This window comes from Phoenix dactylifera, chromosome 3 (assembly GCF_051530095.1).
Source record: "Phoenix dactylifera cultivar Ajwa chromosome 3, Ajwa_hap1_PhDact_Kaust_v1.1, whole genome shotgun sequence".
In the NCBI taxonomy this organism is placed as follows: domain Eukaryota; kingdom Viridiplantae; phylum Streptophyta; class Magnoliopsida; order Arecales; family Arecaceae; genus Phoenix; species Phoenix dactylifera.
In genome coordinates this window covers 16935224-17007312 of record NC_143192.1, presented here as the reverse complement: position 1 = coordinate 17007312, position 72089 = coordinate 16935224, and the positions used below count along the sequence as shown (strand labels likewise).

At 41.0% G+C, this 72089-nt stretch overlaps 1 protein-coding gene, 1 long non-coding RNA gene and 1 other non-coding gene across 3 annotated transcripts; 2 read left to right on the top strand and 1 right to left on the bottom strand.

Annotated features, from left to right (window-relative positions):
* The first annotated feature begins 13389 nt into the window (after nucleotides 1-13389).
* On the top strand, nucleotides 13390-15633 carry LOC149767940 (uncharacterized). The gene has a single exon (XM_089929967.1). It carries the CDS (start codon nucleotides 13583-13585, stop codon nucleotides 15416-15418), a length of 1836 nt encoding a protein of 611 aa, XP_089786093.1. The 5' UTR covers nucleotides 13390-13582; the 3' UTR covers nucleotides 15419-15633.
* Nucleotides 15634-33468: 17835 nt separating this feature from the next.
* On the bottom strand, nucleotides 33469-33823 carry LOC120107526 (uncharacterized). The gene is made up of 3 exons (XR_016400065.1): nucleotides 33790-33823; nucleotides 33657-33678; nucleotides 33469-33554 (listed from the first exon to the last, which is right to left on the bottom strand). It is a non-coding gene; the product is annotated as an uncharacterized LOC120107526 (long non-coding RNA).
* A 15562-nt stretch (nucleotides 33824-49385) lies between these two features.
* Nucleotides 49386-49494, top strand: LOC120109431 (small nucleolar RNA R71). The gene has a single exon (XR_005510311.3). It is a non-coding gene; the product is annotated as a small nucleolar RNA R71 (small nucleolar RNA).
* The last annotated feature ends 22595 nt before the right edge of the window (nucleotides 49495-72089 follow it).

Sequence of the window (72089 nt, the reverse complement as noted above, 5' to 3'; positions counted from 1 at the left end):
TCAGGGTCCAAAATAACTTCTCTGTCTTTCTGTCTGTAACTCTCTGGAGTCGACTCATACTACACGAGAGTCGACTCGGCAAGCATCGGAGTCGACTCGCGCTCTTCAGGAGTCGACTTGCTGACAGGTTTTGAGTTGGATCTTTCTGTTCGTCTGTCTGTTCTCAGTCGGAGTCGACTCGTAATGTTCCGGAGTCGACTCGAGCCTGTGCCAGTGCTTCTGATATGCTTGGAGTCGACTCGTAATATCCCGGAGTCGACTCGAGTCTCAGACTTTGGTTCATATTGACTTCTTAACTTATCCAAAATGTCTTGAACCAAATTTCGAGACACTTAACCATAAATTTACAAGATTTTCACTGAAACACTAGATTGAATTCATTAGTAAACATAAGATATACTCAAATGCTTTGAGCTCATCAAAATCAAATAGGGTTATACTCAATCACTCCACAATCTTCCCCTTTTTGATGATGACAAAACATTGAGTATATGTAAAGTGAATTGCTCAACAAACAAGGAAATTTATAATAAAATTTTAAAATGAATTCAAGTGTCTGGTTATTTAATTTATCCAAACTTGAAAGGTGTGAAACAATAAATTTCGAAGTTGAAGCTCCCCCTTTCATTTGAAATTATATAAGCCTTCATGTCATGCAATCAATTGTTTGGCTTATATATATTTAATGATTTTGCTTTCTTAAAAATTCAGATTCTCCCCCTCAACACATGCACTCAACTTTGTTTTGATTCTCTGAATTTTATTTTAGTGCATTGAGGCTTTTGAACTTAAATTTTTGGTTTTTAGAGGGAAAATATGCCAATTTGTTCTTGAGTATGATTCAACTAATCTCCGAATATCCCTTGAATAGATTCTGGAGATTACTCCATTAGGAGCCCCAACAGAGAGATAATGAGCCTCGAGGTATCGAATCCACTAAGAACAAATTATTGTGTGTTTTAAAAGTTTTCTTTTTATTGATTTTCATTGATTCCTTTTACATATCTATTAAATATATTTCTCCCCCTTTTTGTCATCGTATCAAAAAGGAAGAAATCACATCACACAAGCAATTAGAGATGAAATTTGCACAATATTGAAGAAAATTGTCTACTCATTGTATTGATGTATGTGTAGGTACATTTGTGAATACAAAGAGTAAAGCAGTAAATACATGTCAAAATTAAAAAAAAATAAGCTAGGGCTTCCTCGAGGAGGATGTGGCTCCCTTGGTCAGTCTTGATTGTTCCATGAGTAGACTGACCCCATCAGTGACGTTCCCTAGCTGTGTGATGATCGCCGAGGTGGCCTTACTGTGCATCGTGGAAAGCTCAGTCAGAGTCTCCTGGAGTTTGTCCAACTTGGCGATCAACACATTCGCCAGTCGCTTGGCCCCCTGACTCTGAGTGCCCATGTCATGTCGGATGTCATCTCGCATCTTCCGTGTGTTGCTTGTGACATCGCTCATGTTTGAGAATTGGGCTTGAATAAGGCTTCTGACATTGAAGATCTCTTCCCTCAGATGAGCCGTCATCTCGGTCACGGCTGATAAGGAGGGAACTAATGCAGAAGAGGGGGCAGGGGCTGGACCTCGGAGCTCCCTCAGTAGGTCGTCCCAAAGATCTCGTACAATCTCCTGCCGCAACTCCCGGAGCTGCTCAGGAGAGATCCGGACCTCTATCGGCTGAGTGGGTGGAGCTGAAGAGGAGGGTCCGGCTGAGGTGGATGGTGCTGAGGTGGAGGGATAGGTGGGAAAGTCAGAATCAGGATCAGGACTGGGGGAGTGTCTAGTAGTAGGTGTGGAGGAGGATGGTTTTCTGACTCAGGCTCCCTCTACCTTATGAAATCCCATCCTGTGAAGGGTTCCCTCACCCATGCGATCTGTGTATCGTAGTGCGCGAGAGGGTTCCCCCTCAGGAATGGGGATCTCAGACTCCCTAAAAATCAAAGTGTATAGCATCCCATATGGAAGGGTGAGCCTAGGTTTGTCTAGTGGCTCACATAGGTATTTGTAGATCATCTTGGGAAAGTTAATAGGGGTGTCTTGGAGAATGTAATACATGAGGGCTAGGTCCCTCTCAGACACAAAGTCAAAACGGCCGGTTTTGGAAAATAGGGTCCTGGATATAATACTCAGGAGGAGCCGCATCTCAACAGAAAGTGAACCAGCGGACACCTCATCTAGTGGGGACTGGGGTGGACTCCCTAATATGGCCGTAAGGGCCTCAGTCCTATCGTCCGGGTGTGTAGGAAATACCCCTACTTGGGGAAGATGTAGGATTTGTGCTATAAAATCCTCAGAAATGAATAGAGGGACACCCGCTACGGTTCCCTGTATTCCACCATTGTCCCTAGACACAGTCTTATAGAACTCCCTGACTAGCCCTGGGTATGCGGGGAGATCAAGTGAACAAAAGAACTCTAGTCCTTGGGCCCTCAACCTATCCCCTATAGTGAAGCCTTTCCGGGAGAGATAGTCGAAGTTGACATATCTCCCGGTGGAGACCGCCTTCCCGGCGCACGGACGCGAGGGAACCGGCCTCGGCAGGGAACGAACCGGAGGTTGTGGCCTCACGGGATCATTCCGAGCTTTGGACCGTCGCTCGACGCCGCTCGCGGGTTGGGGCCTCTTCCGGCTTGGGACAACCATCTTACGAGGCATGCTTGACCTAGGGATGGGGAATAAACCTAATGGACGGAAGAAGCTCGACGGAAAAACCCTAATGGAGGTTGGAGACGATGTCGGAGACGGCTCTAGGGTTTGTGAACAGTGGAGGCGGTGAATAGAAGTGTTGATTAAATGCTTGGATTAGGGTTAAAACCTCGGATCCCGACCGCGAGTCGACTCCAGTAAGTCGCGAGTCGACTCGACCTCGAGTCGACTCCAAAATATGCGCGAGTCGACTCCCCTAATGCTGTCATCGACCTCGAGTCGACTCCCATCTATGTGCGAGTCGACTCCCCTTATGCTGCCATCGACCTCGAGTCGACTTCCGTCTATGTGCGAGTCGACTCCCCGTCATGAGCCGACTCTGAAACGTATCCGAGTCGACTCGAACTCTGGCACGCACCTAAAAATCATGCTATTTTCGTACCAAACAAGGGACAATCACTAAGTTATGATCTGATTTGATGATCATAGATGAGAAACTCTATATTTAACACAATCTAATCATCAAAATCAATGAACTAGAAAAGAACATCACTAGGATGGATCAATCACTCCTAATCCTCTCCTAAGCACACTAAATCGCTCTTCACTCAAGGGTTTTGTGAAGATGTCAGCTAGTTGATCATCTGTACAAATGAATTGAAGTGTAACATCACCATTCAATACATGATCTCTTATGAAGTGATGTCTTATTTCAATGTGTTTGGTTCTTGAGTGCTGAATTGGATTCTTAGTTAAGTTAATAGCACTTGTGTTATCACAATTAATGGGAATTTTATCTTGTTTAATTCCATAATCTTCCAATTGTTGTTTGATCCACATGATTTGAGCACAACAACTCCCGGCAGCAACATATTCTGCTTCAGCAGTAGATAATGCAACCGAGTTTTGTTTCTTGCTGAACCATGAGATTAAATTTTCTCCTAAGAATTGACATGACCCGCTGGTGCTTTTTCTATCAAGTTTACAACCAGCAAAGTCTGAATCTGTGTATCCTATTAAGTTCAGGCTAGATTCTTTAGAATACCATAATCCTATATTTTTCGTTCCTATTAGATATTTAAAGATTCTCTTGACTGCAATTAGATGAGATTCCTTAGGATTAGACTGATATCTAGCACACATGCATACACTAAACATGATATCAGGTTTACTTGCAGTGAGATATAATAAAGATCCTATCATACCTCTATACATCTTTTGATCTACAGATTTACCTGATTCATCTTGGTCTAGTTTGCATGATGAGCTCATGGGTGTGCTGATTGACTTGTTTCCCTCCATATCAAACTTCTTAAGCATCTCCTTGATGTATTTAGATTGATTGATGAAGATCCCTTCTTCAGATTGTTTGATTTGAAGCCCGAGGAAATAGTTCAGCTCTCCCATCATGCTCATTTCAAACTCACTCTGCATCAAGTCAGCAAATTCTTCGCAGAGGCGATTGTTAGTAGCACCGAAAATAATATCATCAACATAAATCTGCACTACTAACATATTTTTGTTTTTCTTCTTTAGGAACAGTGTTGTATCTACATTTCCCCTAGAGAACTCATGTTCTAGTAGAAATTTGCTGAGTCTTTCATACCATGCTCTAGGTGCTTGTTTCAAACCATAAAGTGCTTTGTTTAGTTTATACGCATGATTAGGGTATTGATGATTTTCAAAACCAGGAGGTTGTTCTACATACACCTCCTCATTAATATACCCATTTAAAAATGCACTTTTTACATCCATTTGAAATAATTTGAAATCCTTAGAGCATGCAAATGCTAGTAATAATCTAATTGCCTCAAGTCTAGCTACAGGAGCAAAGGTTTCATCAAAATCTATACCTTCTTCTTGATTATAGCCCTTTGCTACTAGTCTAGCCTTATTCCTAATTACAATTCCATTTTCATCAAGTTTATTTTTATATATCCATTTGGTACCTATAATTGAATATTCAGAGGGTCGTTCAACTAGGTTCCATACCTTGTTTCTAGTAAATTGGTTTAATTCTTCTTGCATTGCATTTATCCAATTTACATCTTTTTCAGCTTCTTCTATGTGTTTGGGTTCAAAATGTGAGACAAAAGCTAGATGATTATTTAAGTTCCTAAGAGATGCTCTAGTCCTAACAGGTTGAGATGGATCATCTAAAATTAATTCCTTAGGATGCCCGTGAGCATACCTCCAAGCCTTAGTCAGCCCATGATCCACAATAGCCTCTTGGCTTGATGATGCATTTCCAATTAATTTTTGTTCATCATCTTGTAATGTCATCTCATCAATCTTTTCTTCAAGAATTTCAGCATCATCAACAAGATCAACTCTCTTGCTAGAAGAGATATCACTAGAATCATCAAAAACAACATGTATAGATTCTTCTATAACTAGGGTTCTTTTATTAAAAACTCTATAGGCTTTCCTAGTTGTAGAGTACCCCAAAAATATACCCTCATCAGATTTAGAGTCAAATTTACCTAGATTGTCTTTTCCATTATTATGAACAAAACACCTACATCCAAAGACATGAAAATAGTTTACTTTTGGTTTTCTGTTTTTCCAAAGTTCATATGGTGTTTTCTTTATAATGGGTCTCAATAAAACTCTATTTAATATATGACATGAGGTATTAATGGCTTCTCCCCAAAAGTACTTAGGGAGGTTACTTTCACATAACATGGTTCTAGCCATTTCCTCTAGAGTTCTATTTTTCCTTTCTACAACTCCATTTTGTTGTGGTGTCCTAGGTGCAGAAAAATTATGAGTTATTTCCTTTTTACTACAAAACTCATCAAATAAATGATTTTCAAATTCGGTTCCATGGTCACTTCTAATAGCTATGACTGAAGTATCTCTAGCATTTGTTACTTCCTTATGAAATTTCTTAAAAACTAAAAATGCTTGATCTTTATGAGCTAAGAACATGACCCAAGTATATCTAGAAAAATCATCTACAATAACTAGACCATATTTATTTCCACCTAGACTTGTGGTTCTAGTTGGTCCGAATAGATCCATGTGTAGTAGTTCTAGAGGTCTAGAGGTAGAGACACAATTTATGGATTTAAAGGAGTTCCTTGATTGTTTGCCATATTGACAAGCTTCACATATTTTATTCTTTTCAAACTTCAGTTTTGGCAAACCTATCACGGAATCTCTTTTAACTAGTTTTGATATTGTGTCCATGCTTGCATGACCTAACTTACGGTGCCATAACCAACTAGCATCATTATCCTTAGTTTCATTAACAACTAAACATGGGTTATGTTTGGCTAGATCCTCAAGGTCTACTACATACACATTCCCACGTCTTATTCCTTTAAAAACTAAACTATTGTCATTTGAGTTGGTTATGATGCATAGGGATGGTTTGAACAAAACATCAAAACCTCTATCACACAATTGACTAATGCTAAGTAGATTATGCTTAAGACCATCAACATATCGAACATTATCAATAAAGGTTGAAGGGGTGATTTGTACTTTACCTATACCAATGATGTGACCTTGGTTATTGTCTCCAAAAGTCACAGCACCTCCCTTCTTAGCCTCAAGGGTGAAGAATTGGTCTTTGTCACCCGTCATGTGTCTTGAGCAGCCACTATCCAAGTACCAACAATTTTTGTCGACCTTGGCTGCAAGACACTCCTACACAAGCAAATCATACAATTTTAGGTACCCAAGTTTTCTTGGGTCCTTCATGGTTAGTAATGTTGGTTCCTTTTGGAACCCAAACCCTTTTAATTTTTCTTTTAGTTTTTCATTTTCTATAATCACACACATTTGCTTTATGTCCTAATGTTCCACAACAAAAACAGGTTATTTTCTTAGTTTTACTTTCCCCTGCTTTAACAAAGAAATTACTAAGGAGTTTTTGCTTATTTTTAGGTTTATACCCTAAACCAGCTCTATTGAACACAGCTCATTGACTATTAAGTATCATTTCTAATTTTTCTGAGCTATATGTAAATTTTTCTACAAAAGGCTTGTACTTTTCAAGTTCTAGTGTCAATTTTTGTTTTTCTGTTTTTAGTCCATTTAGGTCTTTTGTGAGATTTTGTTTATTATTTTTAAGTTCTAATATTTCTTTGTTCAGCCTTTCGTTATCTTTAGTTAAGGTATTAGTCTTCTGAATTAAGATTTGGTTGCTTGTCTTAAGTTCTGAATTTTCTTTAATAATAACATCTTTATCCTTAACTAATGTATCATACTTACGAAGGTGAGTTTGGTTAGTTAGTTTTAATTCTTTGTTTTTAAGGTTTATTATCTTGTACTCATCCATTAATTCATTGAAGGCACAATATAATTCATCGAAAGTAAAGTCTAAATGTGTTCCGGATATTACCTCATTGTCGTTAGCCATAAAACATAGATTGGCCTTTTCTTCTTGTTCCTCATCCGATGATGATGATGATGTGTCGGAGTCCGATAGGGTGGAGACAAGGACTTTCTTTTTCTTGTACTTGCTCCCCTTCTTCAGCAAAGGACATTCAGCTCTGAAGTGCCCCGGCTTTTTACACTCATAACATCCAATCCCCTCATTTTCTCTTTCCTTACCTTTATCCTTGTGATAGAAATTTGAGGGGCCTCTCCTTTGATGAGAGGACTTCTTCCGGTTGATGAATCTTCGGAATTTTCTTACAAGGAGTGCCTCATCATCATCTCCCTCATTGTCTTCCTCTTCACTGCTATTGCTGCAAGACACATCTTTGTTAGTGGAAACAGATTTTAGTGCTATTACCTTTTTCTGGTGAGAGGACTCTTCTTCATTGTGTTGTTTCATCGTTAGCTCATGCGTCATGAGGGATCCAAGTAGCTCCTCGAGTGGCAGTTTGTTTAAGTCCTTAGCCTCTTGGATTGCCGTCACCTTGGCTTTCCATAACCTTGGTAGACAACGAAGAATCTTCCTGACAAGCTCACAGTTAGTATAATTTTTGCCAAGGCTTTTTAGGCCATTGACAATGTCAGTAAATCTAGTGAACATGCAAGTGATTGTTTCATTAGAGTCCATCTTAAATAATTCATACTTATGAACTAATATATTTATTTTGGATTCTTTTACTTGATTTGTGCCCTCGTGGGTCACTTCAAGTCTATCCCAAATCTCTTTTGCAGAAATGCAAGTAGAGACTCTATTGAATTCATTTCTATCTAATGCACAATAAAGCACATTCATTGCTTTGGCATTTAGTTGTGCCTTCCTAATGTCATTGTCATCCCAATCCTTTTCAAGCTTGGGTATGGTGACACCCTCTACATAAATGGATGGGATGTATGGTCCATTTAGAATGGTGGTCCACATCTCATAGTCTTGGGCTTGGATAAATATGCTCATCCTAGCCTTCCAATATGAGTAGTCGGATCCATTAAAGAATGGAGGTCTATGTGTGGACTGACCCTCAATGTGAGAAGATCCAAATGGGGTTGTCATTTTGATCTTTTACTCTTTGGGTAATAGAGTTCCGGCTCTGATACCACTTGTTGCCTAGATAGACAACCCAAGAGGGGGGGTGAATTGGGTTTTAAAATAATTATTACAATTAAATGGTTTGTGAAATACTAATTAATACTTTTTGCAAGTTGGTTAATTAGATGCTATGTGCAGTGAATGAAATGAAAGTAAGAGACACAAAGGCAATCACAAACACAATGATTTTATAGTGGTTCGGAGCTAACCCTTGCTCCTACGTCCACTCCCCAAGCCTCACTTGGAAATTCACTATAACCCCTCGGATTACAGCCGGTTGTTTTACAAGCTCACAACCCAACTTGTTGTTTTACGAGATCACAACGAACTCGGTCGGTTTTCCCAGGCTCACCGACTAGAACCACCCGATTGTTTTTCCGGGATCACAATCAAACCCTTACACGTTGGTTTCAACCTAGGCTCACCAACAAACCTTTACACCCTTGATTCAATCCTCCTGATTGAATCAAGTGAGGACCAAATGGATAGAAAGAACAAACAGAAAAATACAGCTTCTAAGCAAGCAGATATTAAGCAATTTAAATAATAGAGAAGTTAAGAGCCCTCAAACAAGTTTATGATGATGTAGAGGAGGGCTTCTCGAACTCTGGGTCTCCTCTTGAATGTCTTGAAGACTTGAAGGCTGAAGGAGACTTCTTTAATGCTGGGAAGAGTTGGTTGAATGGAGTTAATGGCCCTCTTCCTTCTTTTCCGTTGAAATCCTTTTGCAGATGAAGATTTCTTGTTTTCTTAGAGTGGAATGTCACTTCTCTACCGTGCTACAGTTCTCTGTGGCTATTTAAGCCATTCCCCACGGAAACTAGCCGTTAGACACAATCTTCTAGCCGTTCTGCACATTCTGCACATCCTGACAATGTTTCCGTTGGGATCGGAGTCGACTCGGCTGCAGCAGGAGTCGACTCATGCTTTTCTGAAGTCGGCTCGGCAACTGTTCCGGATTTGAATTAAAGGGCACTTCTCGACTGGGAGTCGACTCGACTTAACCCGGAGTCGACTCCCCAAAATCTGGAGCTGACCTGGCACTTTTGGAGTCGACTCATTCCAAGAAATCCATAGAGGTATTCTTCAACTTTCCTCACTCGAGTCGACTCGGAAATTCTGGGAGTCGACTCGGCGCTCAGAGTCCGAACTCCCGATCTTCTGTCTTTTGGCTCGTGCCGTCTTGGAGTCGACTCGGACTGTTTCGGAGTCGACTCAGCTCTCAGTATCCGAAAAACAGTCTTCTGTCTTTTTGGGGTAGCGCTGCCTTGGAGTCGACTCGAACTGTCTTGGAGTCGACTCGCCTCTCAGAGACGAAAATACTGTCTTCTGTCTTTTTGGGGTCGCGCTGTCTCGGAGTCGACTCGGGCTTTGCGGGAGTCGACTCGGCTCTCAGTGTCCGAAAGTTGCTCTCTGACTTTTGCCTTATATTACACTGGGAGTCGACTCTCGCTTCCTTTGGAGTCGACCTGCCAACCATCGGAGTCGACTCGCGTTCCTTAGGAGTCGACTCGGCTCTCAGGGTCCAAAATAACTTCTCTGTCTTTCTGTCTGTAACTCCCTGGAGTCGACTCATACTACACGAGAGTCGACTCGGCAAGCATTGGAGTCGACTCGCGCTCTTCAGGAGTTGACTCGCTGACAGGTTTTGAGTTGGATCTTTCTGTTCGTCTGTCTGTTCTCAGTCGGAGTCGACTCGTAATATTCCGGAGTCGACTCGAGCCTGTGCCAGTGCTTCTGATATGCTTGGAGTCGACTCGTAATATCCCGGAGTCGACTCAAGTCTCAGACTTTGGTTCATATTGACTTCTTAACTTATCCAAAATGTCTTGAACCAAATCTCGAGACACTTAACCATAAATTTACAAGATTTTCACTGAAACACTAGATTGAATTCATTAGTAAACATAAGATATACTCAAATGCTTTGAGCTCATCAAAATCAAATAGGGTTATACTCAATCACTCCACATAATCAGATTTAATTCATGTTTAAATCATTATGATTTATGTTCATACATCACATATACATAACAACATGAATTAATACAAACAACATACATCTTATGTATTTATTTTTTTTCACTTTTATTTTCAGATCTGATTTGTTTCATTAAAATCAGAGATCATATGAATTATAACAATTATTTAGATCTAATCTAAACAATATTATTATTTCAGATTTATTCATGTTACTAATCCTAACACAAACATGCATCATATGCATCCAAAATTTCAGATCTACTTAATCATGCATAATAAGCAATTAAATCAATCATAAAAAGCACTTTAGATCTAATCTAAATATGTTAATGATTTCAGATTTAATTGCAAGAATTAAAACATAAAAGTTTAAATATGAACCTGGCTTTGATACCACTGATAGTGAATCCTAGGTTCTTCGGTGTTTAGCATACTGATTTTTTTTTTTTTTTGAAAACAATGGCTGAACCTGATCAGGTTGCCTACATACCCCTTCACAAGGGGGATCAAGCCACACGTAGTTTTTTTAAAGTTTCAAAAATGCAGCGGAAAAATGAATCAAACAATTTAATTCATGCATGCTTACAAGATCAAATCTAAAAATCAGCACATTAAAAACACATAGGATTATGCCGGATCCGTTTAAACAATTATGCCAAAACATTTATGCATGATTAACTATCAGATCTGAAATTTAAAAACTCTATTCCAATTAATCTCCGAATATCCATCGAATGGATTTTGGAAATATCTTCGTGAGGAGCCCCAAAAGAGGGTAAAACCTCGGAGAATCGGACCTAAACCTTGACACCATAATAAATGATTAATGCTAGATTAATACCTTTTATGATTGATGAAAATTGTTGATCCTTGACTTCGCAGCCACGCATACGAATGGCCTCTATGAGAAGCGAGAAGTACACGCAAAGCCCTGAAGGATCTTCTTCTGCAGCAGTACTAGCAGCTGCAGAACACTTGAAGGCTGAAATCTGCTCGCCGGGATTCAATCAACTCTTGATCAATCGTCTTGAAGCAGATGGAGAGGAGATTTGTAAGAAAAGTAGAAGAATCAGATCTGATCTTGAATCTTCTAGATATCCACTCTGAAAAACCTAGCTAAAATGGAGAAGAAGATGAAGAGGAGGCATGTGAGGAAGAAGGCTGCAATGGATGCTCTAGTCGGCGCCCATCTTGACCCCTTTTTAATGGCTTTCGAATTTCATTCAAAATTCAAAAATTAGCTCCTGAAATCCTCATTTAGTTGGCGCATGCAATGGAATGGGAACCACCCAAATCAGATCTCAACCAAATCTGATTTAAATTTAAACTTTAAACACATGCACAAGGGGGGAGGAATTTGAAATCCATGCGGCAAGGAAAAACACTTCATATTTTCGAACTCACCTCTTGAAATTCGAATTTAATCCATTCAAAAACTCATACGCGACCTTGGCTGATGATTTGAGTGATTAAAATCATTTAACACATTGTTTAATGTTTGAATTTAAATTCAAACACCAAGCAATGTCGCCAAGTGTCAAGCAATGGGTCCACGCGCCATGCAATAATTTTGGGTTATTTAAAATTCATGAAATCCAATTCCATGTCATCATAAATTGCCACATCATCTGAGCCTTATCCCCTTGGGTTGCACCTAATCGAATTTGGTTAATCCCGGATTAAAACAAAGCAATTTGGTTGAACCCAATCTAATCAGGTCAGACCCTGATTGAGCTCAAAATTGAATCCAATTCAATTTTGGCTTATCTAAACACAATCAAATTGAGTTAATTACTTTGTATTGGACCTAATCCAATTAGGTCAATCCCTAATTAAACATAAATTAATTTAAAATTAATTTGATCAGCTTAAGTCCTTTTGATTCTAATCTAATCCAATCAGGTCAAAACCTTGATTGAGCCCAAAGTTGAATCCAATTCAATTTAGCTCATCCTTAGCTCAATTACTCAATCAAATTGAGTTTATTAGTAATTTAATTACTAATTAATCCTCCAATAATTATTTTAATTATTTTATAAGATAATTTGCTAATCAAATTGACCAAATTACCTTTGAATGATACTTAATCATTCATCAGCCTTCTTGATCAATCAGGAAACTTCTATGCGTATGACCTCATAGGTTCGAACCTAAGCCGGTAGTATAGGAACGACTTCCTACACTAATCGATGTAACCATCTAGCAATGGTACCCGACGTCCGGATAGGCCGAATATATGCGAAGCAAATATTCTGAAACCCTGGAGTATGGTTACTGTATAATTCATCCCTTTGACTCCTAATGCCAGGATGACTTGGAGCTCACTGTCAACCCTATAATTAGTACATCCATTATGTGATTAACTTTAGATATCCCGTGACTCCTCACTGGGATTATCCTGATCAAGGTTTTGCTAAATTAATCATAAGACATTATCTCCTGTTTCCAGGAGGGGTCAATTCCATCTTGACTCACAACTGACTACGCAAGTACTTGACTGCACCCAGTGACCTTCCGTCACTGAATTAGAAATTCAGGTAGTCCGGTACCAAAGCAGTGAGTTGCTTGCTAATCACTTTGGTGATCTCAAGTCTGAGGGATACTTATACCCATATCCACTCGGAACATCTCTCGACAGTAGAGTGTTCCGGAATTGGTCACATTCAGTAAAATGTACTCCTACACTTCACCTGTGTGGCATACCAGTGTCTCCACACTCCTTGGTTAAGAGGATAACCAACGTATATGTTACACAACGACCTAATCTCGATAATGCTGTCATCCTTGTAACAACATATCATTTGGTCGCTTACTGTTTTAAGGACTCGAAGATAAATCCTCCTTTATCATTAATAAGTCCTAAAGACTTCATCATATAAGAGTTTATTTGAAGATGTTAAATGATGAATAATGCCAAAAACACTTTATTGATTTGTCAATTCATTTACAAAATTTAATCATCAACATTGCTGACGATTGACATTTAGGATACAATTCCCAACAATATATATATTGATCCGTTAGAATGTCCATTTTCTCGGGGACATATTTATTTACATTGATCCCTTGGGATGTTATTGTTTTATTGAACTAAGGCATAGCTTGATCCTTTGACCAAAGGTGGTCTACATCATGTCGGTGATCTTCCTGGATCATGCGGCCCCATCAAACATGACTCCAAAAGTTTCCATCAGTGTTTAAAGCATCAGCGGACTCTGGGTTAGCTGAAAACCGATAATTGGCCAAATGGTAGTCGCACACCCAACAATCTTCTCCCACGAAGGTTGCCTTCAACTTCATCCTGTTAGCTGAAGTCAAAACATTGATGTCTGTTGGTTGTTTCTTCTTTGATAGAAGAGGCATTATATTTCTTCATAGCTTACCCTTTTTGGTTGTAAAGTCTGAAGTCCCCTCGTTTTATCTTGGTTCCAAGTCACCAAGGGAAACACCTACACCAGCTGACAAGAAGAGACATGAAAGATCTCTGGCAGGTGCTTCCTATGTATCCTCTCTTTTGTGCCGTGTTCTTTATATTTCTCTATTCCCAACCTTGTGCTTCCAATTCCAAAAATCTCAGCTGCAATTCTAATGATCTGAGAGCACTAGAGGCTTTCTCAAATGGTCTTGATTCGAGAATCGATGGGTGGAAATTTCATGATGCTCCTGCTGCAAACTGTTGCAGTTGGCCTGGGGTGCGCTGTGCTTTGTTCTCAGTTTTCTCCTCCCCGTCCTCAATAAATTCTACCAATCAAAGCTTAAGGGTCGTCGGTTTGGATCTCGCAAGCATGACTCTGAAAGGGCTTCTCTCGAATTCTGTGTCAGGTTTGGATCAGTTGAGCTTCCTCAACCTCTCCCATAACTCCCTACGAGGCACTGTCCCTCCAGAGTTGTTTCATTTACGTCGGTTGGAGGTGCTGGACCTGAACAGCAACGGCTTCACCGGTGATCTGGGTCAAGGTATCAGTAAGCTTACAAGCTTGTCCTACCTCGACGTCTCCTTCAATAAATTCACCGGATTCATTCCGGATTCATTTCATGGCCTTCAGAGGCTGGAGAGTTTCTCCGCTGAATCCAACTCTTTTGAAGGTCGATTACCAAATTCACTCTCATCTTGCTCGATGCTTAGGTTGCTCAATCTGAGGAAGAATTCTCTTGATGGCAATATTGACCTTAATTTCCCTAGTTTGGTTCATCTAGTTGTTCTCAATCTCGGATCTAATCGTTTTTCCGGTCATATCCCGAAGAGCTTGTCTTCTTGCAGAGCCTTGCAGGTTCTACACCTAGGTAGTAATAATCTCCATGGAACAATTCCCAAAAGTTTGAGGAACCTTCAAGCTCTCTCCCATCTGTCAGTGTCAAAAAACAGTCTTTCCAATGTTTCAGTGGCATTGCAAACACTACAGGAGTGTCAGAATCTGACGACCCTTGTCCTTACAATGAACTTTTATGGAGAAGAGATGCCTAATAATGGAATTCAAGGATTTCACAGCATGCAAGCGCTGATTATAGCATTTTGTAGTCTGACTGGTTCCATTCCCTCGTGGTTAGCAAATATCAAAGAGTTGAGTTTGCTAGATTTGTCTTGGAATCACTTGACTGGAGGCATTCCCTTGTGGATTGGGAGCCTGGATTATCTCTTTTACCTTGACCTGTCAAATAATTCACTCACTGGGGAGATTCCTATGAGCTTAACGAAACTAAAAAGCCTCAATTCTGATTCTCTTTCACACAATGGGTCTTCTTCATATGGCATCCCCTTGTTCTCTTGGAAAAATGCACCACGTAACCTGCTGTATAAACAATATACAAACTTCCCTCCAACAGTGGATTTGAGCAATAATATGATGGATGGAACAATCTGGAAGGAGATTTGCAACTTGAGGCTTCTTCAGGTGCTTGACCTGAGCAACAACAACTTCACAGGTTCTATTCCTTATGAATTGTCAGGCCTTCGCAAGTTAGAGACATTGGACTTGTCTTTCAATGATTTATCAGGGACAATACCTGCCTCCCTTGTCGACCTTACGTTTCTATCTTCGTTCAATGTTTCTCACAACCACTTGCACGGCCAAATTCCCACGGGAGGTCAGTTTCCAACCTTCTCGGGTTCGAGCTTTGAAGGGAATCCTGGTCTCTGTGGTGAATTTTTCCTAGTTTGCAACTCCACTTCAAAGCCTCCAGAGGAGGAGGAAAATGACGAAGAAGAAAGTTATTTTGTTCTCGAAGGACTGCCTCTTGCGATGGGATTCATATCTGGCCTTCTCCTGATAGTAATCCTCGTTATTCTGCCGTTACTGAAGCAGGGTTGATGGAAAATGATGACTCCTCCCAAAGAAAGACTGCAGTCTATCTTGCCATTTTATGTAGTGATCTTGAATGCCTAAATGGATTATATATACTTGTATTATTCTGTTTTGACACCTGATGAATGTGCTTAGTCATAGAACAGAGCCATGATTCCAATACAGGGCCAATTTTGTTACTTAAGGAATGATTTTGATCCGCTGCAATAATTTTGTGATTCTATCTGTATCGTTGTCTCTTTAGGTTACGTATAAATCTCTAACACAAACGAGGATTTGTTTCAGCATGCAATTGGAGTATGCCATGCTGCTTCACCTACGGAGGTCTACTGGCACGCAGTCCTGCCAAACACGCCTATGCCCAGTCCCGTCCGTGGTCTCTCTCTCTCTCTCTCACACACACACACATACTTCTCAAGGGGTTTTCAATAGGGTAAACCATCTGTGAGTGCTATGTTTGGTTCAGATAAGTGATGGTTAAGCCTCAAATCTAATCTCAAAATAGTTGCAAGATGCACTGAGAGAGGGATTTGGTTGACTTGCATCTTGCTTCATAGAGCTTGACATAATTAATTGATAAATCCATACAATTACTATTTCAAGTTATTTGTTTATTATATAACGTTTTAAATCATTATGTGGTTAGAAACCAGTAATTGTAGCCATCAAATTGATGTTAAGACAACAATGAATCAAGATTAATTAAAACTATGGGCATGTAAGATTGTTAGGGGCCTCATGCTCTCACCAATTCTTCCGACGAGCCATTTCATAAGCAGCTTTGAGTTCATCTTAAAATCAACAAGAACAGCTCTACCTTGCTTGGATCGTAATTTGGGATGTTTGATTAAAGATGGGAGAATTGCCGGTCATGGTAGAGGTGGAAGATAATGATTCGGTGTTAAACATGGCAGAATCTAGAGAATTAATCATGTATGCTCTGATACCATGATAAGAGTGGTAACGAGAGGCACCAAAGGAGAAAAGTTTTCTTTCTATATTTTATGTGGCATGAAATGTGAGAATAATGGGTTAAAGTTGGCAGCCCAAGCCAACTTCAGCCCAAGGCCCTTTTGAAGAGCCAAAACAGAGAATCGCGATCGCGATCCTCTCCAGCTTCTCCGAGCAAGATAGGATTTGAGGCGCCACGGCCGTTTCGCGGCAACCCCACAGCTGTTTCTCCACAGCCCCGTGACCGCTTGAGTAGCCGCTGATCATGCTCAACCGCTGCAGAAATCACAGCAATGAGCTGTTCAAATTTTTTTTATAAATCTCTCCTCCTTTTCTGCCATTGATCCACTGTTGAGCCTTCTCCTTCCTCTCTCCCTCTCCTCCCTCCACTTCTGCTGGTCGGTGTGCCACCCCGGCCGAGCGCCACCCTTTGGAAGCCTCATTGTTCTGCTTGGTTTCTTCTGCGACTCCTTTCTTTGTCGGAGGCTGACGCTGCCTCTCCGCAAGAAGCACTGCCACTGCCGTTTGGCGGTGAGTTTCCCGGGGGGGGTTTGCTGCATCCCCCTTTCTTTCCCCTTCTCTACTTCTTCTGTGTTCACGCCCGCTCCTCTATTCCGAGCCAAGTAGTTGGCCTCTTCTTGCCGGCCGCGCCATCACGCCGCTAGTCATGCCTCTGCGAGCTGCTGGCCGGGCCACCACCAGGCCATCAGTCACCCCTTCCTCTTCTCTCCCTTTTTTCCTTTGTTTCGGCCCCAAACCAAGGATGATCTCGGTTCCCACTTCTAGCCGGCGGCCGCTACTGCCAGCGACGGTTGGCCGTCAGCCACTCAAGCTGGCCACCGCCCGCTTTTCCTTCCCTCTTTCCTTTTTCACCCTTCCTTTTTTCCTTCTAACTCCATGTTCAACGGGATGAAGAACATCCTTTTGGCCCCTGTTGGGCTGTGATCGTCCATCTGGGCCCTATTCAAATTTGAGCGTAGTTTAGCCATTTTGGGCCGTGCCTATAGTGGGCCGAGCTTGGGCCCTATTCAAATTTGAGCCCAGTTAAACATGATTTTGGTGTCTGCTGGAACTCTTGCATGTTGGGCTGACGCCTTGTGTGTTGTGTTGAGGTGTTTCGGAGATGTGTAAGGAACTCTGTGATTATGGTACCCTTGTGCCCAACGTCATGACTAACGATTCCATTCAATTTATTTTACCGTGCCTCCTGGTTAAACTTATCTTTTTACAGAATTTTTTCAAGCTAGCTCCTCTTACCTCGAGCAGTCATGATTTGGTATACATTTTTGTTCATCTAAATTCCTGGAAATTTAAGAGGAAGTGAAAACTGAACTTATATTTCTATTTGGTTTAAACAGTTTTAGTCTCCAAATATGATTCACAATTCACAACGGGAGGAAAGAGAAAATTATTGAACAAAATTAAGTATCGCAGAAATTTTAATAAAAAATACAAAAAAGATGGAGATCCAAGCAAAAGTGTATAAAAATAAGTATAATATGATTAACTGGAAGCAAATATGTATGATGCAGATCAGAATTTTCATGGTGGTAACGTGAAAGCTCAATTAATTTTGAGCACCCAAAAAGCATGTCGATCATCACTAGGTTGAGTTGGGTTATTGACTCATAATCAATCATTCCAATTGTCAATCCAACCAGGAGATTCTTCAGTATGATCCGGATGGCCTAGTCTACCATAGAATGTAGTCAACTTAAGCGATGCAAGGCCTCTTCCTCGAGTAATCTTCCGCAGTTGACCTGCTCGCATTCATCAAGCCATTCACTATATCTGTCACACCTGAATCATAAAACTACCACAAAAGATTAGGAAAATGTGAGGCCCAATAGTCCCACATCGGAAAGACTCGTTCCAGAGCCTAGGCATATGAGGCGGGTGGTGAGGACCCGTGCGGGCGTGTGTTTAGTCCCACATCGGTTATTCGCTGGGTAGATCTTGGGTACTTATACAGAATCAAGGAACCCAAACAATACCTTCCGGCTAGCCATTTTGGGTGAGATCCTGGGTTGTTACAAATGGTATCAGAGCGGACCCGGCCCATAACTTATGTGGACTAGGAGACACTGCAGCACGGATCCATTGGGGTTGACCACGGACCAATCGTGGTGTTTGTGATTAGATTTGAATGGATTTGAACCCTTAGCCTGACGAGGACGTCAGGGCTTGAACGGAGGGAGTATGTGAGGACCCGTGCGGGCGTGTGTTTAGTCCCACATCGGTTATTCGCTGGGTAGATCTTGGGTACTTATACAGAATCAAGGAACCCAAACAATACCTTCCGGCTAGCCATTTTGGGTGAGATCCTGGGTTGTTACAGAAAATTATAGGAATTATTAACTGATGGGGGGAAAAGTGGATCACCCAACGCATAGGGAACGTGATCTCGGTAAGCATGGTCTCGGTGAATATGATCTCGGTAAGCATTGTCTCGGAAGGCATGGTCTCGGCGAGCTTGATCTCGGTCTCGACTAAGCAAAGTTTGATTGACCACGAAGCCAAAAAAGATCTAGTCAGAAGCTGAGACCGACCCCAACTCCACCGAAAATCAAGCCGGTCTCTAAATCAGAGCGTCTGTATGAAGAAGGGATCACCAAATCCTCCATATTCGGGATAAAATCCCGCAGTCTCCGCCACAACAGCTGTCAAATTTGAATTCTTACAATCTCAACTGATTGCCAACTAGCTTGAAATTCCGTGCCATCGAAGGTAATTTATTTAACCCAAAATTTGTGCAATCACATCTGAGGATGATAGTGGTATTTTGATGATTAACAAGCAATAATCAAGAGTATGTTACAAGTTAATTCGATACTTCATTTATAAGTCTGTTACTCTCAGTATATTCGTATAATAAGATAAAGATGCATTTCATTGTTTATATGGATGAATCTAACCTTGAGTTGCAGCAAAGTGTGGATTGAGTCGACCCCAAGGTTGATTAGGTCGACCCCGGCACATCAAGAAAGCATCTGGCACACTTCTGCAAAAATGGCACGGATGAACAGTAGTTGGGTCGACCCAAGGAAAGCATGAGTCGACCCAAACCTCAAGCCTCTCAAAGACTCAAGAAAACAGTTCTCTGGAAACACTGAGAGGGTCGACCCAAGAGGAAGTTGAGTCGACTCAAGCTTGAGTCGACCCAAACACTGAGAGGGTCGACCCAAAGGCAGTGACAGAATACATTGACAGAATAGGTTCTCTGGAAACCCTGAGAGGGTCGACCCAAGTGGAAGTTGAGTCGACCCAACTGAACCTTGAGTCGACCCAAAGAAATGTTGAGTCGACCCAAGTGAAGGAAGGCTGAATTGCAAGTTTCTGTGGTTCTGAGAGGGTCGACCCAAGGAAAGGTTGAGTCGACCCAAGTGAAAGTTGGGTCGACCCAAGGAAAGGTTGAGTCGACCCAAGCACGGGCAGAAGCATAACGGCTAGTTCTGCAGAAGTACTTTTTGTCCTTCCAACAGTGAGTAACGGCTAGTTTTTGAATTCTAACCATTGGGGCTTGTCCAATGGATGAAGAAAACTATTTAAAGTGGCACTATTCATCAGAGAGAACATCCCTTTGCAAAATATCAAAGAGTACACAAGAAAGACAAAGTGCCCTAATCTTCTTCATCCAAGTGCTTCATTCAAGAGTCAAAAGAAAGTGGTTGAGCAGATTCCAAGAGTCATTAAGAGCTCCATCCACCCTTGAAGAGTGAAGCATCCTTGACAAAGAAGAGAGAAGTCACATCAAGCGATAACTATTCTCTAAACTCTTCTTTGTAGATTATATTGTTATATTTGCTCATCTAGGAGCTTAAATCTTTTTACTTTGTTTATTAAACTCCTTGTAAAGGTTAGTTGGTAAGCCCGCAAAACCAACGGTATAGGTTGATTGGTGAACCCGTAAAACCAATTGTAAAGGTTCGTTAGTGAGCCCGGAAAACCAACATAGGTTCGTTGGTGAGCCCGTAAAACCAACATAGGTTTTTGGTGAACTCGGAAAACTAAAGTGTAAAGGTTTTTGGATTGTGAGCCCGAAAAACAATCCAACTGTAATCCGCGGGATTATAGTGAATTCCCAAGGGGTCGCTTGGGGAGTGGACGTAGGTGCTTAGGAGAGCACCGAACCACTATACTTCTTGTTGTTTGTATTGTGCTTTGTTTAATTTCACTAACTCATCAATTGACATAAGTAAGATAGTTAAAATTAAGAGAAACCAATTCACCCCCCCCCCCCTCTTGGCTTGTCACCTTGGGCAACAAGTGGTATCAGAGAAAGGTGCTCCAATAGTACTTATTGATCTCACAATCAAGAGTTAAAGATCATGACAACCCAAGTGGGATGTTCTATGAGTGAGGGGCAATCCACAAATAGACCTCCTCTATTTAATGGCACAAATTACACATACTGGAAAGCTAGGATGAGGATATTCATTCAAGCTCTAGACTATGAATTATGGTACATTATTACTAGAGGACCTCACACACCCACACTTAATATAGAGGGCACCATCATACCCAAACCAGAAATGGATTGGAATGAAAGTGATAGAAGATTAGCACAATTAAATGCAAAAGCAATTAATGTACTTTACTGTTCATTAGATGTAAGTGAATTTAATAGAATATCTACATGCATCTCTGCAAAAGAAATTTGGGACAAACTTGAGGTCACTCATGAAGGGACTAATCAAGTTAAGGAGTCAAAAATAAACATATTAGTACAAGTTAATAAGTATGAATTGTTTAAAATGGAATCCACTGAGTCCATAACTGATATGGTTACTCGTTTTACTGAAATTATAAATGGGCTAAAGAGTTTAGGAAAGTCTTATACTAACTCTGAATTGGTGCGAAAAATTCTCAGGTCTCTACCAAGAATTTGGGAGGCCAAGGTAACTGCAATTCAGGAAGCTAAGGACATCAATACACTGCAATTAGAGGAACTTCTAGGATCACTCATGACCCATGAGTTGACCATGAGGCAAAATTTAGAAGATGAGGTCAAGAGAAGAAAGATCATTGACCTAAAGTCAACCACTCCAAAACAACAAACTGAGTCGGAAGATTCAGATGATGATGATGAATTTGATGAAGAAGGAATGGCTATGCTTGGAAGAAAATTCAGAAAATTTATGAGAGGTAAGAATAGATTTCATAAAAAGAAACCCTTCTTCAAAGGTAGCTCAAGCAAAAAAAAGGGTAAGGACAAAGAAAAGAAAAAAGAATCACCTATTTGTTATGAGTGTAACAAGCCCGGGCATTATAAGATAGATTGTCCGGAATTAAAGTGGATGGCAAGAAAACTGAAAAAGAAGAACTTCATGGCTGAATGGAGTGAAAGTGAGGAGTCAAGTTCGGAAGAGGAAGATCATCAAGAGACGGCCCAAATATGTCATATGGCCAATGACGATGAGGTAGATTCTGAACTTGAATGTGATTTTACTGTTGATGAATTACATGATGCATTTTTAGAACTCATGGAAGAACATAAAAAACTAATCAATAAAAATAAAGTTCTAAAAGAAGAAAATCAATCTCTTATCAAAGATAAGTTAAAACTATCTCATAACTATGAAACATTAAGTAGGAAACTCACAAATGAAACCAAGAATCTAATTGCTGAAAATGTCAAGTTAAAAGAAGATGCTGAAAAATATAAATCCTTAGTAGATAAGTTTACACTTAGTTCAACCAAATTAAATATGATTCTTGATAGTCAAAAAGCTGTATATGATAAGGCTGGATTAGGATATAAAACAAATAGGAAACAAAAATACTTAAAGAACATTTTTGTAAAAGCTAAAAATTAAAATATTACTTGTCATTGCTGCAATAAATTAGGATATAAAGCATATGAATGTAACTATAGAAAGTCCAGTCAAAACAAATTGAGTAATAATCATAAGCTTAAATTCAAGAAAGTTTGGGTTCCAAAAGGAACATCAAGTACTAACCCTAAAGGACCCAACATAGTTTGGGTACCTAAAGCTCTTTTTTGATCTTTATTGCAGGGGTGTCTTGCAGCTAATAAAGTGGAAAAACGATGGTATCTAGATAGTGGCTGTTCAAGACACATGACCGGTGACGTAGACCAATTTGTCACCTTGGAATCTAAGAAGGGTGGAGTAGTAACCTATGGAGACAATGGAAAAGGGTATATCATTGAAAAGGATAAAATTTTCATTACTCCATCTACTTTCATAGAAAATGTCTTATTAGTTAATGGTTTGAAACATAACCTACTTAGCATAAGTCAATTTTGTGATAAAGGGTTTAAAGTCACATTTGAAGCATCAGTATGCATAATCACAAATCCTAAAGATAATAGCATTGTACTTGTAGGACAAAGGCAAAGAAATATTTACATGGTAGATCTTCATGATTTAAGCAAGAAAAATGGATTATGTTTAATTACTAATGAAGAAAAGAAAAATGAAACAAGTTGGCTTTGGCATCGTAGACTAGGACATGCTAGTATGGAATTAATATCAAAACTAGTCAAGAAGGAATTAATAAAAGATGTGCCAAAATTGATTTTTGAAAAGGACAAAATCTGTGGACCATGCTCATTAGGAAAACAAACTAAATCATCCTTCAAATCAAAGAATATAGTATCAACAACTAGGCCTTTTGAACTCATACACATGGATCTATTTGGACCCACTAGAACTGCGAGTCTAGGGGGGAAGAAGTATGGACTAGTTATTGTAGATGATTTTTCAAGATATACATTGGTTTCATTTTTGGCACATAAGAATGAAGCATTTTCAGAATTCTTGAAACTTTATAATAATATCATAAATGAAAAGAAGCTCACCTTAGTAGCAATTCGAAGTGATCATGGTACTGAATTTGAAAATCAACACTTTGAAGAATTTTGTAATAAAAATGGTATCTCACATCAATTTTCAGCACCTAGAACGCTTCAACAAAATGGGGTTATTGAAAGGAAAAACAGGACATTGGCAGAAATGGCACGCACGATGTTGTGCGAGTCAAATCTTCCAAAGTACTTTTGGGCTGAAGCTATAAGCACTGCTTGCCATATTCTAAATCGAATTTTAATACGACCAATAACCAAGAAAACTCCTTATGAACTTTGGAAGAATAAGAAACCAACTGCTAAATATCTTAGAGTATTTGGATGTAGATGTTTCATTTTAAACAATGGCAAGGAGGATCTAAGTAAATTTGATGCCAAGTCAGATGAAGGTATCTTCTTAGGATACTCCACATCTAGCAGGGCATACAGAGTATTCAATAAAAGAACTCTTGTAGTCGAAGAGTCAGTTAATATCATATTTGATGAGTCTGATAGTGAGTCTGCTAGGAAAGAAAATATTCTTGATGATGATACAGGAATTATTAACTTTGAAAAGTTGAATATTGATGACGTGCCAATTCAAGATAAGGGAGATGATTGCGTGCCACCACAATCTCAAAACTTGCCAAAGGAATGGAGGTATGCATATGGACACCCTAAAGACTTAATCATTGGTGATCCATCTCAAGGGGTAAGAACTCGATCCTCTCTTAGAAATTTAAATGATTATCTTGCTTTTGTTTCACAGTTAGAACCTAAGACTTATGAAGAAGCTGAAAAAGATACCAATTGGATAAATGCCATGCAAGAAGAATTAAATCAATTCAAAAGAAGTAATGTATGGACATTAACTGAAAGACCAAAGCATAACTCTGTAATTGGAACAAAATGGATCTTTAGAAATAAATTAGATGAAAATGGGTTAGTTATAAGAAATAAAGCTAGACTTGTAGCTAAGGGATACAATCAAGAAGAAGGGATAGATTTTGATGAAACATTTGCTCCTGTAGCTAGATTAGAGGCTATTAAATTACTTCTAGCTTTTGCATGTTTCATGGATTTCAAATTGTATCAAATGGATGTAAAAAGTGCATTCTTAAACGGTTTTATAGAGGAAGAAGTATATGTAGAGCAACCTCCTGGTTTTGAGAATCATGTATTGCCAAATCATGTGTTTAGACTACATAAGGCATTATATGGATTGAAGCAAGCACCTAGGGCTTGGTATGATCGATTAAGCAAATTTCTACTAAATAATGACTTTAGTAGAGAAAATGTAGATAAAACACTGTTTCTCAAAAGAAAGGACGAAAATCTATTAGTGGTACAAATATATGTAGATGACATAATCTTTGGTACCACAAATGATACTCTTTGCAAAGAATTTGCTGATTTAATGCACGGAGAATTCGAAATGAGTTTGATGGGAGAACTAAGTTTCTTTCTAGGATTACAAATCAAACAAACTAAAGAAGGTATCTTCATTCATCAAACTAAGTATACAAAGGAAATACTAAAGAAGTTTGAGAATGAAAATCATAAGGGAGTAGGCACTCCAATGAATCCTACTAGTAAGCTAGACAAAGATGAGAAAGAAAAGAGTATTGATATTAAGCTTTATAGAGGACTAATTGGATCCTTGCTCTACCTTACTGCTAGTAGACCAGACATCGTGTTTAGTGTAGGAATATGTGCTAGATACCAATCAGATCCTAAGGAGTCACATTTAAGTGCTGTTAAAAGAATCCTTAGATATTTAAGAGGAACTACGAACATAGGATTATGGTACTCAAGAGACTCCTGTCTAGATTTGCTTGCATACTCAGATGCTGATTTTGCTGGATGCAAATTAGATAGGAAGAGCACTAGTGGAACTTGTCAATTTTTAGGAAACAACTTAGTATCATGGTTTAGCAAAAAGCAGAATTCAGTGGCACTGTCAACAGCTGAAGCTGAATATATAGCTGCTGGCAGTTGTTGTGCTCAAGTACTATGGCTTAAGCAATAACTAGAGGACTATGGAGTTAAGCTAGATAACATTCCTATTAAGTGTGATAATACTAGTGCCATCAACCTTACTAAAAATCCGGTTCAGCATTCTAAAGCCAAACACATAGAAATAAGATATCATTTTATTAGGGATCATGTGCAAAATGGAAACATATGTATTGAGCATATATGTACTGAAAAACAATTAGCTGACATATTCACAAAACCCTTGAGTGAAGATAGATTCTGCACACTAAGGAGGGAATTAGGCATATGTGATCCTTTTTATTGAAGAGATATAAAAGGGAGCAAGCAGTCTTATGATACATTCCTCCCATTTCTAAAAATCCATGAAACATGAGTCAAACTTGTCATCTATAGATTCCTTACTCATGTATCATTGTCCTAGAAAGAATTTGTAAGGATTGGAAGCAAGGAAAATTTTTAGAAGCGAAAAGGAAGAGAAAGGAAAAATTTCTGAACTTGGGTCGACCCAACCAAGAATAGGGTCGACCCAACGTTGAGTCGACCCAAGAAAATTCTTGAGTCGACCCAACGTCGGGACCCCACTGTTAAAAGGGGGACCCGTGAGCTATCTAGGGCACTGTTTACACTTTGTCCTCTTCCAAAAAATCCTATTCCCCACTCTCAAATCTCCTCCAATCATCTCCAAACAGTAGATTACTTTACAATCTTGGAGAAATGGGACCCAAAAGAGCCGTAGCCAAGCGATCCGGGAGAGTCTCACGGATCCAACGTGCGGAAAGAGAAGCTACGGAGCCATCTACAGTGTCTCCACAAGGTGAGACACGTGTAGTGCCACCTCCTCCTCCCTCCCCTTCAGTACAACTTGCAAAGTTTGCGGGGAGACCGGTTACAACAGGGAGAAGGATCCATTCCGAGTTCTTGGATCAAGAAGGATTCCGTTTGGGGGAATGGATCCGAAGGCAAGGATGGGAGTATCTCTGCTCCCTAGATGTGGTGATATACCCGGGACTAGTCCGGGAGTTCTATGCCTTCCTCAAAACTGGGATGGGAGGGCTCATATCAGAAGTTCGAGGAGTTAGGGTTCGAGTTTCCGAAGAGAGTTTGAGTGAGTTGCTTCATCTCCCCTGCGAAGGAGCAACTCCAGAAAAGCCAGAAAACAAGTTCAGAGCCCTGCAATTAATTCTTGAGAATGAAGACTTCGACTACTCGGAGTAGGTTATAGCGAGCTCTCTTTCTGCAGAGATGAGGTTGTTGCACAACTTCATTGGTCGGATTCTTTTTCCGAAGAGCGGGAGATTTGATCTCATTTCAGAGCGAGATCTAGTAGTGATGGAGCATATTATTCAGGGTATTCCCCTGAATCTTCCGGCCATGATACTGAGGCAGATGAGGAAGGTGATCTGCAACTCCAGAGTATCCCTGCCTTATGGTATGATACTCACCTTGATCTTCCGACAGCACGACATATCTGTCGAGGGGGAGATCTCCAGGCATCTGCTTTTTACTGATACATACACTGCACGAACACTTATTCGCATGGGCTATGAGAAAGTGAACGGGCAGTGGGTTCATGCTGGAGCAGGGATTCAGGGTGATGCACCAGAGGGTGATGCACCAGATATTGGAGACCCTATCCCTGAGGATGAGGAGCATATGGATCATCCTACTGCACCTTCAGAGGCTGGACCATCGTCATCTGTTCCTGCGGGAGACACAGATGAGTTCTGGAGTAGGATGACTAAGCTTATGTCAGCTCAGGCGAGGACTATCACTGATGGGCTGACGAGCAGACTAGATATCATGTTTGCTGAGATCAGTGATCTTAGAGAGCAGATAGGAGCTCTACGGAGAGAGAGAGAGAGACTCATGGACCATCTGTGCCACAGGCTGCTGAGTCAGAGATTTCGGCACAGAGTCATCCAGCTCACCGAGCTCCACGCCAGACTCAGTCTCATCAGGCTCGACCTCCCCTCGCCACTTATGCTAGGAGGATGAGGACTAGATCACAGCCATTAGATACTCCTGTTGGGAATTGTATCCTAAATGTCAATCGTCAGCATATTGATGATTGAATATTGTAAATAAATTGACAAATTAATAAAGTATTATTTGGCATTATTCATCATTTCATCTTCAAATGAACTCTTATATGATGAAGTCCTTAGGACTTATGTTATGATAAAGGAGGATTTATCTTTGAGTCCTTAAACTTGTTCGCGACCAAATGATATGTTGTTACTAGGACGACAACATTATCGAGATTAGGTCGTTGTGTGACATATACGTTGGTTGTCCTCTTAACCAAGGAGTGTGGAGACACTGGTATGCCATACAGGTGAAGTGTAGGAGTACATTTCACTGAACGTGACCAATTCCGGAACGCTCTACTGTCGAGAGATGTTCCGAGTGGATATGGGTATAAGTTTGGCCCTCTGACCTGAGACCGCAACCTGTGACTAGCAAGCAACTCACTGTACTTTGGTACCGGACTACCTGAATTTCTAATTCAGTGACGGAAGGTCACTGGGTGCAGTCAAGTACTTGCGTAGTCAGTTGTGAGTCAAGATGGAATTGACCCCTCCTGCAAACAGGAGATAATGTCTTGTGACTAATTTAGCAAAACCTTGGCCAGGGTAATCTCAGTGAGGAGTCACGGGATATCTAAAGTTAATCACATAATGGATGTACTAATTATAGGGTTGACAGTGAGCTCTAAGTCATCCTGGCATTAAGAGTCAAAGGGATTGAATTATACAGTAACCATAGTTCAGGGTTCCAGAATATTTGCTTCGCATATATTCGGCCTATTTGGACGTCGGGTACCATTGCTAGATGGTCACATCGATTAGTGTAGGAAGTCGTTCCTATACTACCGGCTTAGGTTCGAACCTATGAGGTCACACGCATAGAAGATTCCTGATTGATCAAGAAGGCTGATGAATGATTAAGAATCATTCAGGGGTAATTTGGTCAATTCGATTGGCAAATTATCTTATAAAATAATTAAAGTAATTATTGGAGGATTAATTAGTAATTAGATTGCTAATGAACTCAATTGGATTGAGTAATTAGACTAAGGATGAGCCAAATTGAATTAGATTCAATTCTGGGCTCAATCAGGGTTTTTGACCTGATTGGATTAGGTCAGAATCAAGAGGACTTAGGTTGACCAAATTAAATTAGATTAAATTTGTGCTTAATTAGGGATTGACCTAATTGGATTAGGTTCAACCCATGGTAATTGAATCATTCTAATTGTTAGGATTTAATTAAATTAAATGGGTTTGATCTGAAACTATTCGGATCTTGAAATCCACTTGTCACATATCCATGCATGGCGCCATAAATTGATTTTTAATATGATTAAAAATTAATTTAATTTATTTAATGGTGCCATGGGACACTTGGCAACATCAGGGACCTCTTTCATCATTAGATGGGTCGAAATGGAGAGATAAATTCATGAAAAGAATTGGATAAGATCAAATTCTCTCTCTTCATGACATATGCCATCCTTATCTTTATCTCACTTCTAATTAAGGTTGAATTTCGAATTTAATCACCACAAAATCACCACGTGACCCTCTAATCTGATTAGGGGCATGGGAATTTCGAAATTGAAAGAGGGAAGTGGCAACATGATGAATGGTTTAGATTAGATCAAGCTTCATCATGTAATGGCACATGAACTTGAATTTTGAATTCAAAATTCAAAACCCCACAAAATCCTCCACAAATATGGGATGGTTGGCATGAAGTTAGGTAGGAGAGCAACATTAAAAGGACCTCCATCATCTGGTGGTCGAATTCAAGGAAAAAAAAGAGAAAAAGAAGAAGAAAAAAGGGAAAAGAAAAGAGAGGAATCCTAGTTCATGCATGGAAAAATTCTGCATTCAATCTAGCTGACTTCTTCCTCCTCTAAGTCCATCGCGCCATTAGTGTTAGGGGTCCCTGATAAGAGTCTTTAGATCAGATCTAAGTCCTCTTCAATCCCTTTAAACCTTTCCTCCAAGTTCTTCCAAGAAGGCGGATCAAAAGTTGATAGTGTTTGGAAGATCAAATTTCAGCCTCAAGAAATTCTGCGCAAGCTAGCACTTCCGCAGGATTGGATCTCTTCAGGAACTTCGCGTGGACTTCTCGTAGAGGCCATTCGTGTGCGTGGCTGCGAAGTCGAGGATCAGATCCACAAGTTTCATCCATCATAAAAGGTATTAATCCTACATTAATCTTTTATTATGGTGTCAAGATCTAGGTCTGATTCTCCGAGGTTTTACCCTCTTTTGGGGCTCCTCACGGAGATATCTCCAGAATCCATTCAATGGATATTCGGAGATTAATCGGAATAGAGTTCTTAAGTTTCAGATCTGATAGTTAATCATGCATGAAAGTTTTAGCATAATTGTTTAAACGATTCCGGCATAATCCTATGTGTTCTTAAGGTGCTGATTTCTAGATTTGATCTTGTAAGCATGCATGAATTAAATTGTTTGATTCGATTTTTCCGCTGCGTTTTAAAACTTAAAAAGAACTACGTATGGCTTGATCCCCCTTATGAAGGGGTACGTAGGCAACCCGATCAGGTTCAGCCATGGTTTTAAAAAAAAAAAAAATCCGCATGCTTAACACCGAAGAACCTAGGATTCACTTTCAACTCCCTAGGCTGATATTAGTATTTTTGTTTAGAGCCTAGGATATGTATCTAGTTCTCATATGTATTTTGTGTTGATCATGTATTTTGAACTTTGATTGAGGAACATTGTATTTGTTTTTGGCATTATTGTACTAAAATGTTCCTATTTTGATCAATGAAGTTTAAATGTTTGTTAATTATTGTGTATATTCCCATGCACCTATTTGATGATAACAAAAAGGGGAAGAAGTAAGAAAGAGAAATAAGTTGTGTAAGGGAAGAGAAATATGTTTGTCAAACAAGTTGAAAATTATAATAGGAAAGCATATACATTTAAGGGGGAGTAATTTGTAACAATAAAAATGATCAAATCTAAAATTTCAATTGAATTTCAGAATTTGGCACATAGAATTTCAGAATTTGGCACATACCTTTCACACCTCGATACATAATCTGAAACTCATGCTTTATCTCAAATTTTTGAAGTTTCATCTTTAATGAAATATAAAAGAAAGGGGGAGCAATTCAAAAAGTCAAATTGGAAAACATTTGGATGAAATAGGGGGAGACTTCACTCTCATATTTGAAAAGCTGAAATTCAGCAACTTGAGCCCTTTTAAAACTGATTTTAAGATAAGTATCAATAGGCTCATACTCTATATTTTGTAATCATCAAAAAGGGGGAGATTGAGGATGATAGTGGTATTTTGATGATTAACAAGCAATAATCAAGAGTATGTTACAAGTTAATTCGATACTTCATTTATAAGTCTGTTACTCTCAGTATATTCGTATAATAAGATAAAGATGCATTTCATTGTTTATATGGATGAATCTAACCTTGAGTTGCAGCAAAGTGTGGATTGAGTCGACCCCAAGGTTGATTGGGTCGACCCCGGCACATCAAGAAAGCATCTGGCACACTTCTGCAAAAATGGCACGGATGAACAGTAGTTGGGTCGACCCAAGGAAAGCATGAGTCGACCCAAACCTCAAGCCTCTCAAAGACTCAAGAAAACAGTTCTCTGGAAACACTGAGAGGGTCGACCCAAGAGGAAGTTGAGTCGACCCAAGCTTGAGTCGACCCAAACACTGAGAGGGTCGACCCAAAGGCAGTGACAGAATACATTGACAGAATAGGTTCTCTGGAAACCCTGAGAGGGTCGACCCAAGTGGAAGTTGAGTCGACCCAACTGAACCTTGAGTCGACCCAAAGAAATGTTGAGTCGACCCAAGTGAAGGAAGGCTGAATTGCAAGTTTCTGTGGTTCTGAGAGGGTCGACCCAAGGAAAGGTTGAGTCGACCCAAGTGAAAGTTGGGTCGACCCAAGGAAAGGTTGAGTCGACCCAAGCACGGGCAGAAGCATAACGGCTAGTTCTGCAGAAGTACTTTTTGTCCTTCCAACAGTGAGTAACGGCTAGTTTTTGAATTCTAACCATTGGGGCTTGTCCAATGGATGAAGGAAACTATTTAAAGTGGCACTATTCATCAGAGAGAACATCCCTTTGCAAAATATCAAAGAGTACACAAGAAAGACAAAGTGCCCTAATCTTCTTCATCCAAGTGCTTCATTCAAGAGTCAAAAGAAAGTGGTTGAGCAGATTCCAAGAGTCATTAAGAGCTCCATCCACCCTTGAAGAGTGAAGCATCCTTGACAAAGAAGAGAGAAGTCACATCAAGCGATAACTATTCTCTAAACTCTTCTTTGTAGATTATATTGTTATATTTGCTCATCTAGGAGCTTAAATCTTTTTACTTTGTTTATTAAACTCCTTGTAAAGGTTAGTTGGTAAGCCCGCAAAACCAACGGTATAGGTTGATTGGTGAACCCGTAAAACTAATTGTAAAGGTTCGTTGGTGAGCCCGAAAAACCAACATAGGTTCGTTGGTGAGCCCGTAAAACCAACATAGGTTTTTGGTGAACCCGGAAAACCAAAGTGTAAAGATTTTTGGATTGTCAGCCCGGAAAACAATCCAACTGTAATCCGTGGGATTATAGTGAATTCCCAAGGGGTCGCTTGGGGAGTGGACGTAGGTGCTTAGGAGAGCACCGAACCACTATACTTCTTGTTGTTTGTATTGTGCTTTGTTTAATTCCACTAACTCATCAATTGACATAAGTAAGATAGTTAAAATTAAGAGAAACCAATTCACCCCCCCCCCCCCCCTCTTGGCTTGTCACCTTGGGCAACAACATCTGATTGCGAATAACCACCACACCCCCTCCTATAAAGAGGAAAGAACTCTAGGGAGAGAGGGACTTCTCTCCCTCGACAAAAAGATTTCTACATTAAAATATCTACAAATTTTCTCCGACTTAAGCATCGGAGGGCCTTCGCCGGATCCCCCGGCTTGGGCTTCTTGCAGGTCTGCCGAAGACAGTCGTCCGCCACCGCCTGCAGCAAAAGCTCCTCCTCTTGGTTCACGATCACCTCCGGGTCTGATTTCCAGCAATAACATTAACAATAGAATGGCTAGAAGAGACTTGTCCTGTGATAATGTACATGCCGATGGGCTCTGTTAAATCTACTAGCCAAATCAAGTCAAAAAAATAATGTTAGAATTACATGCAGATCAACACATATAGTTTGACATTAATGAATGAACAAAGAAAAACTGATCAAAATTAACTTACGGTTGGTGGATGTGGTATAGCTTGCTTCACTGACCCTACAGTTGGCCCCCCCAATCTGCAGTTTCATCTCCCTAAGTGACAAAGAAAACCCATCAACTTCTTTCATTTTCAATATGCATACCATATTCTGAAAACTATGTATTAATTTATCCAAATGTGCATATTGGAATACTGGAATTACTTAGAGGTGTGTTTTAGATCGCTGCTAGGTGTGTATTGAGAACTTAATAGAAACCAAGTTTTTTATGATGCTAAAGGGTTTCTAATGAGATCAAACCAAGTTTCCACCATGGTCTCATTTGGAAACCAATGCAAACCTACATCATCTATAATGGTTTTAAAGGATCCAGAATTTTAAACCGATTCCATGTATGATTGGAATAATCCAAAACATGGGAATCTGCAGAGCACCGACCTATAAGCGGGTTGGTGATGTATTTCAGCTGGATTGAAATTCTTGGGAGAATGCGACTCGATTTACAAATTTACCAAAATCCGCTGGAAATTATCCTGATTTAAATCTTGTGCTTTCGAATTCATTCCATAAATGAACTGATTACAAAGTGACCGGATTCATCTCGACTAACCATGGATGCTGACGATGTAGGATTCAACAGTGATACTGCATGATTTCTCGATGTCACTCTGAATTCTTGCAAATATAGTTGATCCCAAAGTTAGATCCCAGATAACATGCTGATCCGACAACAATGTTGCAATAAAATTTGCCAACTTCTTGGATGCTGTTAAAATCATCCAAAAAAAAAAAGAAATAAAAAGGATATTAATTTATCATACTTTACTATTTCCACAGTCACATTATCTGACTCCAAACAGAAACAACATTCAATTTCCTTGAGTTAAATTATTGCTATCTTTTCCACTTTGTATTCCAAATTGATCATCTCGAACACTTCTACCAGTTGCTGACAAATAGAGAAAAAATATCAAAAAATTACATGCTTATCAACCAAAAGAAGACGAGGTTGTTTCAATAATTGACAAATGCTCCATCAGAGACAACATAGAAATCTTGTGAACTTAAGCAATGCGAGGCCTCTTTCTCGGGTTATCTTCACTGCCGTTGACCCGTTCGCATTCATCGAGCCATTCACTATATCTATCATGCCAAGATTCACAAAACCACCGCAAAAATTAGTAAAACTTCGAGAATATATTGATAATAGAATCATTGGAAAAGAATTGTGCCATGAGAACATACATATCGATGGGCTCTGTTAAATCTGCCAATCAAATCAAGACAAGAAATTAAATAATGTTAGAATTACATGCGGATCAATACATGTAGTTGAGATCAATGAACGAATGAAGAAAAGTGATCAGGATTAACTTACGGTTGATGGAGGTGATATAGATTGCTTTGCAGGCGGCCTCCCTAGTCTTCAGTTTCATGTCCCTGAGCGACGAAGAAAACCCATCAGCTTCTTCTAGTTTCAATATAGATACCAAGTTCCTCCGCAATGTTAATTTAAACTGAACCCAAGAATGAGGAGAGCTGCAAGACAGGTCACTTACATGGAGCAGTCGATGCTCTTGTCATGGTTGCAGAAAGGGCAGGTGAAGCTCACGTCCAGCTTAGGCTGGGGCTTCTTGGGAACTCCCTTTGGCCTTGTCTTCCTCTTACCCATCTTCTCAACACGTAGGGTTTCTGGAGATCAGAAACTACGCTCAAGAAAGAGAGCCTAGTAAATTAAAGAGACAAGAATCACAAAGTGGAGAAGGAGACTGTGAGACACGGACCGACTTCAGTCCCGTTCCCTCTTTTGGGAAGACCGGAACAGAGGATCGCGATTGCGATCCTCTCCGGCTCTTCCGGAGACGGTCGGGGCGAGGATGCCGCAAGTCTCGCGGCACCCCCCCCTCCAGCTAATCCACGGCCGAACCGCGGCCGCGGATTTCCCTCGACCGCCGCGATCTTCGCGGCGGAAAGCCATCACGAGGGGGGTGATAAAAAACCCCCAAGCCCTCCTCCCTAGGGCACCTCCTTCCCTCCTCCTCCTCTTCCCTCCTTCCCTCCTCCTCCACTCCTTGGTGACCGGCGTGCCTTCCCGACCGAGCGCCGTCCGGATCCCCCTCACGGCCATCCCCTGTTCCGAGATCCATCCTCTCGGTTTCAAACATCGCCGCTGCCGCTTGACACCGGACCGAGCCTCCCTCGGTCGAGATCTGCCACCTCCGTTGACCGCCGGTGAGCCTCCCTCCTCTTGTGCTCTTCGATCTTAGCCGATGCATACTTTCCTCCCCTTGTTTTGGCCCCATGAACCGAGACCACTCTCTGTCTCTTCCTCCCTGTTGGCCACCGCAACGGCCGCCAGCCGCCATGGCGGCCAGCTGGCCGTCGACTGAGAGGTGGCCTCCGGCCACCCCGCCACCCCCTTCCTCTTCCGCTCTCCCTCTCGGTTTTCCCCTGCTGTGGGGGGGGCGTTGGGGAAGAAGAAGGCCCATGTGGGCCAAACTGGGCCAAGGCCCAATTCACTGTGGGCCCAACTTGGGCCCAGTTAGAACCTGAAAACAAAAAAAAAGGAGATGAAACCCAGTTCAGACCCGAAATCCGAAATCCAGTTCAGATCCGAAATCCGAAATTCAAACCCGTTTAGCCAATAAATAAAATTTTGCAGATAAGCCCTTGACAGTATATTATTTCACAAAAGGGTATTTTGTAATTTATGTTTGGTCCCTATAAGAAAGATTATTACATAAGGATCCCCAAATATATTTGATTGGTCCCTTCAATAAAGTTTTATTATAGAACAGTACCCTATAATTAAGTATTAGTCTCTGCAATGAATATTAGTCTCTGCAATGAATTGTATTACATAAATAATCCATTAGAGACCAACTTTGGGGGCCCTATTTGGCCGGATCTATGCGGGCCCATTGGGCCATGTCCGATATGGGCCCTATCGGGCCATGCCCATTATAGGCTAACTCTGGACCCTGTTGAGCCGTATCCAATAGTATTATTTTTGGATTTTGCTTAATTCTAAAATTAACAAAGAATTAATTAAATTTAAACAGGTGAACCTGATCCACCTATCTGAAGTAGGGATTAAGCGAGAAGAGGTAAGTAACTTAATGCTTCAAAGTGCATTTTCGAAATTATTATGTAAAATAATTATTAGTGGATTAATTTTGAAATATGTTTTGTATTTAGTAAAATGTGTCTGGCATGCTAAATTTCATTTGAAAATTTTGTTATATGCTCTGAAATCCGTAAAATATGACTGGATAATTTATGAAATCTATTTTTCTATATGTATGCATTCTCAGCATGGCTATGATCTGTTCTGCTCTGTTCTGGCCCCGCCAATGGGGATTATACGTTGCACCTGTTGACTTGTAATCTGTGAGGAACCGATTTTGACACCGCGCCACCGATGATTAGAATAGTGGTTTCTGGACACCGGCTGCCATCGGTGGATAAATATAGTGGATTTGGCACTTTTGTGCAACACCAGCCGCCATCGGTGGATAAATATAGTGGATTTGGCACCTTGTGCGACCCATGTCACTGGGTTACGTGGTCGTAGCCTATTATGTTGAGATTTTGGTATCAGATTTTTGGAAAAATGATAATAAGTTTTGAAAATAGTAAAACGATGTTATTTATAATTTATTCCAGACATTTTTCTGTATTTTGATCTGATATGCTCTGACCCCACTTTGGGGTATTTTGTTGCTTACTAGGCTAGTGTAGCTCATTATTTTATTTTCTCTGTTTTTCAGATCCAGAGGCTTGATAGCACGGGATTGGGGAGTGCGTTAGATTTTTTGATGATTTCTTCAGTTATTGTTATCTTAATTAGATTAGTTTGGACATTTGAATTATGTTGGCATATGCTATTTTGAAATTTTGTAAGACTGCTTTTGAATAAATTTAAATAATTATGTCAGTTTTGAACATATGTATTTGCTTTGATATGATCTGATGCCTTGCACGCCTGTACGGCCCGCCGTGCGGGCGTGCGGCGTCTGCCGCGCCTTGGGCTCGGGGCGTGACAGATTTGGTGGTATCAGAGCTTAGGTTTAAGATCACTAGGGATTGTAACTGAAACAATTATATTGAGCCTAAGTTTTAGGATTCCTAGGATCCGTCAGAAAGGTTGACAGATGGGTAGGAACCAGATAAGGGAATAATATTCATTTGTTTTATTAACAATTTCGTATTATTCCGTTTGGATGATTTTATGACATTTATATTTTTACTGAATTAGAATGCCGCCTCGTCGTGTCTGTAGCCTGAATCGGATGGTTAGGGGCTCTCGGGGAAGGGTCCCTGCTAACCAAGCGGACGAGGCTTCGCAAAGCTCAGGGCCCCAAGGTCAATCAACAATGACTCCGGAAGCTGTTGCTAGAAATCAAACTCTGGTGCTCGAACTGATCGAGGAGGTCGTCGGGTTAGCACGCCAACAGAGGCAACAACCTCAGCAACCAGTCCAGCAGGATGTTGCTCCTCCTGAGCAAAGAAGGAGTATAGTAGAATTCAAAAGAATGGCACCTTCGGCTTTTAAAGGCACCGCTAGTCCTTAAGAGGCCGAAGCTTGGATAGATGAAATGGAGAAAGCCTTCAGGGCAATGGTGTGCACCGATGAAGAGAAAGTCAAATTTGCCACCTATATGCTTCAGGACCGAGCTCATCATTGGTGGATGTCTGTGGAGCGCACATTGGCACCCGAGCAGGAGGCACTTACCTGGTAGAGGTTTCGCACAGCCTTCTACTGCAAGTATTTCCCTTCGAGTCGCCTTAGGGAGCTAGAGAGAGAATTTCTAAATCTCTCTCAAGGAACTATGACCGTGGATGAGTATGAGGCAGAGTTTGACAGGTTAGCTCGGTTTGCTCCCACCCTCGTCATAGATGCAGAGTCTCGGATGAGGAGATTTGAAGAAGGATTGAAGCCTCAATTACATTGGGGTTTGGCCGTAGTGCACTCAACCAACTATGATGACCTGGTAGACAGAGCCAAGAATATGGAAATTGTCTGGAAGGAAACACAAGATTCAAAAGATAGAATACAAAAGAAGAGGAGCAGAGATGATGATACTCATAGTGGACAGAATTCTAGTAGGACGGCAAAATCTCGTAATAGGTCTGGGCAATCAGAAAAGCAGGGATCTTATGGAGAGACTATTCAACAAGACCAGTCTAAATGTGAAGCATGTGGTGGTGCCCATAAGACAGAACTCTGTAGACGATTATCTGGCGCATGTTTCAGATGTGGCCAACAGGGTCATAAGATAGCAGAGTGCCCTCGCAATCGGCAAGTATTACAATCAGATCAAAGGCCTCAAGCTACAAGGACCCAGCAAGTGCAAGGTTCTCCTGCTCCGATTCAGTTTGCTCAGTCTTTTTCTCCTAAGCAGCAGATAGGAGGGAGACCGCACACACAGGGTCGTATTTATGCACTAACTCAGCAGGATGCTCAGGCATCTAATACTGTGGTGTCAGATACACTACCGGTTGCTTCTATTTATGCTTATATACTGTTTGATTCTAGTGCTGCACATTCATTGTGTCATGGATATTTGTGCGAAAACATGACCTACTTTGCGTGCCGTTAGAGTATGATTTACATGTTAACACCCCTGCCAGAAGTGGGATGATTGGTAATCAGGTCTGCAAGACTTGTCTGGTTCAGATAGTAGGTAGAGACTTGCCTGCTGATTTGATAGTTATAGATATGTATGACTTTGATATAATTCTTGGTATGGACTGGTTAGCGTCACACTTTGCTACCATTAACTGCCATGAAAAGCGGATAAAATTTTAGATCCTTGAAGACACTAAATTTAGTTTCATAGGTAGTGGTGCCTATACTTTCCCTTGAGTTCTCTGCTATGCACGTTAGGCAGCCTGTACGTGTGGTTGATAGAAAGGAACATGTGTTGAGGAGGTGCATAATTTCTTATGTTAAGATCTAGTGGAACAATCACTCAGAAAGTGAGGCTATATGGGAACTGGAGGACGAGATGAAGGAAAAATATCCGAGCCTTTTTGCAAGCTAAAGTATGTTAAATTTCGAGGACGAAATTTTTCTAAGGGGGAGAGAATGTGAGACACGGGTTGAAGTCGGCAGCCCCTGCCGACTTCAGTCCCGTTCCCTCTTTTGGGAAGACTGGAACAAAGGATCGCGATTGCGATCCTCTCCGGCTCTTCCGGAGACGGTCGGGGCGAGGATGCCGCAAGTCTCGCGGCACCCCCCCTCCAGCTAATCCGCGGCCGAACCGCGGCCGCGGATTTCCCTCGGCCGCCGCGATCTTCGCGGCGGAGAGCCATCACGAGGGGGTGATAAAAACCCCCCAAGCCCTCCTCCCTAGGGCACCTCCGAGCTCCTCCTCCTCTTCCCTCCTTCCCTCCTCCTCCTCTTCTTGGTGACCGGCGTGCCTTCCCGACCGAGCGCCATCCGGATCCCCCTCACGGCCATTCCCTGTTCCGAGATCCATCCTCTCGGTTTCAAACATCGCCGCTGCCGCTTGACACCGGATCGAGCCTCCCTCGGCCGAGATCTGCCACCTCCGTCAACCGCCGGTGAGCCTCCCTCCTCTTGTGCTCTTCGATCTTAGCCGATGCATGCTTTCCTCCCTCTGTTTTGGCCCCATGAACCGAGACCACTCTCTGTCTCTTCCTCCCTGTTGGCCACCGCAACGGCCGCCAGCCGCCATGGCGGCCAGCTGGCCGTCGACCGAGGGGTGGCCCGCCACCCCCTTCCTCTTCCGCTCTCCCTCTCGGTTTTCCCCTGCCATGGAGGGGGGGGGGGCGTTGGGGAAGAAGAAGGCCCATGTGGGCCAAACTGGGCCAAGGGCCAGTTCACTGTGGGCCCAACTTGGGCCCAGTTGGAACCTGAAAACAAAAAAAAAGAGATGAAACCCAGTCCAGACCCGAAATCCGAAATTCAGTTCAGACCCGAAACCCGAAACTCGAACCCGTTTAGCCAATAAATGAAATTTTGCAGATAAGCCCTTGACAATATATTATTTCACAAAAGGGTATTCTGTAATTTATGTTTGGTCCCTATAAGAAAGATTATTACATAAGGATCGCCAGATATATTTGATTGGTCCCTTCAGTAAAGTTTTATTATAGAACAGTACCCTATAATTAAGTATTAGTCTCTGAAATGAATTGTATTACATAAATAATCCATTAGAGACCAACTTTGGGGGCCCTATTTGGCCGGGTCTATGCGGGCCCATTGGGCCGTGTCCGATATGGGCCCTATCGGGCCATGCCCATTATGGGCCAACTCTGGATCCTGTTGAGCCGTGTCCAATAGTATTATTTTTGGATTTTGCTTAATTCTGAAATTAACAAGGAATTAATTAAATTTAAACAGGTGAACCTGATCCGCCTATCTGAAGTAGGGATTAAGCGAGAAGAGGTAAGTAACTTAATGCTTCAAAGTGCATTTTCGAAATTATTTGGTAAAATAATTATTAGTGGATTAATTTCAAAATATGTTTTGTATTTAGTAAAATGGGTTTGGCATGTTAAATTTCATTTGAAAATTTTGTTATATGCTCTGAAATCCGCAAAATATGACTGGATAATTTATGAAATCTATCTTTCTGTATGTATGCATTCTCAGTATGGCTATGATCTGTTCTGCTCTGTTCTGGCCCCGCCAATGGGGATTATACGTTGCACCTGTCGACTTTGTAATCTGTGAGGAACCGATTTCGACACCGCGCCACCGGTGATTAAAATAGTGGTTTCTGGACATCGGCTGCCATTGGTGGATAAATATAGTGGATTTGGCACTTTTGTGCAACACCGGCCGCCATCGATGGATAAATATAGTGGATTTGGTACCTTGTGCGACCCATGCCACTGGGTTACGTGGCCGTAGCCTATTATGTTGAGATTTTGGTATCAGATTTTTGGAAAAATGATAATAAGTTTTGAAAACAGTAAAACGATGTTATTTCTGATTTATTCCAGACATTTTTCTATATTTTGATCTGATATGCTCTGACCCCACTTTGGGGTATTTTGGTGCTTACTAGGCTAGTATAGCTCACTATTTTATTTTCTCTGTTTTTCAGATCCGGAGACTTGATCGCACGGGATTGGGGAGTGCGTTAGATTTTTCGATGATTTCTTCAGTTATTGGCATTTTAGTTAGATTAGTTTGAACATTTGAATTATGTTGGCATATGCTATTTTGAAATTTTGTAAAACTGCTTTTGAATAAATTTAAATAATTATGTCAGTTTTGAATATCTGTATTTGCTTTGATATGATCCGATGCCTTGCACGCCTATGCGGCCCGCCGTGCGGGCGTGCGGCGTCTGTCGCGCCTTGGGCTTGGGGCGTGCCAGAGACGATGAGAAGAGTAGATTTCTTTACCTTTCAAGAAAGAGAGCCTAGTAATTTAAAGAGACAAGAATCATAAAGTGGAGAAGGAGACGATGAGAAGAGTAGAATTCTTTACCTTTCAAGAAGCCAAGGATTGTTCGTCTTGAGCCTAGGGAGAGAAGGATGATTGCTTCGCTGCTCTCGGCACTCTCTCTCTCTATATATATAAGAAGGAAAAGGAGGACTTCGATTCTGACTCGGAGAATTGGGATGACCGTTGGAGACTCGGTGAGATACGCGTAAAGGTACAACGGCCCACCGGAGAAACTGGCCAGTTGTAGTATTTGGACGGTTGGGATGGAATACCCTCTGTTTTCTTCTTGTCAATGTCAGCCAAGGGCGATCATCCTTCTGCTCGTTAAGTGGAGTCTGAAAACCCTGAAGCTATCATCCTTCTCCCTCTTCCTTCATCTAGGTTGCTACTTCACAGGCTTGTTTCTTCAGGATGGTTCTGGAAAAGCTGAGGGCAAAGCCAAAGCCAAAGCCAAAGCCAGCTCAATGGAAGTTTCAAACATAAGCTGGATGGTGCAAAAATAAAACTGCTCTCCCAAGTGCAGGAGATTCGCACAAGTAATATAACTCGGGAGTCCGAGGTCGATTCCTCAGGGAACGTTCTAAAGATTATTAGCGTAATTTTTAGATGTAATTTTCAGTTGATTTTTAAAAGTTAAAAGCAGAGGATTAATAGATAATTAAACAAAGTTCAAGAATATAGAGAAGGCTAGGGATCCGGAATCCTCCTTAACAATATTACTTTCAATAAATAAACTCGGTGATTCTTGATTAAAGATTAATAAGATAGAGTAGTTCTAATCATGGAGTATACAATCTGAAAACATGAATTCAACATCTAAGTATTTATCGTGCCGGTTACGTCTACGACAAATCAAAAATCGAAACAATCCATGCATCAATACATATATAAACCATAAAAGATCTATCAAATAAATAAATATTCAAGAATTCAAAACATACCAATAGATATAAAACAATTAGAATAAAAGATTAGAGTATACTTGATGAAAGCAACATGACAAGGATTCATCCATCACCCTTTGCCAAAGGAATTAGCAAGCCATTACAAACATCAACATCCCTCCCTTTCTCACTCTCTATTTTTTTCTTCTTTTTATTTTCGGAAATAGGGCATCCCCTGTTTCCTTTCTTTTTTTTTTTTCGTTTGAAACCAAGAGGCCGGCAGCTCTCTTCTCCCTTTCTTCTTTCTTGTTTTCTTCCACTGCAGCAGCCCGGCGCCTCTGTTTTTCCAAAATGAGGGATCCCCTTTCCAGTCGAGAAGGCCCTCTTCATATAGATCGCCCCAGAGCCCATGGAATCGATGGTTCCACTGATCGCGCGTGGGGAGGAAACGTCACCGAGGATCGTGCGTTGCGGACGGCTGGAACGGAGGAAGAAGCGGGCTGCTGGGAGGCGCTGTGGGTGAGGCGAATGGCAGGGCGGTGATGCTGCTTGATTCGGAAGCTAGGATCGGCTGATATGCCTGGGAGCCGTGAGATTGGCGGAAGAGGAGCGTGTCACGGATCCGGCGCTGAGAACGGATGCCACGGATCATGCGTGGGAGGCGGCAAATGTGGAGCGGATGCTTTGCAGACGGCTGGGGAGGTCTGATGCGGGTTCGGAAGAAGGGGATCACGGGCTCGGAAGCTGTGGAGATGATCGCGGGCGGATGAAGAGGCTGGACTTGCGTGGGATCGACGCTGGGACGAGTCGCCGATCTGCAAGATGCCGAGAAGGAAACTGATCGCGGACTGTTGGGGAGGTCGTCGAGATGGTCGCGGACGCGGACGACGTGCGGATGCTGGGGCTGCGCAAGATTGCTGGGGATGAAGCTTGGACTCGTGGACGGTTTGGGATGCTTCACGATCGCGCGAGCTGGAGTTTGGGAGAGGCAGACGTGGACGAGACGAGTTGGACACGAACATGATGCAGGGAGGCGCGGATGGAACGTGATGACGGATCCGCTGCTGTGAGCCCACGGGCTTTTGGGTCCTCTCGGATAATGAAACAAAACCCTTGGCGAATCCATTATGTGGTGCCTCCGAATGACTGCCAAGTGTTGCTCGAGTGCAAGTGTAATTGATCATATTAATTATGCTCCGGCATGATCAGGTTCGGGGTTATGTATCATCCAAATTTGTACCAAATTCGCATCTTAACTCTGATTTACGATCAACTGCATCCACCAAAAATATAATATTAATGTAGCACTTTTATTATTATTTATTAACAACAATACCAATTTAAGTGATGTGTAGATCGCACTTTTGTGCTCTCATCACACCCCCCAACTGGCTTATTGCTAGTCTCTAGCAATTAACGAGCAAACGATAAAATGAGAGCGCAAAAGGTGTGGTAAACCTATGACTTTTTATTGAAGCTAAAGATACAAAACAAAGATACATGCCCACTTTCGTAGGGAATTATGATTGCACTTAACACGTGCAACAAGCCGTTAAACCCCTAGGTTATCCTAGTGGACAAGTGTTGTCTCGTGAGGGTTTGCAGTAATGTTACCCACAAACATCATTCATAAAATGATATACAATGAAATCTAAGTCAATACACATGTGATATATATATTTTTCTCAAGCTTGGCAACTATCAAAGCAAGGGGAATACTAAAGTGTAGTATGCATAAACAGAATGACTTTCTTAGAGCACTAATACCTCCACCACAACATAGTACCGCTTGAATTTTAGGTGCACTACTCAAGTTCGCAAGTGTTTACTACAGTTTATTAGAACCTGATCTATCAAATTTTCAGAATATCACATGTTGTCTACATTCGTCAAGAATGGTTCGTATGTAAAGAAAGAGCTATCAATCCCAACTAAATATCCAAAGTACACAAAGGTCCAATACAATGGAGTCAAACCAGCCATTACCACATGTCACTGGGTTCAGCCCGACCAACCCTATTCATGCTTTTTTTTTTTTTTTTAAGATATATATTGGAAACACATATGGTGATTACAATAGTCCAACCCCCTTAGGCTCTAGCAAGGTCCATGTAGCGAGTTTTCGGCCAATGACTCTTGATCCAGTTGGCTCAAGGCATTAGGTGTAAACACCCCTCGGGCTTAATTACTCGAACCAAACTACGCCACGAGGTTAGACTTGTCATCTCCTCATTTATTTATTTATTTAATTATTTTTTTTTTCAAAATAGAGAAGGTAAACTGAACCATATAATGTGACTGCAACATGACTATAGGTCAACCAAGATCGGAACATAAGGCACTTAGATGATCTAGCCGGGGTATTCAACCTCGATCTTTATGTGAAAACCAAATCAAGAACCTTATAGTACGGACAAGGATACTCGTACTTCTTTTACAGATATAGCTTAATAAAAATACATTAAACAAATGTGAACTCCTGAGGCCTTCCTATAATCATTAAATACATGTGCGGGGATCTAATAATAGGTCTCTAATCAGTCATAGTACGCATGTATTCCTTGCCTTAATAGTTGCACAAACTCAATATGAAAATACATGTGCATTTGCTTAGAAAAGAATGCAAAAACTCTTTTTTTTTTATTTTTTTATTTTTTTATGCAAAATACTTCCCTCCCCCCAACTTAAACATTGCATTGTCCTCAATGTAATAGATACAAGAAAATTATAATAAAAGACAGTAGAGAAAATAACATTGGAGAGAAGAGGAATACCTTGAGCTGTTGATATCCAGAAAATAAAACCTACAAAACTAGAAAAATAATCCTAACTAATATACACATACCTTTGCCTTCATGTTCAGTCATAAGAAGGCTCCCCCAAGAAAAAGGAGTCTTCTTCATCTGCAAAATTCTCAAGAAAAGGTTTAAGTCTGTGTCCATTTACCTTAAAAATTCTACCATCCCGTGGATTCTCAATCTCAACCGCCCCATGTGGAAAAACAGTTTTTATAATGTAAGGACCTGTCCATCTCGATCGCAACTTACCAGGAAACAGATGTAAGCGGGAATCATATAAAAGAACTTTTTGCAAAGGTTCAAAAGATTTTTTTAAAATTGATTTATCATGTAAGATCTTCATTCGTTCTTTGCAAATTTTAGCATTGTCATAAGCATCTCTGCGAATCTCATTAAGCTCGTTTAATTGCAATTTTCTAGCTAGACCGGCATCTTGTAAATCAAAATTCAATTTTCTAATTGCCCAATACGATTTATGTTCTATTTCTACAGGCAAATGACACGCTTTTCCGTAGACTAGCCGGTAGGGAGACATGCCAAGATTGGTTTTGTATGCGGTACGATAAGCCCATAATGCATCTGATAGTTTCAAGGACCAATCTTTCCGTGATGGGTTCACCGTTTTCTCTAAAATACGTTTGATCTCTCGATTGGCTAACTCTACCTGGCCACTGGTTTGCGGATGATATGGGGTAGCAATTCTATGGGTGACACCATATTTTTTCAATAAGGTTTCGAAAGGCTTATTACAAAAGTGTTTTCCACCGTCACTAATTATGATTTTAGGCATCCCAAATCGTGAAAAAATATTTTCTTTTAAAAACTTCAGGACAGGTTTGTGATCATTGGTCTTACAAGCAACAGCTTCTACCCATTTGGACACATATTCGACACCGACTAAAATGTACTCATATCCAAAAGATGGTGGGAATGGGCCCATAAAATCGATGCCCCAACAATCGAAACTTTCGATAATAGTAATGGGTTGAAGAGGCATCATTTGCCTACGAGTTAGACTTCCAATACGTTGACATGGATCACATGTTCTGCAGAACTCGTGGGCATCTTTGAACATAGTAGGCCAATAGAAACCACATTGCAAGACCTTTGCAACAGTTTTCTTAGAGGCAAAGTGTCCACCGCAAGCATCAGTGTGGCAGAAAGAAAGTACGCTTTGTATATCATGATCCGGTATGCATCGTCTAAAGATTTGATCATTGTAATATTTAAACAAATAGGGTTCGTCATAGTAATAATTCTTTACTTCGCGCAAGAAAAATTTTCTATCTGTCGACCCCCAATGCTCCAGCATCCGGCTTGTAACAAGAAAATTTACAATATTTGCATACCATGGTATACTAGAAAGTGCAAACAACTGCTCTTCAGGGAATGAGTCCTTGATGGAAAACTGTGGCACTGAATCATGAAAAACTAATCGTGATAAATGGTCAGCAACCACATTCTCTACTCCTTTTTTATCTTTGATAGTGATATCAAATTCTTGGAGTAGAAGTATCCATCGTATTAAGCGTGGTTTGGCTTCTTTCTTATCCAACAAATATTTTAGTGCCGCATGGTCCGTGAAGATAACAATAGGAGCACCAAGGATATAAAAGCGAAATTTATCTAAGGCAAATACTACTGCAAGCAATTTCTTCTCGGTGGTAGTGTAATTCATTTGAGCATCGTTTAAGGTTTTGCTTGCATAGTAAATGACATATGGCTTATTATCCTTGTGTTGTCCTAGGACAGCTCCTATCGCATAGTCGCTAGCGTCGCACATAATCTCAAAAGGTAATGACCAATCGGGTGGTCGAACGATGGGTGCAGTGCTAAGCATAGACTTTAACTTCTCGAATGCATCTTGGCAAGTTTCAGTCCAATTGAACGATGTATCAAGGGATAGGAGGTTACATAATGGTCGAGCTACGACACTAAAGTCCTTGATGAACCTCCTATAAAATCCGGCATGACCTAAAAATGATCTAACATCTCTAACCGTCTTGGGTGCAGGTAGCTTAGCAATTAAATCAGTCTTAGCTCTATCTACTTCCATGCCCTTCGATGAAACAATATGTCCTAAGACAATTCCCTTTGGCACCATGAAGTGGCATTTCTTCCAATTCAGTATCAAATTCTTTTCCATACATCGAGCTAAGACAGCTTGTAAATGTGACAGGCAATCATCAAATGTGTCGCCAAAAACGGAGAAGTCGTCCATGAACACTTCCAAAATTTCTCGTTCATGTCTTCAAAGATGCTGAGCATGCATCTTTGGAATGTTGCAGGTGCATTACACAACCCGAATGGCATTCATCGGAAAGCAAATGTGCCAAAAGGACAAGTAAAGGTAGTCTTCTCTTGATCTTCCGGTGAAATTTCAATTTGATAATATCCCGAATAGCCATCGAGAAAATAATAGAAATCATGCCCTGCAACCCTTTCCAATACTTGGTCTAGGAAGGGTAGAGGAAAGTGATCCTTTCGTGTGACCAAATTCAGTTTTCGGTAGTCAACACACATGCGCCAACTCGTCGGGACACGAGTTGGAACTAGTTCACCTTGTTCATTTTCTACTACCATCAAACCCGATTTCTTAGGAACGACTTGAGTAGGGCTTACCCACTTGCTGTCAGAAATTGGGTAAATAATACCCACGTCAAGCAACTTGAGGACTTCTGCCTTAACCACATCTCTCATTGTAGGATTTAACCTTCGTTGCATTTGCCTTGTGGTTTTGGCATTGTCCTCCAAATATATCCGGTGCGTGCAAATTAAGGGGCTAATTCCCTTCAAATCGGCAATAGACCACCCTAAGGCTCCTTTATGATTCTTTAGAACACCAAGTAATTTTCTTTCTTGGTCATGATTAAGATCAGACGAGATAATTATAGGGTAAGTGTCCTCGGGTCCAAGAAAGGCATACTTGAGTTCCTTCGGTAAGGGTTTCAATTCGAGCTTGGGTGCTTGCTCATGGGATAGTACTATTTTCACCTCTCGAGGCGACAACCTCTCAAATTCTCGTACTTTTGGTCTCCACCCATTGACCATCTTGATATCCAGATTATCCACAATAGGTGTGACTGACAAATCATCATCATCGGTTCCATTAGGACACCAATCAATTAAGCTATCATTGAATGGGTCGTTAATTGCTTTAGCTAACAAATAATCTTCTGCGATGGTTTCAACCCAATCAACCTCCTTACTCTCTTCGGGATCATTGGGTTGTTTGCACACATTAAAAATGTTCAATTCTAAGGTCATGTTACCAAAAGAAAGTTTCATGACGCCATTCCTACAATTAATCAATGCATTAGAAGTTGCAAGGAATGGACGTCCTAAAATGACCGGAATCTGAGACTGTGAATTCGAAGCCGGATGTGTGTCCAATACAATAAAATCGACAGGAAAGTAGAACTTGTCTACTTGGACTAATACATCCTCGATAATCCCCCTTGAAATTTTAACTGACCTGTCAGCTAATTGCAAAGTGACGGAGGTTGGCTTCAACTCACCTAAACCAAGTTGCTCATATACAGAATATGGTAATAAATTCACACTCGCCCCTAAATCTAACAATGCTCGCTCTATCCTAAAGTCACCTATGATGCATGAGATGGTTGGGCAACCTGGATCTTTATATTTAGGGAGAATGTTGTGCTGCAATATAGCACTCACATTTTCAGTTAAAAATGCCTTCTTCTTAACATTTAATCGGCGTTTGACAGTACACAAGTCCTTCAAAAATTTGGCATATGAGGGTACTTGTTTGATTGCATCAAGAAGAGGTATGTTGATCTTTACTTGTTTAAAAAGCTCAAGAATTTCAGAATTAGGTTCGAGCTTTTGCAACGGCTTTAACCGTTGTGGAAAAGGTGGAGGAAAAGGACATTCAACTTTCTTAGTAGAAGTTGGGATCTCAACTTCTTCTTTGTCTCTTTCATCAACTTTGGGAGCATCAGAATTAGAAGTGACCTGCGGTCTCAATGGGACGGTTTGATCAATGACTTTCCCATTACGCAAAGTCATGATGCTCTTTGCATGCTCTGTATGCGAACTAGAAGGAGCCGTATTATTACTACTGTGCACTTGTGGGTTAGGTTGGGGTTGAGCTGGAAGCTTACCCTTCTCTTGGGTACTTAGGACGGTAGTCAACATTGACAATTGGTTCCTTATGTCTTCAAAATTTCGAGTATTTTGAGCATTGATATTAGCTTGACCTTGTAGAAAAGTTTGTATGGATTGCAAGGTATCCTCGATATTTGGCTTTTGAGAGGGTGGTGATGCAAAAGTAGGATGTGCAGGTGGAGGAGCTGAATGGTATGACTGTTGAGGATGATCATTTCTCTACCTAAAGTTTGGATGATTCTTCCAACCAGGGTTATAGGTATTCGAGTATGGATCGTTATAAGGCTTTTGGTAGGAGTTCATAGCATTTGCTTGATCGTGCAAGACTTCTTTGAATGCCGGTATGGTGGGGCAATCTGTAGTGGTATGACCCAACATATCGCAGATACCACAACACTCGTTTCTAACCTCTATAGTTTTGATAGGCTCAGCCTTCCTAAGCTCAATTTCTTCTACCTTCCTAGTGAGGGCTGCCATTTTAGCATGAAGATCATCCTCAGTTCTGAGGTTGTAAAGGCCTCCCTGTACAGAGCTAGTAGGCTTAAGCAAAGACTTGTTGTTTCTATCCCCGTTATCCCAAAGTTGGGCAGTCTCAGCAAGGGAATCCAAATACTCCCATGCCTCATCAAGTTGTTTTTCTAAAAATCTACCATTGCACATGGTCTCTACAAACTGTTTCAACTGTGGAGATAAACCTTCATAAAAGAAGCTAATGGTTCTCCAAGTTTCGAATCCGTGATGAGGGCATGAGAGAAGAAGGTCTTTAAATCTTTTCCAACATTCATAAAATGTTTCATTATCTTTTTGTTGGAAATTGCTGATATGTCTTTTCAAAAAGTTGGTCCTTTGTGTGGGGAAGAACTTCTTTAAAAATTCTCTCTGCATATCTTGCCAATTTCTTATTGATCTAGGTCGCAAAGAGTTTAGCCATGTTTTGGCCTTATCCTTTAGAGAGAAAGGAAACAATGTCAACTTGAGGACATCCTCGGTGACATTTGGCACTCTAAATGTAATGCTCAATTCTTCAAAATCCTTTAAATGAAGATACGGACTTTCGGACTCTAACCCATGAAACTTGGGCAGCAATTGGATTACCCCTGGTTTGATGTCAAAATGTCCTACATTATCAGGAAAAATTATGCATGAAGGCTGACTAGTCCTAGCCAGTTGTAGGTATTGTCTTAGAGTCATAACATGGGGTTCTCGTTCTCGATTGTGTTGACTCCCCGCATCTTCATTTAAATCAGCCATCTCACAAGGTGTGAGATATTGAGAAGGAATTTCAGGGGTATGTCCTAAGGGATGATCTAAAGTTGTACGACTTAATCGACCAGTGTCGTCCCTATTCCACTTTAGCATGCAAAATCTTTCCCTCTCTTTTTTTCTTTTTTTTTTTAAATTATAAGTACCAACTAAAGATAACCTAAAACGACACCCTAAAACAAAAATCTATTCACAATCAAACATGCAACAAAACATTACACCTCAATTTCTAATATTTTTCTTAAATTTCTAGACAGCTCCTAACTGGTTTGAAGAGGGCACCTAAGCCTCCAATCCGGTCTAATGAACCGAGTTGACCAGGTAAGCTCCCAGGTAAGTGGAGGGGTCACGATGCGTTCGCAAAGGTCCCACTTAAAATCCACTTGCCTCGAACAGATGAACTGTCTCCCTTATAGGGACAAAGCTTGCCTAGACATCAACTAAGCCACAGAGCGAAATTGGTGCAACTTTTGGTGGTCTTCGTCCTATTGAGCTCGAATGTCCTTAGGGGACAACGTCTAGTTGATTTTAGTTAAGCTTAGGATATTTATGCACTGGGGTGATTTTTGGGCTAAGGACGAGTGATGAAATCCCGACCTTATCTTTTTAAATGGGTTCTGCCCTTAAAATATTTTATGCTGACGCCTTATACTATATGCAACAATCAAGAGATTTTTTTTTTTTAATATTTTATGACATGACATTAAATTTCATTGAATAGGTGATCAAGCAAATTAATTATTTTTTTTAAAATTTTATGAGTTGACGTTTGAAATTTAAATTCTGAAATTTGAAATTTGAAATTTTAGGTTTTTTTTCTTTTTTTTTATTTTTGAATAATCACCCTTGATCTTTTCTTAAAGTTTTTTTTTTCTTAAATTTTCAATTAGCAACAAGGGTTAATGAGATATAATAACAATATAATTCTGATTCTAAAAAAAATAAATAAATGCAGAAAATTTAAAACAGAAATCAGCAAGATTTTATATTAATCTAATGGTCTTAAAAGTCTCAGAATGTCAATCAGACCGTTCAGATTATTCAACAATGTGTCGTCCACTAGTTGACCAAATTTGAGTCAAATCAGACGGCTAATTTCTATGATATCAGAGTTTGATGCAAACTGTGCAGGGAATTAAAAATAGTAGTAAAGATGTAATTTAATTTTTTTTTTTTTTCAAGAGAAAAATACTAACTACTAAGGTAAAAATTAAATCTAAAATTATGCTAATAACTCAGCCGTTCCCCGGCAACGGCGCCAAAAACTTGGTGCAAAAATAAAACTGCTCTCCCAAGTGCAGGAGATTTGCACAAGTAATATAACTCGGGAGTCCGAGGTCGATTCCTCAGGGAATGATCTAAAGATTATTAGCGTAATTTTTAGATGTAATTTTCAGTTGATTTTTAAAAGTTAAAAGCAGAGGATTAATAGATAATTAAACAAAGTTCAAGAATATAGAGAAGGCTAGGGATCCGGAATCCTCTTTAACAATATTACTTTCAATAAATAAACTCGGTGATTCTTGATTAAAGATTAATAAGATAGAGTAGTTCTAATCATGGAGTATACAATCTGAAAACATGAATTTAACATCTAAGTATTTATCGTGCCGGTTACGTCTACGACAAATCAAAAATCGAAACAATCCATGCATCAATACATATATAAACCATAAAAGATCTATCAAATAAATAAATATTCAAGAATTCAAAACATACCAATAGATATAAAACAATTAGAATAAAAGATTAGAGTATACTTGATGAAAGCAACATGACAAGGATTCATCCATCACCCTTTGCTAAAGGAATTAGCAAGCCATTACAAACATCAACATCCCTCCCTTTCTCACTCTCTATTTTTTTATTCTTTTTATTTTCGAAAACAGGGCATCCCCTGTTTCCTTTCTTTTTTTTTTTTCGTTTGAAACCAAGAGGCCGGCAGCTCTCTTCTCCCTTTCTTCTTTCTTGTTTTCTTCCACTGCAGCAGCCCGGCGCCTCTGTTTTTCCAAAATGAGGGATCCCCTTTCCAGTCGAGAAGGCCCTCTTCATATAGATCGCCCCAGAGCCCATGGAATCGATGGTTCCACTGATCGCGCGTGGGGAGGAAACGTCACCGAGGATCGTGCGTTGCGGACGGCTGGAACGGAGGAAGAAGCGGGCTGCTGGGAGGCGCTGTGGGTGAGGCGAATGGCAGGGCGGTGATGCTGCTTGATCCGGAAGCTAGGATCGGCTGATATGCCTGGGAGCCGTGAGATTGGCGGAAGAGGAGCGTGTCACGGATCCGGCGCTGAGAACGGATGCCACGGATCATGCGTGGGAGGCGGCAAATGTGGAGCGGATGCTTTGCAGACGGCTGGGGAGGTCTGATGCGGGTTCGGAAGAAGGGGATCACGGGCTCGGAAGCTGTGGAGATGATCGCGGGCGGATGAAGAGGCTGGACTTGCGTGGGATCGACGCTGGGACGAGTCGCCGATCTGCAAGATGCCGAGAAGGAAACTGATCGCGGACTGTTGGGGAGGTCGCCGAGATGGTCGCGGACGCGGACGACGTGCGGATGCTGGGGCTGCGCAAGATTGCTGGGGATGAAGCTTGGACTCGTGGACGGTTTGGGATGCTTCACGATCGCGCGAGCTGGAGTTTGGGAGAGGCAGACGTGGACGAGATGAGTTGGACACGAACATGATGCAGGGAGGCGCGGATGGAACGTGATGACGGATCCGCTGCTGTGAGCCCACGGGCTTTTGGGTCCTCTCGGATAATGAAACAAAACCCTTGGCGAATCCATTATGTGGTGCCTCCGAATGACTGCCAAGTGTTGCTCGAGTGCAAGTGTAATTGATCATATTAATTATGCTCCGGCATGATCAGGTTCGGGGTTATGTATCATCCAAATTTGTACCAAATTCGCATCTTAACTCTGATTTACGATCAACTGCATCCACCAAAAATATAATATTAATGTAGCACTTTTATTATTATTTATTAACAACAATACCAATTTAAGGGCTGATGCCGGCAGGCCCAGCCGACTTTAGCCCAAGGCCCGCCGCGGCAACTCCGCGGTCTCTTGAGTGGCCGCAGATCCCGCACAACCGCCGCGAGCATTGCAGTGGTTTCTAAATCAGCTTATTAAAAAATAAAAAAATAAAAAAGAGAGAGAAATTCCCAATCCCATCTCATCCCTCACAGTGTCCCTCCCTCCTTCCTCCAGCGTCCCGCTGGAGAGGGTCATCGCAGCTCATCCTCGGAGCTAGGTAAGCCTCTCGACCCGTTTTCCCTTTTCCCTGCATTTCCTCCTCCCAATTAATTCGAGAGGATAGGTCAAATAAAAAAAAAAAGAAAAGAAGAAGAAGAAGAGGAAGGGAAGGAGAAGGGCTTACCTGGGGTCCTCGGCCGCGGATCCGGCGCTGGGAGCTCAGCCGTGGCCGCAGCCAGGGATCATCTACCCCACCGCAGTGGGAATGGGAGAGGGAGCCGCCGGCTCGACCTCAGGCCCTCTTCTTGGACCCTGTTCCACCGAAGGAGGTGGGAGATAAAAAGGAGAAAAGAAGAACATGATGAGAGGAAAGAGGAAGGAAGAAGGGAAGGGAAAGGCAGAGAAGAAGAAAAAGGAAAAGAAGAAGAGAAGAAGAAGAGAAGGGAAGGGAAAGGTAGAGGAGAAGAAAAAGGAAAAGAAGAAGAGAAGATGGTGAAGAAAAGAAGAAAAGGAGAAGAAGATAAGAGAAGAGGGAGAAAAGAGAGAGAAGCCACCCGGGTAGTAGCCTGGTCGTAAGGGGGCGATAATTCCGCCCGAGTTGTCTGGGTTCGAAATGCGCGGGCATCGATTAAATTAGGGGATCGGATGCCCCACGTCCGACTGGCTCGTTGGCGGTTATGCTTTCCTTCCACTTGTACCAAGGTGGCGCTGGAGTGACGTACCCACACATGAAGGCGATGAGCCCAGTAGGGTGAGCCCATGGGTTGGGAAGGCACGCGAAACCTGCGACCTGTATCGAACATTCTCTGGTGGAAGGAGGTCCCAGTGGGGGCTGCTACGCGGGTGGGCTGGTCCCTCCCCCTCCCCTCCTATTTTTTTACAAAAAAAAAGAAAGGAGTTTCGGGAAGGAACAGAAAAGAAAATAAAAGAAAAAGAAAAAGAAGGAAAAGAAAAGAAAAACATAATTAAATAGTCAATAAATAAATAGAAATTTAAAATAATAAATAAATATAAATGAAATAAAATAATAATATTAGCTCTGGGCTTGGTTCGAGCCACAGTCCCTTTTAAACCCAAACTAATTTGGGCTCGAGACTAGACATTGGCCGAGCCAAAGAAAAAAGCATACTTAGGCTACGGGTCTGATTGTAAACTAATTATCAATGTCACTGGGCCTGAATAAAATAATCCTGTAATTGGATCTGAACCAAAAATTGGGTCAGACCTGAACCAGAAATTAAGTTAGATCTGGACTAGAATTAGATTAGACTTGAACTAGAAGCTGAATCAAACCTAAACCAGAGGTTAAATTAGGTCTGAATCAGAAAATTGAATCGAACTTGAACCAGAAGTTGAATCAGACATGAACCAGAAATTTGATTAATCCTGAACAAAAACTAAATTGGGCAATGGGCCTAAACCATAAATTGAATCAGGCTATGGGCCTAAAAATGATTTTAATTTAGAAAAGAGTGTAAAAACATAGAAATTGAATGTGCAAGTATGGGGACACCGGCCCTAGGCTAGCAGTTCGATTTCTTCTAGAGCCGGAGAGTCTCTAGGCTTCTCTTCTGAGGGTGAAGTATGGGGACCCACCATCTCGGCAGCCTTCCAAGCTAGACGGGGTCCTCTTTCATTTGGAGAGAGATATGTGCTCGTGCTCCGGGGGTGCTTCCGATGATCAGATGGGAGATTGGGGATGGTCGGACCATTAGTATTCTGGAGGATCGGTGGCTATTGGAGGGCGCATTGCAGGACTGGCCCACATTGATCGACCATGGATGGCTGGAGGGTCGCACAATTAGTGACTTGTTTGTCCAGGAGGAGAGGAGATGGGATGCAGATCTTGTTAGGCGGGTGTTTAGTGAGCAGTTTGCAGAGCGGGTGCTGACCTTGCTGGTCCCGGTAGGGGTGGCGGTGGATAGGAGGGTATGGAATCTGTCTGGGCGGACAACAGTGAGCTCCTGTGACATAGTATGGATGAGAAGCGGAGCGGTGCTTCGGCAATTTGATGGTAGCTGGATATGGAGACTATGTGTTCATCCCCGTTGATGAGAGCACAAAAGTGCGACCTATATGTCACTAAAATTAGTGTTATTGCTAAACCAATAATGATAAATTCACTGGATTAATATTATATTTGGGTTTGACACAGATTATCATAAATTAGAGATAAAATGCACATTGAGTACAAATTTGACTTCAGAAGGAGCTCTTCCGAGATTCGACCCGGTTGAAGATCGGGTTCAGGTCCGAGTCGGGTTCGGGTCCGAATCGGGTCCAATTTCTTTGTGTTTTTGGAAAAGAATTTTGGGCAAATCTAATTTGACCATATCATAACTATGAGGTGCTGGGTGACCCATGACTTGAAAGACTTGCAATTGACCTCCAGTCAGAACAGATGACCTGCGACGAATTTCCCAAATTTCATATCACACTATTTTTTTTATCTATATGACTAATTGGACGGAACTTGGTGTCTCCCAGCTCCCCTCTCAGGAGGGCAAAGAAAGTCCCAGACCTTCTTCCAAAATCCAATTCCATTGCAGAAACTGGCACATGACCCATATTCAGTCAAGTGAGATCCAAGCGCCCGTCCGCGTTCATCACGGATTCCGCAACCGTCCGTGGGCCAAAGAAGAAGATGGATCTTCTTCCATCCGTGAAGCATTCCTCCCGGCGATCCCGCACCGCGTCCCCATCTTCCGGATTCGAGAGCCCCTGCATCGCGCCTCACAGCCGCTCTAGCATCCCACGGATCACGCCATCATCCATTTCCAGCAGCGGTCCCACGGCACCCTCCACGGATCCTGCGCCCGCCTGCCATCTTCCTTCTCCATTTGAAAATCCCGTGCCAGCAACGCATGCCTTCCAAATCCTCCAAGCCATCAACGCGATCGCTGCCAGCGTCCCAGATTTCCGATGATTTCAGCATCCAGCTTCTTCCTTCCGCATCAGCTCCCAGCATCGCTTCCAATCCGGTGATCCCGAAATCCCAGCACCATTTCCGCTCCAGTCGTCCGCGTTTCTCCCACCGCGTGCCAGCAGCCCACCTTCCGCTTCAGTTCCCAGCAGCACCCGAAGAAGGAAGCCCGCGTCCCCACCTTCCGCTTCAGCTCCCAGCACCGCGTCCGTGAATGGCATCCTTCCGTGATCAGCGTCCCTCTTCCGTGATGCAGCAACGCACGCTCCTCCCGGCGAGTCCGTGATTCCAGCCATCCACGTGCTTGCTGGGGATCTATATAAGGGAGCCATTGACAAGAGAGAGGAGAGCTCGGTTGGGGTGGAGGCCAAGAGAGGAGAGTGTTCGGTTGGTTCAAAAGAAAAACAGAGGAGCTCTGTTTTTGGGGAAGAAGAAAGAAAAAAAAAAGGGGAAATTAGTATTCCACCGTGGGAGAGAGAGAGAGGAAAGAGAAGTGATTTTTTTTCTTTGTTTTCTTTTCTTTATTTTATTTGCAAAATAGGAGGAGTATTAGGCCTCTAATCTCCATTTTTATTTGTAATCAATTTTCTTTTTATGAAATCAAGCAAGATTTCTTTCATGCAATCCCTGTTCTAGGTTCAAGTTAATTTCTATTTTTTTAAATACAATCTTTTAATTCTTCTTTGATGCAATACATTAAATTTTCTTTTATGCAATTTATGTTCTAGGCTTTTGATCTTCTTAGCACTTGTTTTCATTCATTTTAATTTATGCAAAAACTTTTTTTTGAATAGTTAAACATTTCATGAATGTATAAATGCTCTTTGATTCTAAGTACTTATTTTTTTATTATTTTTAAATAAAAAAATATTCTCCGGTAGACTAGAGAATCCATCAACATCCTCAAATTAATGTTTTCCTTTTATCATTCAAAAATTGATTTCAAATCCGAGTGAACGTTCTAATTCTTATGCAACTCCAATCGCCTCCCTGTGGATCGACCTCTTACAACCGCTATTCTTCGAGTAGGAAAGGTAAGAGTAAAATTTAATTTAACTTTTGTTTGTCGGTTCTAACAACGATCTGTCTAGCGCATTTTTAGGTAGACAGAAATCGGACGAACAGAATTTTGGCGCCGTTGCCGGGGAGACAAATCGAGAAACAAGAACGATCATGAAGATCAAATCAAATTTTGGATGCCTGAAGTGAACGCACTCCGGTAGTAAGTTTTTATTTCTATTTTTATTAATTTTCCTTATTTTGATAATTTCTAGTTAATAATTTCGTAGTTATTAAATTTTGAAATTTGAAATTCGAAATTTAAAAAATTTTTTTAAAAAAATAAAAAAATGCTTGCTTATTTAACCAGTACAACCTAATGACATTGCATAAACTTTAAAAAAACCATTGATTATTTGCTGCATTTAGTATTAAGCATTTGCATAAAAGAATTTAAGGGCAAAATTCATTAAAAAGATAAGGTCAGGAAGTCATTACCTGTCCTTAGCCCAAAAATCACCACCTTTCATACTTATCCTAAGCCAAATTAAATTAAAATCAAATTAGACGTTGGCCTTAGGGTTTTCGAGCTCAATCAGGCTCTTGAAAAGAAGCGGCTGAAAGCCACTCCAGTGAGAATTTAGTAATTGGTGATGTCTAGGAAAGTTTTACAACAGTGAGAACTGTTACGGGTATTGTGGTATCGGTGTATCCCTTCTGGCACCACCACACACTCCGGGACTTTCCTGATCACTGGTTACTGGATTGCTTAACTGGTAAGCTCAAGCTTAATCTGAAAGGGAGATTAGGAGCTGTCTAATCTAGAGAGAATTTTAGGAACTTTTTAACCTGATAAATCTCTGTGCAACTAGATTTAAGAAGCTACTAAACCTCACTTAGTTCTAAGACTAATAGGGTCAAATTGTTGTGTGGTGTTGGTTGTGGTCATCTATGTCTAGCCCTTCTCTTCTCTTAGGATTTCGTTCATTTTAGAAGTCAAATATAATGAAGTGTTGACAATGTATGCATGGTAGAAGGTCATTAAGGGATAAATTAACCCCATTTGATCGTGAGATTGACAGAACTTTTCATCACAACCTGCGAACTGTAAACCAACCGTCGATCTCTACAATGGGTGAACACATTAGAACTTTGAATGAGTTGTTCGCACCCGCATCTGCTAGTCCCCCTACTTGCATAGTATTACCAATCAATAATGCAACCCAATTTGAGATTCGGGCTGCAACAATAAACATGTTACCCAAGTTTCATGGGTTCGAGAGTGAACAACCCTACATTCATCTAAACAAATTTTTGACAATCTATCAAACGTTTAGAAATCAAAACTTAGATGAAGAGGGTATTAAATTAAGGTTGTTTCCCATGACTTTAGAGGATCGTGCTGCTGCATGGCTGTATTCCCTTGCTTCAAATTCCATCACATCATGGGAACAACTATCTAGGAAGTTTATGGCTAAGTTCTATCCCATGGTAAAGACTGAAAAAATTAAGGATGCCATCAGAACTTTTAGAGGAAAATCTGAGGAGGAATTTTCCCAACTTTGGGAAAGATTCCATGTTCTTTTGGTCAAGTGCCCGCACCATGGGCTTGACAAAGCTGATCTAGTATATTTCTTTTATAAAGGACTACCTCCGGCACATAGAAACATGATCGAGTCCATGCACAAAGGTAGGTTCATGAACCAAACCCCGGATCAAGCCTATGAATTTCTTGTTGACTTAGCCGAGAACGCCCAAAATTGGAGTAGCTATGGTGAGGAAGTAAATAGAGATGAGTTCGGATCTAGAAAACCAAGCAATTATGAAATGAAAGCAGACCCAGAACTAAAAAATGTCATGTCCAATCTGGTGACTGGAATGAACAACTTAAGCAAAAAGTGTGATGCTTTTACTGTTTCCACTAGCTCAAGTTCATATAAAGAGTTAAATCCCATCATGAAAGTGGATTACGAGTCACAAAGTTTATGTATCTTGTGTAACAGTTCTGAGCATCTAGTGGAGTGTTGTCCTAGTTTACCCAACATTAAGGCTGAACAGGCAAATGCTCTAAACTCATATAGTGCCTTCAAGAAGCCCATTCCCAAGTCATTCAGCCCAATCTACCATCCTGATAATAGGTTCCACCCAAATTTCTCATACAAGCAAAATGAACCTATTCAACATCAAGGTGGTCCACCAGGTTTTCAGAAGAATTTTCCCAGGATAGGTCCCTCACAAATAAACCAATCATTGGGTCCACCTATTCCTACTTATAGTGCCCCTATCACTCAGCAAACTACATCATTGGAAGCCATGATGGCTAACATGATGAAGCAGCACAAGACTTCATCCAACAGCAACAACAGACCAACATGGCTCAAACCTAGACTAACCAATTCCATGCGCAAGCGATTGCAAAACTTGAGGTTAGTCTAAGTGAAATAGCAAACTCTCTAGCGGATAGAAAGAAAGGTGAACTACCTAGTCAGCCAGTGCCTAACCCTAGTAGGCAACAGAATCAAGGGCCGAGAGGCCAGTTTCAGATTGATTCTAATGGAAACCCTACCCATGAAATCCAGGCAATTACCACTTTACGGTCTGGCAAGCAAGTGGACAACAAAGTCCAACTTCCTGTGCAAGAAAAAGAAGAAAAACATGAACCAAACCCCACCCAGAAAAAGGCACAAGAACAGGAAACACAAGGAATAGAGGAGAAACCAATAGAAACTTACACACCTAAGGCTCCCTTTCCTAGTAGACTACTAGACTCAAAGAAAAAATCTCAATACGATGAAATCATGGAAGTCTTTAAAAATGTTCAAATAAATTTACCCTTCCTAGATGCCATCAGACAGATCCCCTCCTATACAAAATTCTTAAAAGACCTAACCACGGTGAAAGGAAAACCAGTATTCCTAGGCAAGCTGTGATGGCGGCACAAGCCTCATCTCTTATTCAACAACAGATTACCCCAAAATACAAGGACCCTGGTTGCCCCACTGTTGAAATTAAAATAGGAGAAACCATCATTTGGAGAGCCCTATTAGACTTAGGAGCAAGTGTAAACCTATTACCCTATTCTGTCTACACCGAACTAGGTTTGGGGGAATTAAAGCCCACAAACATTACCTTGTCATTAGCAGATAGGACTGTGAAGTATCCCAAAGGAATTGTGGAGGATGTGATTGTAAAAGTTAATGAATTCTACTATCCTGTGGATTTTGTAGTTCTTGAAACTGAACCAGTAAAAAATCCAGAAAGTCACATCCCGGTGATCCTAGGTAGACCATTTTTGGCCACTTCAAATGCTGTGATTAGTTGCCGAAATGGAATAATGACTCTAGCCTTTGGGAACATGACTGTCCAGCTCAATGTTTTTCATAGTAGTAGTCAGTCAACTGAGATGGACGATTTGGAAGAGATTCACATGATTGAGAATATAATTAGCAGTTCTTTTGAAGAGTCGAGTTATTCTGACCCATTAGAAAGATGTTTGGCTAATTTTGGTCAAGATTGTGAGTCAAGTCAAGAGGTTAATGCATTGTTAGATTCCATTCCTGTGATGGATACTAGCAGATGGGCCACCAAGTTTGAATCATTGCCTATTTCGGAATCTTAGCTAGTGTCATCCAATGTCAAACCTCCACAACTAGAACTTAAAGACCTTCCCGAAAACTTGAAGTATGCATTTCTTGGAGAAAACAAGACCTTACCTGTTATAATTGCATCGAATCTAACTAAAGAACATGAAGAGAAGCTGTTAAGTATCCTTCGGAAGAATCAGGAAGCTATCGGTTGGTCTATAGCTGATATTAAGGGGATTAGTCCTTCTGTGGTCCAACATAAAATCCATCTAGAAGAAGATGCAAAAATTTCTAGAGAACCACAAAGGCGACTTAATCCAATCATGAAGGACGTAGTTCGAGCCGAGGTCATCAAGCTTTTAGATGCAGGGATTATATATCCTATTTCTGATAGTCAGTGGGTAAGCCCAGTTCAAGTCGTACCTAAAAAGTCTGGCATCACTGTGGTGAAAAATGATCACAATGAGTTAGTCCCTACTCGAGTCCAAACGGGATGGCGAGTATGCATCAACTATAGGAAGCTTAATGCCATGACTAGGAAAGACCACTTTCCTCTACCCTTCATCGATCAAATGCTAGAACGGCTAGCTGGCCACTCCCATTACTATTTTCTTGATGGTTATTCTGGATATAACCAAGTTCCTATCGCACGTGAGGATCAAGAGAAAACCACATTCACCTGTCCTTATGGCACTTTTGCCTATCGTCGCATGCCTTTTGGGCTATGCAATGCACCAGCTACATTCCAACGGTGTATGATGAGTATTTTCTCCGACATGGTGGAGAAATTTTTAGAAGTTTTCATGGATGATTTTTCTGTATTTGGATCCAATTTCGATGAATGTCTGCACCACTTGACACTTGTTGTAGAACGCTGTAAAGAGAAAAACTTAGTTCTTAACTGGGAGAAGTGTCATTTCATGGTAGAATCAGGAATTATTTTAGGACACATTGTGTCACAAAGGAGAATTGAGGTGGATAAGGCCAAAGTAGAATTAATTGCTAAATTGCCACCTCCTAAGACTATTAGGAAAATTCGATCATTTTTAGGGCATGCGGGTTTTTACCGTCGTTTTATCAAGGATTTTAGCAAAATATCAAAACCCTTATGTGATTTGTTGGCCAAAGATACTGTTTTCAAATTTTCACCAACTTGTGTAACTGCTTTCGAAAGACTGAAGTCTGAATTGACTTCAGCACCCATCATAAGGTGTCCTGTTTGGAGTCGTCCTTTTGAAATCATGTGTGATGCATCCGATTATGCCATAGGTGCTGTCTTAGGTCAGCGAGTAGAAACGCTTCCCCATGTTATTCATTATGCGAGCAAAACTCTGAATGACGCCCAACTCAACTATTCCACCACTGAAAAAGAATTGTTGGCAATTGTTTTTGCCCTAGATAAATTTCGTCCCTACCTGATTGGATCTAAGGTCCTTGTTTATTCCGATCATGCCGCTCTTAAGTACCTTCTCACAAAGAAGGATGCTAAGGCAAGGCTCATTCGTTGGATCCTATTGCTCCAGGAATTTGATCTCGAAATTCGAGATAAAAAGGGATCTGAAAATGTAGTAGCTGACCACTTGTCCAGATTGATTGTTGAGTCATTTGCAGAATCCTTACCTGTATCTGAAACTTTTCCGGATGAACAACTAATGATGATTTCCCATACCAATGTTCCATGGTATGCTGACATAGTCAACTACCTCGTTACTGAACAAATGCCCAGCTCTTGGACCAAACAGGAGCAATTTCGCTTCCTAGCTCGTGTGAAGTGGTATTTCTGGGATGAACCATACCTATTTAAATATTGCCCTGATCAGATCATCCGACGGTGTATCCCTGAATACGAACAAAGGAAAGTCCTTTCCTTTTGTCATGACCACGCTTGTGGTGGTCATTTCAGTGGTAAAAAGACGGCTGCAAAGGTTTTGCAGTGCAGATTCTATTGGCCTACACTATTTCATGACTCACACGAGTATTATAAAGCATGTGACCGATGTCAAAAACTAGGAAAAATTTCAAGAAAAAATGAGATGCCCCTGAACCCGATCTTAATTGTAGAAATCTTTGATGTTTGGGGTATTGATTTTATGGGTCCTTTTCCTATGTCATTTGGGCACCAGTACATACTCCTAGCTGTTGACTATGTATCCAAGTGGATTGAGGCTATTGCGTGTAAGACCAATGATCACAAAGTAGTGATCAAGTTTCTTAAGGAGTCTGTCTTCGCTCGCTTTGGCACCCCTCGTGCTATCATCAGTGATGGGGGGAAACATTTTTGCAATAGAATTTTTAAAGCCCTTGCTAGGAAGTACAACATCACCCACAAGGTCGGTACACCATATCATCCACAAACGAGTGGACAAGTTGAGATTTCCAATAGAGAAATCAAGACCATCCTTGAAAAAACTGTCAACCCATCTCGAAAGGACTGGTCCCTTAGGTTAACAGATGCACTGTTGGCATATCGGACGGCTTACAATACACCAATTGGAATGTCTCCATATAGAACTGTCTATGGCAAGGCCTGCCATTTATCTGTCGAGTTAGAGCACAAGGCCTATTGGGCGATTAAAAATTTAAATTTGGATCTTGACAAAGCGGGAGAACATAGGAAGCTTCAACTCGATGAGCTTGAAGAAATTAGAAACGATGCTTACGAGTGTGCCAAGAAGTACAAAGATCGCATGAAGATCATGAATGATAAAATGATCATTCGTAAAGAGTTTTACCAAGGACAAAAAGTTCTCTTATATGATTCTCGATTACATCTATTCTCTGGGAAACTTAAATCTCGTTGGACTGGCCCATACACAGTAGAGAAAGTGCACCCGCATGGTGCAGTAGTAATATGCAATACCAAGGATGGTAGGTCCTTTCAAGTCAATGGACATCGTTTAAAACCATACCTTGAGTATCTGAGTCCAGAAGTCGAGGAGACACTTCTGACCGACCCTGTCTATTATGAGTAAATCAGAATTGTCTGGCTGAAGACATAAAACTTAGCGCTCTTGGGAGGCAACCCAACATGTAAATATCTTCTAATTATTAAAAAAAAATCAATAAATTACTAACATGCAGGTTTGGGGAATTTTGCCCCAATTTTCAATTTACCTATCCATATCAGGTAACTTCTCCTCTGTCCTCTTACTGCTTTCATTTTTCTTTAACATTGAGGACAATGTTAGATTTAGGTTTGGGGGTATTTTTAAGCATTTGGAATTTTATAAAAATAAATAATTTTTTTTTTAGTTAAAATTTTTGGAATTTAAAAAAAAAATTTACAACACACAAGGTATATAAAATCTAAGAGCCCAATGACTAGTTGGAAGTAGTGCAAAGTGAGTTCTTTTTATTAAGTTCCTTTTAGTGAGTTATAAGCTAATTAGTGCTTTGAATTTCACAACACATCTGGCCTGCATTTTCTAAGGTATAGGTTCGACATTGTGTTGAGAATATGGTAGCAACCTCGAATCCTGATGAACCATCTTTTTCTGATCCAAAAAAAAAAAAAACTATTTGGTGGATTTAGTCAGGTACATCGAAAAGGGCTACCTATTGTCAAAGGTCAGTAGGCTTGTGATGAGGAACCCGAGCATAGGTCCGTAGGGGAGTCTTGATGCCCGACACCTCATACCAACTGGTGTGAGAATTGTCGACTAATTGCTTGCTACATGGAGGAATCATCACAGGAGTAAAAGTGCACAATATATACATTATCATTTCTCATTCAAAAAAAAAAAGAGAAGAAAAAAAATGAAAAACAAAAAAATGTATATTGACCTTAAAAAAGACAATAGTGTGAAAGCCGTCGTTGTAAAAATTCGAATAAACTGGAATATTACATATAAAGCCCATAAGGTATTAAAGTAAATATGCACAGCTCTCGAAATCCTGCAGAAAAGATGATTTTGAATCAGCAAATAGGTCTTGTCCGACCAATTCTTCGAAACTACTAATATTAGCGATATTTTGGAGATCCAAAACCTTAACTGGTGCATGGTCTAGACTTCACTAAGCACTCAAGTATAAATAAGTATTACAACGCCCTAACAGAAAACTTAATGACTTCAACTTAAATTGCATACTAACCTAGAATTTGGGCTACTTAGTAATTAAAACCTTGTGAGCTTTTGAAATTCTTATCAGTTATGTACTTGAAATTAGACTTTCATTTCAAAAAAAAAAAAAAAAGAATTGAAGTTTGTGGGTAACTTCAATGCAAACCCTCACGAGACAACACTCGTCCACTAGGGTAACCTAGGGGTTTAAAGGCTTGTTGCACGTGCTAAGTACAATCGTAATGCTCTACGAAAATGAGTATTTATCTTAGTATATTTATATAATAAATTACACTTTTGCACTCTCATTTTATCCTTTTCGCACTAAATTGCTAAAGACTAGCAATAAGCTAGTTGGGGGGTGTGAAGAGAGCACAAAAGTGCGACCTATATGTCACTAAAATTAGTGTTATTGCTAAACCAATAATGATAAATTCACTGGATTAATATTATATTTGGGTTTGATATAGATTATCATAAATTAGAGATAAAATGCACATTGAGTACAAATTTGACTTCAGAAGGAGCTCTTCCGAGATCCGACCCGGTTGAAGATCGGGTTCAGGTCCGAGTCGGGTTCGGATCCGAATCAGGTCCAATTTCTTGCAATTGACCTCCAGTCAGAACAGATGACCTGCGACGAATTTCCCAAATTTCATATCACACTATTTTTTTTATCTATATGACTAATTGGACGGAACATGGTGTCTCCCAGCTCCCCTCTCAGAAGGGCAAAGAAAGTCCCAGACCTTCTTCCAAAATCCAATTCCATTGCAGAAACTGGCACATGACCCATATTCAGTCAAGTGAGATCCAAGCGCCCGTCCGCGTTCATCACGGATTCCGCAACCGTCCGTGGGCCAAAGAAGAAGATGGATCTTCTTCCATCCGTGAAGCATTCCTCCCGGCGATCCCGCACCGCGTCCCCATCTTCCGGATTCGAGAGCCCCTGCATCGCGCCTCACAGCCGCTCTAGCATCCCACGGATCACGCCATCATCCATTTCCAGTAGCGGTCCCACGGCACCCTCCACGGATCCTGCGCCCGTCTGCCATCTTCCTTCTGTTGCCCAGAGATGGTCACCCAAGAGGGGGGTGAATTGGGTGTTTTAAAATTTTTAGTCTAATTAAACAATACACACAAGTGTAGGTGCAAGAATAAAAATAAAGCGGTAAGCACAATCAATCGCAAACACAGAGGTTTATAGTGGTTCGGAGCTTCCATTGCTCCTACATCCACTCCCCAAACATCTTTGGGAATTTTTCACTATAATTGGCGATTACAGTCCGGTAGTTTTTCGAGTGAACTACCCAACTCGTTGTTTTAACCCGGGCTAACAACGAACCCTACAATCTCCCAATTTAAACTAGGCTTGGGACGCCTAACCCTTGTTCCAAGTCCCTTGACTGGAACAAGCACAATGTTTAAGAGTTTTACAAGAATTTAAAAGCTTCTATGAAAGCAAATAAATCAATAAAGAACAACAAAACCGGAAGAACCCTCTTTGCCGTTGAAAGCTTGGATGATGGTGGTTCTTCCGATGTGGATCACGTCGGCTTGAATGCGAGCTTTGATTGCCGAGTGGGAGCGAGTAGATGAGCACGAAATCAGATGAAGAAGGCTTGAATGCACTTGATTTCTCCTCTTGAAAGCACCAACTCCCTTGAGACTCTCTCTCTTTCTTCTCTCTTGAATGCTTTAGTGTTAGGTCGGTGAGAAGTTTTTTTCATGCACTTAAAAACTCCTTTTTATACTTCTGCAAGCAATAGATCCGTTAGAAACAAAAATAGAGCCGTTAGGATTAAAAAAAAACCTGCAAAAATGTGTCAGTCGCGTTCCAGGCATTCTGGAGACGTCTCCGCTTGAACGAGAGATGTCTCGGCTGTATAAAAAATCCTTCGACAATGTCGGAGTCGACTCGGCGCTTTCTGGGGACGACTCCGAAGAAGAACAGCCCGATTTCTTGTTTTTCTGTTTTCTGAGAGAGCCGGCTCGCATGCCTCGGGGGACGTCTCGGGATTTTTTGTGCTTTATGCGCGGGGACGACTCCGCGAGGTCGGAGACGGCTCCGACGTTTTCTCAACGAAAAACGGGTCCTCTGGAATCCCTGAGAGAGTCGGCTCCGCGTCCTTCGGAGACGACTCGCGCGCATCCCTTAAAAACGGCCTTTCTGCCGTCTCTGAGAGAGTCGACTCTGAAAAGCCGGGAGTCGACTCCGACCCTGCGAGACGCCTCGGCAAGTGCTGGGGACGTCTCCAGACGTCCCAGCTTCTTCTCTGCGTACCGGAGACGTCTCTGGAACAAGCCGGAGACGTCTCGGCTTCCCCTGATCCGTTTTCTTCATCTCAAAAATCTTCAATAAATTCACCGAAAAATACGGGAACATGCCTTGACAATACTTAACAATATTCTTAGTTAAACACCTGAAATGCTCAAGTAAATTGTCAATATAAAGGGAATTATACTCTAGTATTTTGTATTCATCAAAATCCATTAGGGGGTCAACAATCTCCCCCTTTTTGATGATGACAAAACACTGAGTATATGCAAAATTTAAAATTAAATATATACACAGTATTTGATCAGATGTACAAGTATTGTGTTTTGGTTAGAGCTAGATACAGTATGCATAATTCAGTATAGTCAATTGTCAGTTCTATACTTATGCATAAGCATTGATCTTAGTAGCTCTTTGAGCAATTTTGGCATATCATCTATCACTTTTAGATTTGAATCAAGTTAAAGTGTAAATTGATGAAATATTGATGCTAAAGACAATCAAAAGCCAAATACTTTTGACTCCCCCTTTCTTTTCCAGAAGGACAATTGTCTTTAAGCCAATATTCTTCAATTTTATCTTTTCATTTTGTTGATTCTAATTAAACTTTCAAGTATGAGTGTGATAAACATAAAAATTTTGCATTTTGCATTCCATATTGGTTCTACTCCCCCTTTTTGTCATCAACAACGAAGGGGACAAATTAGTGCCAGGCGACAGGACATGCTGACAGTGTTCCGCAAAATATGTCCAACATTCCCCCCAAACGCGATGCCTATTTGAATGGTTCTACTTCCTTTTTCAGATTTGCAAATAAGATTTCAGCATCCATGTTGCTTTTTAGATTAGAATTCAGCATTTATATCTAATTAACATAAAACATTCAACGATTTGGGAAAGTGAATTTTACTCCCCCTTTGTTTTGGAATTCATTTCAGACCATTTAAATTCAATTATTACAAGTTATGCTCCCCTTGTTTCATATGCATTGTCAAGTTGGCAAAATAGTGAAATGGTTGCACATTGTCAAGTTTGAACATTCAAGGTATATTATGACATTTTAACATCCATAGCACATCACAATATTCAAAAAACATACTCCAAGATTCAAAAAGAAAGGATATGGCATTCATATAGCATTACAACATTTGATGCCATTACAAGAATTGATTGCAAACACAAAAGAAAGAGTTTCATATAAGCCTAGGGCTTTACAAAAAGATGAACCCTAGATGTCTACAAAATGTGCCTCACTGGCCAGCACCCTCAAGAGCCCCAGTAGCAGCTTCCACAAACTTATGAATTGCTAGCATTAATCTTCTAAAGTTATCTCCCTGAGACTGATTGAGCGCTTTCATTAATGCTTCAATTTCATGGGATGCTTTATCAATCCTCCCTCTAAGCCGGGCAGCCACACTGCCCAAATTGCCTTCAGGGCTCGTCAGCTCTTGAAGACTATCCGATATGATCTTCAATTCAGCTTGTATCTCACTTGATCTTCTAGTTTGGTTTGATGCCACACAAACCAACTCTGACCCTATAGCTTCCATTTGAGTTCTAATTGCTTTCAACTCTTCTAAAAGTGCTTCATGTGAAGTGCGGATAGGAGCTATCTCAGCAGAAACCACTGACCTAATTTCTTCCCTCATTTGCTGGCACACCATGGATGCTAAGGTGTGCATCTGCTCATCCGACAAGAGAGTCGATCCAACAACTGGAGGAGGAGGCATGGAAGTGGATGGTCCAGCCGAGCTGGAAGGTACGTCAGGAAAAGGAAAGCTCTCCATATGATCAGTAAAGGGTATAGGGCTATGTGGAGGAGAGAGGTGGACAAGCTCTTGATGATGGATCTCAGGCTCTACAGTTTGGGATTTTCTTTTATAAACCTTAACCCAAGACCCGTCTTTCTTGTAAAAATCCATCCTATGTAGTGTGCTCTCGTTATAGAAGTCAGTGTGTCTCAAGGGTCTCTCTGGCTCATTTTCAGGGATAGGAACCTTAAAATGCTTGAAAAGTAGGGTAAAGACCATCCCATACGGGATGCTGAACCTGGAGGACCTATGACAGATTGAAATGTAGTTTAACATGAGCCTAGGAAGATTTAGGGGAATCCCTAACAGGATGTGGTGCATAATGGCCAAATCTCGCTCCGAAACGAAGTCGAAGCGACCGGTTTTTGGGAACAAGACCCTGTTGATTATGCTCAAAAGCAATCTCATTTCAGCATTGAGGTCTTGGGACTTAACAATGTCAAGAGGACCGCAGTTCTCTCTACCTAGAATTAAGTTTAGAGCAATCTCTCTTTGGGGATGTGAGGTCGGAGCCTCACCGTACTTAGGTATTTGCAATAAACTAGACAAGATATCCTCATTGACTTCTACAAATGTGCCTCGGACATACCCTGTGTACCCCGAGCTCCCTAAGGCCAAACTACCAAAAACTTCTCTCACTAAGCCAGGGTAGGTAGACACGTTTAGGGAACATAGGTGTTCCCAACCTTGGGCACGGAGTCTCTCTTCAATAGAGAACCCCTCACCCGCTAAGAATTGAAAATCTATATGCCTACCTGTTGTTACTGTGCGAATCGCACAGGAGGGAGTCACGGTTGGCGGAGCAACCGGAGGAGACGGCGCGGAGGGCTCTTCCCGCCGTTCCTCGTCGTTCGCCACCCTAGGATGCCTCCCACCGCTACGCCTAGCTGTCTTAGGTGCCATCGACCGGAAATCTAGGGAAATGGGCAGTGATTTTGGTTCGATTGGTGGTGGAGAGAAGATGGATGCGAGGGTTTAGGGTTTCGTTGGGGACGATGGAAAACAGCTCGGGACGGCTCGAGCTATTTCGGCCCGTTAAAAAAAATTTCATTCTGTCCCCGCGACGTCTCCGCGACTAATGCGAGACGTCTCGCCGGGGGGACGTCTCTGCGATTCGCCAGAGACGTCTCCGGCACTGAAAAAATTTCAGAACGTTTCCAATCTTCTCCCAATTCATTTTATTCAACCTCAATTATCAGTTTAATTTCTTTTGGCGATTATTAAGTGAGCTTGCTTGTGATCCTCCCCCTTAATAATTCATCCTATAAAAGCTTGACAATGATTTTTGAATTATCAATATTGAAATGAGGAATGTTTGATCAAATTTCGAATGCCTATGGAATAAGCTCTGAAAATATCTCTATGAAGAGTCCAAGGGGGATAACTATCCTCCGGAAAGTCAAACAATTCGTCATCTAATTTGATAGATTCATATTTTCACTTATTAGGCTCTAGGTTTGCTATATGTGACCTTGAAGTGTATTATGAGTTTGAGTAGCATTCATATGTACCTCTAGAGCATACAAAGCATTGCATATGTTTGAGGAGTTAAATCATTTAAGCTATAGCATTGAAGTCAAATCATGCTTGCATTACAAATTCAATCTACTTGCTAGGATCATACAAGCACAAGGCATTCCTTAAAAAATTGAACATATCTTTACAAAGGGGCTTTGTAAAGATATCGGCCAATTGATTTTCAGTGCATACATACTCAATCAATACATCATTTTTCAACACATGATCTCTTATAAAGTGATGCCTAATCTCTATGTGTTTTGATTTAGAGTGTTGGACAGGATTTTTTGTTAAATTGATTGCACTTGTATTATCACATCTAATTGGAATATTGTCCATTTTGATACCAAAATCTTCAAGTTGTTGCTTAATCCAAAAAACTTGGGCACAACAGCTTCCGGCTGCAATGTACTCAGCCTCAGCTGTGGACAAGGCAACTGAATTCTGTTTCTTGCTAAACCAAGAAACCAAGTTAGCACCCAAGAATTGACAGGTGCCACTTGTGCTTTCTCTGTCGAGTTTGCACCCGGCAAAATCAGCATCGGAATAAGCAATTAAATTTAAATCAAATTGTTTAGAATACCATAAACCTGCATTAGATGTCCCTACTAGGTATTTGAATATTCTTTTAACAGCTTGTAAGTGTGATTCCTTAGGACATGCTTGGTATCTAGCACACATGCAAACACTGAATAATATGTTTGGTCTACTAGCAGTAAGGTAAAGTAAAGACCCTATCATACCTCTGTACAATTTGCAGTCTACATATTTACCTTTTTCATCTTTGTCAAGCTTGCAACTTGAGCCCATGGGTGTGCTGATTTCCTTTGCATCCTTCATCTTGAACTTCTCCAACATTTCCTTGATGTACTTGGACTGACTGATGAAGATGCCTTCCTCTGATTGTTTTATTTGTAGCCCAAGGAAGAAGTTGAGCTCACCCATCATGCTCATTTTGAATTCTCCCTGCATAAGCTTAGCAAACTCTTGACAAAGACTATCATTAGTAGCACCAAAAATTATATCATCCACATAAATTTGCACAAGCAATAAGTCATTCCCTTTTCTTTTAATGAAGAGTGTTTTATCTACATTTCCTCTTTTAAACTCATTTTCAATTAGGAAATTACTTAATCTTTCATACCAAGCCCTAGGGGCTTGCTTAAGTCCATACAATGCTTTATGCAATTTAAAAACATAATCTGGATATAAGTGGTTTTCAAAATCTGGAGGTTGTTCTACATAAACTTCCTCCATTATATAACCATTTAAAAATGCACTTTTTACATCCATTTGATAGAGTTTGAAATCCATGAAGCATGCATATGCCAAAAGTAGTCTAATAGCCTCTAACCTAGCAACAGGAGCGAAGGTTTCATCAAAATCTATGTCTTCTTCCTGATTGTAGCCTTTGGCTACCAACCTAGCTTTGTTTCTTATTACTACTCCATCTTCATCTAGTTTATTTCTATATACCCACTTGGTGCCTATAATTGAAACATTAGGGGGTCTTTTCATTAGAGTCCAAACTTGATTTCTTTCAAATTGGTTTAATTCCTCTTGCATAGCATTTATCCAATTTTCATCTTTTTCGGCTTCTTCTAGTGATTTAGGCTCTATTTGTGAAACGAATGCAAGATAATTACTAGTATTTCTTAAAGAGGATCTTGTCCTTACCCCTTGTGAAGGGTCACCAAGGATTAGATCCCTTGGATGACCATGTGCATACCTCCATTCCCTCGGAAGATCTTGATTTCTTGCTTGGGGTTGATCTTCTTCATCTTGCTGAATTGTATCT

Bases quoted from the DNA above. Each gene is read 5' to 3' on its own strand.
- LOC149767940 (XM_089929967.1), top strand. From the start codon at position 13,583: ATGAAAGATCTCTGGCAGGTGCTTCCTATGTATCCTCTCTTTTGTGCC.